Source organism: Salmo salar, chromosome ssa25, assembly GCF_905237065.1.
Source record: "Salmo salar chromosome ssa25, Ssal_v3.1, whole genome shotgun sequence".
In the NCBI taxonomy this organism is placed as follows: domain Eukaryota; kingdom Metazoa; phylum Chordata; class Actinopteri; order Salmoniformes; family Salmonidae; genus Salmo; species Salmo salar.
Window position 1 is genome coordinate 29,051,965 of NC_059466.1, and position 72,089 is coordinate 29,124,053.

Genomic DNA, 72,089 nt, shown 5'->3' on the forward strand with positions numbered 1-72,089 from the left:
CAATGAGTAACGATAACTTGGCTATATACACGGGGTACCAGTACCGAGTCGATGTGTACAAGGTAATTGATATACGTATATTGTACTGTAGGTAGGAGTAAAGTGACTAGGCAACATGATAATGCAGATATGTGCCGCTTGCCGTGCGGTCCAGAGAGAACAGTATATGACTTTGGTGGCTGGAGTCTTAGAACATTTTTAGGGCCTTCCTCTGACACCACCTGGTATAGAGGTCCTGGGTGGCAGGAAGCTCAGCCCCAGTGATGTACGGGGCCGTACGCCTACCCTCTGTAGCGCCTTGCGGTCGGATACCAAGCAGTTACCATACCAAGCAGTGATGCAGCCAGTGAAGATGCTCCCAATTGGTGCAGCTATATAACTTTTTGAGGATCTGAGGGCCCATGCCAAATCTTTTCAGCCTCCTGAGGGGGAAGAGGCTTTGTCGTGCCTTTATGACTTTGTTGATGTGTGTGGACCACATTAGTTCCTTAGTGATGTTGATACAGAGCAACTTGAAGCTCTCGACACGCTCCATTACTGCCACGCCGATGTGGATGGGGTGTGCTCGGCCCTCCGTTTCCTGTAGTCCATGATCAGCTCCTTTGTCTTGCAGACGGTGAGAGAAAGGTTGTTGTCCTGGCACTACACTGCCAGGTCACTGACTTCCTCCCTATAGTCTGTCTCATCGTCGTTGGTGACCAGGCCTACCACATTGTGACGTCAGGAAACTTAATGACAGCGTTTGGGTGAACAGAGAGTACAGGAGGGGACTAAGCACGCACCCATGATGGGCCCCAGTGTTCAAGGTCAGCGTGGCGGATGTGTTGTTGCCTACACTCACCACCTGGGGGCAGCCCATCAGGAAGTCCAGTATCCAGTTGCAGAGGGAGGTGTTCAGTCCCAGGGCCCTGAGCTTAGTGATGAGCTTGGAGGGCACTATGGTGTTGAACGCTGAGCTGTAGTCAATTATCAACATTCTCATGTAGGTATTCCTCTTATCCAAGTGGGAAAGGGCAGTGTGGAGTACAATAGAGATTGCGTCATCCGTGGATCTGTTCGAGGGTGGTATGCGAATTGGAGTGGGTCTAGGGTATCCGCGAGGATGCTGTTGATGTGAGCCATGACCAGCCTTTCATAGCACTTCATGGCTACCGACATGAGTGCTACGGGGCAGTAATCATTTAGGCAGGTTACCTTCGCTTCCTTGAGCACAGGGACTATGGTGGTCTGCTTGAAACATGTCAGTATTATAGACTCGGTCAGGGAGAGGGTGAACATGTCAGGGAAGACACTTGCCAGTTGGTCCACGCATGCTTTGAGTACAGGTCCTGGTAATCCATCTGGCCCCGTGGCTTTGTGAATATTGACCTGTTTAAAGGTCTTGTTCACATCGGCTTCCGAGAGCGTTATCACACAGTCAAAAAAAACGCAAAAAACTGTTGGTTAGGAGCACGTAAAATGTTAGCCATCCCCTCCAGCGCCATTCTACCAACATGAAGCTGATTAAACAGCATGATCATTACACAGGTACACCTTGTACTGGGGACAATAAAAGGCCACTCTAAAATGTGCAGTTTTGTCACACAACACAATGCCACAGATATCTCAAGTTTTGAGGTAGCGCGCAATTGGCATGCTGACTGCAGGAATGTCCACCAGAACTGTTGCCAAATAATATAATTTTAATTTCTCTACCATAAGCCGCCTCCAACGTCATTTTAGAGAATTTGGCTGTACATCCAGCTGGCCTCACAACCGCAGACCACGTATAACCACGCCAGCCCAGGACCTCCACATCTGGCTTCTTTACCTGCGGGATCATCTGAGACCAGTCACCCAGAAAAGCTGATAAAACTGAGGAGCATTTTTGTCTGTAATAAAGCCCTTTTTTGGGGAAAAATGTGTTCTGATTGGCTGGGCCTGGCTGCCCTATGCCCTCCCAGGCCCACCCATGGCTGCGCCCCTGCCCAGTCATGTGAAATCCATAGATTAAGTCCTAATGACTTTATTTAAATTGACTGATTTCCTTATATGAACTGTAACTCAGTAAAGTCGTTGCATGTTTTGTTCATATTTTTGTTCAGTGTGTATAAATTAGTGACCCACAGTGTTTGTCATTACACCCTGAAGAAGACAGCTTGGCTGTCAAAACATTGGTAATAAAATTGTTGTATCTGAGCTCCTAGAGTGTGCTGATCTCCTTTTTGTTTTCAAATAATATATTGTGTCATTTTGGAGTTGCTACACGGCCGGAGCAGGTGAACCCAAGAGCAGACTCAGACGAGGAGACTGGGATAAATTAACCAAGGTATTTATTGATAAACAGAGGGAAGATGGGGTGCAGGACAGGGAAAGCTCAGGAGGGTTGCAGGGAGCCAGGTGCTGAGGATGGAGCGAGGGAGTTGGGGCTGGGTAAGCAGGTCCAGAGAGGAATCCAAGGACCCAGTAGGGGGGGGGGGGGTGTACAGCCAAATTCTCTAAAAGTTCTGGTGGACATTCCTGCAGTCAGCATGCCAATTGCATACTACCTCAAAACTTGGGTCCAGGACAGGGTAGCAGGACTGATGAGCTGTGGAACTGGAGACAGGGACCAGCGTTAGAGCGGACAGAATGAGCAGCGGTTACGATCTGGCAGCGTGGAAGTGGCAGGACAGAGTATTTGTAGAGGTCTTGATTATCGAACAGGTTGCAGCTGGTGGGGATCTGCTCTGCCTCCAGCACACCTGTCTCCGCCCACACAATCACACACACACACACAGAGAGAGAGAGAGAGAGAGAGAGAGAGGGAGGGAGAGGGAGAGAGAGAGAGGGGGAGAGAGAGAGAGAGAGAGAGAGAGCGCGCACTGGGGGAGTGGCGGCAGATTAGGGAGACACAGGATGAGCAGTAGAGGGTGTGGCAGGCGCAGATGTAACAGGAGTCACTTTTATTGTAAATAAGAATAGAATATGTTTCTAAACACTTCTACATTAATGTGGATGCTACCATGATTGTGGATAGTCCTGAATAAATCGTTAATAATGATGAGTGAGAAAGCTACAGATGCACAAAAATCATACCCCCAAGACATGCTAACCTCTTCCCATTACAATAACATGGGAAGTTACATGGGAACATTCTAACTCATCATTATTCACGATTAATTCAGGACTATCCGTAATCATGGTAGCATCCACATTAAAGTAGAACTGTTTAGAAACATATTCTATTCTTATTTACAATAAAAGTGACTCCAAAAAAGACACTACACATTATTTACTATTAATTTCTATTGGGCACAAAATAATCTGAAACACAACCAAAACAAGCAGCAAATGCTTTCAACATGTTTGTAGAGTCACAAGCTTGATGTTATCATTGGGTTTTAGGAATATGAGATAAAATACTAAACTTTTGACTACTTTTATACACATAACTGAATTTGTCCCAATACTTTTGGTTCCCTAAAATGGGGGATTATGCACAAAAAGTGCTGTAATTTCTAAACAGTTCACCCGATATGGATGAAAATACCCTCAAATTAAAGCTGACACTCTGCACTTCAATCTCATAGTCGTTGTATTATTTCAAATCCAATGTGTTGGAATACAGAGCCAAAAAAACAACAAAATGGTCACTGTCCCAATACTTTCGGAGATCACTGTAGGTGTACTCCTAACGCAATTCAAAAGTCTAATACATCCACAGTGTGATTTCAACAGATTTGTTCTTATTTTGTGTCAAATTAGCCAATTATTGTCTTCTGTTAAAGTTAAATAACAAAATGCTGACCTTGTTTAGTGTTATCTAGTCCAAATACAGCAGGATGGCACTATTTGTATCACTGTCAATGGGGGACGTTTATTTTGAAGGCAAACCGCAAATTCCACTATTGTGGCTAGCGCTGTGGGTGATTACTACTGCCTGAATCAGTCTTGTTTTCATGGAATTAACTTTTGTTGGAACATCATCTAGCTTCAACACTTGCTAAACGGTGGGAATAACAGGACTGGAGTGGGAGGTTGAAAGACGATGTTGTGGTGAATCGACGATACATTATTGTATATTCAGGATGTAGCCAGTTATGCAATGATTTGTAGCTATATGTTAACGCCAGCTAGCCAGCTGTTTTAACGTTAGTGTAACGTGACATGATGATGGGACCGAGGCCCATTGCTAGCTAGCTAACGTTAGTAGTTAAAGTGTTTGACAGTTAGTCACGCTATCTTGTTGACACTAACTAAGTAGCTCGCTAAAATAAGTTATTGATTTGCGCAGTGTCGACGCTGAATCAAAATGTGACAGACACAGCTGTGTATTGGGATGTCACGTCAAATAAATAATTTCCATTTCCATCCTGTGTGAAAATGCGACACTGCTCGTGTGATGGCCTGCCACAACGTTAAGCTTGATTGCCAGTTAGCAATATGTGGCTACAGTTATTAATTAATAAGATACTGACTAAAGACACGTTAGATAAAACTAAACGTTGTTTACTAATCAAACGTATTTGGAGTAAATTCTAATGGTAAATTAAGCTAGCTAGCTCGTTGCTTGATCAGCTAGCTTGCTTGTTGTGGTCAGCCATGGCAGTTAGTTATGTGATTGTGGTTTCATAGCACGTAGGCCTGTCACCACCTCCCCATACAATGTGAATATGTAGTTAGGAAATTGCTATACAATATTCTTTATTTTCCAGCCTGATCTTGAATCGAGCTGCCATGTAAATAACCCCCGCTCGTCCCTCATCACACAATAGCAAGAATTAAGATTGCTAGCAAAAGTAGCTAGCTACCACTCCCCCTATTTTCAGTAGACTTTATTGAATGCAGTTCCTAGTATCAGCCCAGCAGATGATGTTGTAGCTACACCAACAACAGCTGTACGATAGGAGCTTGGCATGCATGGGCTTTCAGATCTATCATTGTCCTGTCTTGCACACAAGTCTAAGATTGCCAAGCCTCTGCTGGAGTGGTGTCAAACTTGCCGCCATTGGATTCTGGAGCATTGGAAAAGCGTTCAATGGAGTGATGAATTACGCTTCACCATCTGGCGGTCTGATGGACAAATCTGGGTTTGGCGGATGCCAGGAGAACGCTGTCTGCCCCAATGCATAGTGCCAACTGTAATGTTTGGTGGAGGAGGAATAATGGTCTGGGGCTGTTTTTCATGGTTCAGCTAAGCCCCTTAGTTCCAGGGAAGGGAAATCTTAAAGCTACAGCATATGGCGTTCTAGACAATTCTGTGCTTCCAACTTTGTGGCAACAGTTTGGGGAAGGCCCTTTCCTGTTTCAGCATGACAATGCCCCCATGCACAAAGCTAGGTCCATACAGAAATGGTTTGTACAGATTGGTGTGGAAGAACTTGACTGGTCTGCACAGAGCCTGGACCTCAAACCCAACGAACACCTTTGGGATGAATTGGGACACTGACTGCAAGCCAGGTCTAATCGCCCAAAATCAGTGCCCGACCTCACTAATGCTCTTGTGGCATAATGGAAGGAAGTTCCTGCAGCAATTTTCCAACATCTATAGGAAAGCCTTCGCAGAAGAGTGGAGGCTGTTATAGCAGCGAAGGGGGGGACCAACTCCATGTTAATGCCCATGATTTTGGAATGAGATGTGTGATGAGCAGGTGTCCACATACTTTTGGTCATGTAGCATATACGGTCCACTGAAAGGGTTCTCTGAATACTGTCAGCTGTAGTTTCAGTCCTGTGTGCTGCTGCATTCCTCTTCCCCTTTCACCCCTCCACCCACATAGCCACACATTCATGCTGAAACGCCTCAGACTGACCTATTTTAGCTCTTACACAATTCCTGCCATGGCAGATTGTGCTGCTACATCTCCAAAGCTGCTTACAAAGACCCTAAACCAGTAGTAGGTTTCTATTTTGCCATATCCCCACAGTTTGACATGGTCTCAGCATTGGCTTCTTGTGCACTGTTAGCCCATTCTTAGATGGTAATGTAAAACATATACCGTCTATTCACAAACCTGTCTGCCGCCCAGTGGCAAAGCTTGGATGTTAAAGGACTAGGCTCGCCTACACTCCATAACAGTACATTCGTGGGTACAGTCTGTGATTTGAACATGAATGTAAGCCTAAATGTCTTATTTATTTTACTAAAATGCTATAGGTTAGATGAACTGAGCATCATCAAACCGTCATCATGAGGAAATACAACTTGCAACATAGAAACCGAGAGCTAAGACACCTGTTAGACTTCCTAGTTCATTGGGGTCAGTGCATAGCAGAACAGCCTGGGGGGGCACCTGTTAGACTTCCTAGTTCATTGGGGTCAGTACATAGCAGAACAGCCTGGGGGGGCACCTGTTAGACTTCCTAGTTCATTGGGGTCAGTACATAGCAGAACAGCCTGGGGGGGCACCTGTTAGACTTCCTAGTTCATTGGGGTCAGTGCATAGCAGAACAGCCTGGGGGGGCACCTGTTAGACTTCCTAGTTCATTGGGGTCAGTGCATAGCAGAACAGCCTGGGGGGGGGGGTGAGCAAGTGGGCTGTCCATTATTTCTGCTGGTTGGTTCCCATACATAGAGGACAGTGATCCTGTCAGAGACTAATCGTCTAGACTCATACTCAACCAGCTGCTTTGGACAGCACGTCAAAGAACAGCTCACATTTCTTGGGAAACTTTCTTCCTCACTCACTATAAATATTTTGTTCTTCCCTGGGTTAGTGTTCAGACTCCAGGTCCACACCCCAGTTCTCTCTACGGCTGTTTGATCGTCCATGCAGGCCTTGGGCCTGAAGCAGGGTGTCAGGTATACATAGTTACTATGCCAACATCTAAGGCTGCTGGAAACCTGACAGAAACCTGATCTCTAAATGTATTTCACTTCATCTGAGTGTTGTTTCAGTGCCTCAGTTCAGTTCATCTCCAGCAGTCTTTATTTTACTGATGTGACTGAGGGCTGTGCTGTTGTACATCTGACCTCTACAGCTGACTTCCTGTTATGACTGTGTTTCTCAGGGTTTGTGTTAAGACTGGATAAAGACGGAGTCTTGTCATCCATCAGTAGGCCTATCTCACTATTTTGTGTTGATTGGATGAACAGTCTTTTCGTCTAACAGTATCTCACTATTCCCACTACGCTGGCAGTGGGAACTACCCACTTTATCATGCTGTGATGCAGAGTAGCATGTAGCAGCGATACAGAAAGCTTATGTTGGCCAATCTTGCTCCTTACTGACCCCTTACAGTTATGTGTGGAGATAAGTTAGAAAGACATGCTGCAGGTCCTATGTACAGCAGAGGAGGCTGGTGGGAGGAGTCCCTGGAGGGCAGGTTCATTATAATGGCTGGAATGGAATCAATCATCAAATAACATTATATTTATAAAGCCCTTTTTACATCAGCGGAGTGCTTATACAGAAACCCAGCCTAAAACCCCAAACAGCAAGCAATGCAGATGCAGAAGCATGGAGCAGATGTCAATGGAATGGAGTCAAATGTGGTTTCCGTATGTTTGATACCGTTCCATTCATTCCATTCCAGTCTTTACAATGAGCCCATCCTCCTATAGCTCCTATCACTGTTTTTCATTCTTATCTTTGAGACTTGTTAGTAAGTCAGAATTGAATGATATCAAAATGTATTTGGCGTCATCTCAACTCTCTCTCCTTCTCCTCTTTCTCTCCTTCTACAGGTGAGTGGCTAGTCCGTCACGCCGAGCCTGCGTTGCCATGGACGCCTGTGCCCGTATCCGAGGAGTTCCTCTCAGGACCCGAGCCTCCAGGAAAGAGGTTGGAGTCAGAATGCCATCTTCTGATTGACTGATCGATTGGTTGATTTAATATAATTCTTGATGGCTTGGTGCTGTGTGTGAGGCCGTTCATGTGTGTAACCTGAGTTAACCTCTAATTGTGTGTAGGTGGTGCGTGACGGCGGGACTCCGTGTATGAAGAGCCTTCTGAGCAGCAGAAAGGAGCTGTGCAGCGTGGGATTGGAGCTGCAGACCAGAGACACTCCATGCTTGACTGAGGTATGTGTCACAGCTCTCACCCACACTTTGATTATGACTTCATGATATGCAGAATTTCCCTGACTTGTCCCTTTCTTCCCTCAGATCCATTTTGTGTGTTTGCCTGGCCACTCTGAAGGAGAGGATCTAACTCTACAGGTGACAGTTACTGCACCAGCTCTGACTTCTGTAGTTCAATTAATGTCTTATTAATTGATGTTATTAATGTGTTATTTGTGTGTTCTGTCCCTGTCCCCAGGCCCTGTCTTCTCTCCCGGGGGACCTGGTGGAGCTGCTGAGGTCTCTCCATGTCACCAGCCTGAAAAACGAAGAGGTGCTGCTACTGAAGGACAGCAGGAGATCAGCCGACAGGAGGGACTCTTCTACTCAGGTTAACATGACAGGAGAGGAAGTTTCTAATAGGTAAAGGGGAGAGACTGTGTTTCTCAGGTCTGTAGACTGCTTCAGAGGAAATACAGTATTTCACAGGTAGATAAGAGTTCAATATACAGTACCCTTAAAGTTTGGACTCACCTACTCATTCCAGGGTTTTTCTTTATTTTTACTATTTTCTGCATTGTAGAATAATAGTGAAGACATCAAAACTATGAAATAACACATGGAATCATGTAGTAACCAAAAAAGTGTTAAACAAATCAAAATATTTTTGAGATATTTCAAAGTAGCCACCCTTTGCCTTGATGACAGCTTTGCACACTCTTGGCATTCTCTCAACCAGCTTCTTGAGGAATACTTTTCCAACAGTCTTGAAGGAGTTCCCACATATGCTGAACACTTGTTGGCTGCTTTTCCTTCACTCTGCGGTCTAACTCATCCCAAACCATCTCAATTGGGTTGAGGGCTGGTGATTGTGGAGGCCAGGTAATCTGATGCAGTACTCCATCACTCTCCTTCTTGGTCAAATATCCCTTAGACAGCCTGGAGATGTGTTTTGGGTCACAGCCCTGTTGAAAAACAAATGATAGTCCCACTAAGCGCAAACCAGATTGGATGGTGTATCGCTGCAGAATGCTGTGGTAGCCATGCTGGTTAAGTGTGCCTTGAATTCTAAATAAATCACAGTGTCACCAGCAAAGCACCCCCACACCTCCTCCTCCATGCTTCACGGTGGGAACCACACATGTAGAGATCATCCGTTCACCTACTCTGCATCTCACAAAGACACGGCGTTTGGAACCAAAAATCTCAAATTTGGACTAATCAGACCAAAGGACAAATTTCCACCGGTCTAATGTCCATTTCTCATGTTTATTTGGGCTGCAATCTGAGGAGCAGTTAACTCGGCTGCAGAGGATAAGTTCAGTAGAGGTAACTCTGGGTTTTTCTTTCCTGTGGTGGTTTCATCATAGCTCTTGATAGTTTTTGCGACTGCACTTGAAAAAACTAAAAAAGTTCTTGACATTTTCCGCGTTGACTGGCCTTCATGCCTTCAAGTAATGATGGACTGTCGATATTTGAGCTGTTCTTGCCATAATATGGACTTGGTCTTTTACCAAATAGTGCTATGTTCTGTATGCCATCTCTACCTTGTCGCAGCACAACTGATTGGCTCAAATGCATTAAGAAGGAAAGAAATTGCTCAAGTTAACTTTTAACAAAGCACACCTGTTAATTGAAATGCATTCCAGGTGACTACCTCATGAAGCTGGTTGAGAGAATGCCAATAATATGCTAAGCTGTCATCAAGGCAAAGGGTGGCTACTTTGAAGAATCTCAAATATATAAAATAGATTTTGATTTGTTTAACCTCTCTCGGGTATGTGGGACGAAATCGTCCCACCTAGTCAACAGCCAGTGGAATCGAGTGGCGCGAAATTAAAAAACCTTAAAAATGCTATAACTTCAATTTCTCAAACATATGACTATTTTACACCATTTTAAAGACAAGACTCTCGTTAATCTAACCACATTGTCCAATTTCAAAAAGGCTTTACAACGAAAGCAAAACCTTAGATTATGTCAGGAGAGTACCCAGCCAGAAATAATCACACCCATTTTTCAACCTAGCATATAATGTCACAAAAACCAAAACCACAGCTAAATGCAGCACTAACCTTTGATTATCTTCATCAGATGACACTCCTAGGACATTATGTTATACAATGCATGCATGTTTTGTTCAATCAAGTTCATATTTATATCAAAAACCAGCTTTTTACATTAGCATGTGACGTTCAGAACTAGCAAACATACCGAAAACTTCCGGGGGAATTTACTAAATTACTCACGATAAATGTTCACAAAAAACATAACAATTATTTTAAGAATTATAGATACAGAACTCCTTTATGCAATCGCGGTGTCAGATTTTAAAATAGCTTTTCGGCAAAAGCACATTTTGCAATATTCTGAGTAGATAGATCGCCATCACGGGCTAGCTAATTTGACACCCACCAAGTTTGGCGTTCACTAAACTCAGAATTACTATAAGAAAAATTGGATTACCTTTGCTGTTCTTCGTCAGAATGCACTCCCAGGACTTCTACTTCAACACCCAATGTTGTTTTGGTTCCAAATAATCCATAGTTATGTTAAAATATCCTCTGTTTTGTCCGTGCGTTCAGGTCCCTATCCAAACGGTGACGCGCAGACGCATGTCGTGACAAAACATTTCAAAATATTCCATTACCGTACTTCGAAGCATGTCAAACGCTGTTTAAAATCAATTTTTATGCGATTTTTCTCTTAATATAGCGATAATATTCCGACCGGGAGACATGTTTTCGTTCAAAGACTGAAAGAAGAAAATGGTGTCTTCACGTGCACCCGTGTCATTGTTCTCAGATCGACCACTTTCCAAATCCCCTACTGTTTTCCGCCCAGGGACTGCAGAGTCATCATTCCCCGTTCTGGCGCCTTCTGAGAGCCTATGGGAGCCTTAGAAAGTTCTGCCATAGGAGTTCTGTTATACTCACAGACACCATTCAAACAGTTTTAGAAACTTTAGGGTGTTTTCTATCAAAATCAAACAATTATATGCATATTCTAGTTTCTGGGCAGGAGTAATAACCAGATTAAATCGGGTACGTTTTTTATCCGGACGTGAAAATACTGCCCCCTACCCAAGAGAGGTTAACACTTTTTTGGTTACAACATGATTCCATGTGTTATTTCATAGTGTTGATGTCTTCACTATTATTTTACAATGTAGAAAATAGTAAAAATAAAGAAAAACCCTTGAATGAGTAGGTGTCAACATTTTTGACCGGTACTGTAGTTTTCAAGCTGATTCATAGGACCTTCCTTAGGCTGTGTGCAAAGGTCTGAGAGATTCTGTGTTTTCACCCTGTTAACCAGAACCAGGTGTACAGATTTCTGGGATAGTGTGGCTGCTTGTTTTCTCACCAGTGATTGCCACGTTGTCCTGCCTTGTGTCTGCTAGTGTTCAGTCTGGCTCTGCAGCTTTGTGGTTACATTGTTTGTGACTGACAGACATGCAGACATATGTGTGGTTACAGTGTGTGTGACAGACAGATAAACAGAAAGGCAGTACAACTAAAACTCAGCCCCTCTACCCACGGTGGCCAAGATAATAGTGGTGCAGAGTGTTCTATTCTGCATATTCAACAACGCATCAGACCACATGCAGACATAACAGGGCTGTCTCAGTAGAGCCCCTCTCTCTCTCTGTAAGACACAGACAGAAGAATAGAAAACTCCTTTGTGAATTCCTGTGAGTTTACATATCCAGAAACACTCAGATGGTTAGAAAGCTTTGGTCTGATGCACTCCCGGACATGGCAGGCACTGACAGTCTGCAGACTCTGTTTACCAGTGGCAAGTGTTCTAGTTTTTTATTCCTCAAAGAGCTGATTGTTCATTTGCAGTAAGAATCAACAAGGCAGCCAGCAAACTGAGTCTTTTCTCTCTCCTCCACAGCAGCAGTGCTGGCTGAAGGCGGTGTGTGTTCTGAGACCCAGCCCCAGCCAGGCCATTGTTGGTGTCTTGGTGGGCCTTCTGGGGCGTTACGCTGCGGGGGTCCGCTATGCTCTGGAGCTCCAGGCCCTCCATAAGGGCACAGCTGAGTCCTGCCAGCCCGAGGACGATAACACCAACCAGTCTGTGTCGTCCATCGAAGACGACTTTGTCACCGCTCTGGAACACCTGGAGGAGGAGGAGGACAACTGTAGGTTCATCACAACTATGTAGTGGGATGTTCAATAGAGCTTGATGTGTTGCATAATCTGAAGTGTTTTTTAAATTAAGACAGTCTCGGTTACCACTGCTCTCTATCCCTCTTGTCTCTTTCCCTAGCCAATGGCTCTTATCTCCATGGAAACCAGCGTGATATGGCCTCCCAGACTGTCCCCGCCCACAAGAGAAACAAGGATTTATCAGGTTCCAGGATCATAATCAGCTCTGCCCCCAGGAAGTCCTTAACCAATCGCAGGTCTCCCCCAGAGGTGTCCATTACCGTACAGCACTCCAGAGGAGCAGAGTCCCAGTGGACCCTCTACAGCCCAAGAGCCCAGCTCCCCTCCCCCACGCGACCTGTCAGCGACTCAGAGGAATCGGATGGCTCAAGCCCTAGTCCAATCATCTTTCTAGATGAGGTTGGCTACCAGAAGAGTCTCAAAGCGACACTGGACATCCCTCAGATCCCTGGGGGGCCAACAGACAGGGTGGAGGACTCTGACTCTGAGGTCAGCGAGTTCTTCGACAGCTTTGACCAGTTTGATGACCTAGACGAACTGAGCTCAGAGAGCTGTACACTCACTCTACCTCTAGACCCGACATCCTCCATTACCCCCACCAGCCTAGATCAGAAGAAGAAGTACTCTGAAGCTGGTACTGGCAAATCGGGGTCCAAGAAAGTGTCCCGAAGCTGTTCCACCATGAACCCCCACCGTTTCGACCAGCGCACCCTACCGGCCAATGTGAAGAAACCCACCCCGCTCAGAAGCCCCCTTCCCCCTGGCTCTCCCTTCGGATCCCCTGACTCCCCCCGGCCGGCCCGGACCTCCTGTGAGGAGAGTGGAGGTCCTCTCTTCAGCCCTGTCAGCTCCTCAGCCTTCAGCCCTTTGGGAGACGGAGGAGCTCTGGATTTCTTCTGGAAGACTGAGGGAGAGGTAGGAGACGTTTCAGAGCTACGGAAACCCCAGGACCTGTGTACCCTCTACAAGACCTACTCAGACTTTGCCAGCAGTTTGTCCAAGGAGATCCTGGGCTCTGTGTGTGGATACCAGTCTCCCGTGAATCTCAACGACAACAAGAACCTGAGCTGTGTCTGTCACAAGGAGTTCCAGAACCAGTCTGGACACATCATGAAGCTGTCTGAGATCCAGGAGACGGTGACTCTCTCCAAGCTGCAGCAGAAGCCCCAGTCTCTGAAGGATGGCATCCAGAGGTTCGCTACAGACTTGGTAGAGATGAGCCTGGGCAGCGCCCTAAGAGACTTGCAGAAGGGAATGTCCTCCTGCACCACCACGCTCTGCCACCTGGCCGCCAGACTCACCTCGTCTGTCTTCCAGATGGCCTTCCAGGAGATCGGCATGCGCCATGCTTACGTCCTGAAGGAACGGGCCATCAACGGACTGGCTGGATTCCTGGTGGGAGAGGCGGTGTCAGGGGCTCTGAAAGACTTCCTGATGGTGAAGAAGCAGATGTTCAACAGCACGGTGACGCAGTTTGCCGCTGACCTGGCAGAGGAGCTGGTGTTTGAGGGGATGATGGAAGTGTGTCAGTTCTCCCATCCCTCCACCCCCCTCACCCCCAGCGATTGGTCCTTCGGGGTGGGGGAGGACGACGATGAGGAAGTGATGTCTTCCTATGCCTCGGACCTCTCAGAGTCTGTCCTCCAGGAGGCCTTCATAGAACTGTCCCAGGCTGATGTTGCCTTCAGTACCCAGGCAGCCATCAGTGTCTCTGTGGACAACATCTGCTACGTCAGCGCTGTCGACACACACACCACCTGCAGTACCGCCGCAGGCCACCAGGCTTTCCACGTTAACCCAGCCGAGGAAGGCCCAGGTCCATCAGGCGAGGATGGCTGTACGGTGAAGAAGGCGCTGTTCTGCGTGTCTGGAATGGCCAGCTGTGTACCGGTCCCCCAGGCAGGCCAGGCCATCTCCCACCTCCACGACTCAGAGGAGATCTGCCAGTGTAAGACCAGCCTGGCTCAGACCAGCCCCAAGAGGAGCTGCAGCTCAGAGAACAGAGTGGTGACCACAACGTCCTCTGATGCTACTGCTGCCACACAAACTGACCTGCTGTCAAAGACCCGCTTTCACAACTTCTCTGGCAACATGGTGGATATGATAGTGAGTGAAGCATGTGAACTGATGACTGCCACGAAGATGAAGAAGAAGGTGGAGGACTGTGCCGACTTCCTTTCTAAGACCATAGTTGGTCGGGGACCTCCATCCGGACAGGAGGGTAGTGTCACTGACCAGACCTCCCTCTACTCTCTCCACCCTCCCTTTCAGACCCCGGGAGGAGTGAACTTTGAGGCAGGCTCCAAGACCAGCAGAGCAGTCGCTGAGACCCGGCCTGTGATGATGGACACTCTAGAGGTGCCAGGGTTGGAGATGGGAGGCTGGGGAGGCAGGAAGATGGCCACCTGCGAGGAGATGGTTCGCAGCCCTGGTCACAAGTCCAACAGGACCCCTGGTACACCACCCTCGACCCCCCAGCAGCCCAGCGAGGTGTCCCAGGAGAAACAGATCAAGCAGTTCTCCAAGAAGCTGAAAGGCAAACTGGCCAAGGAGTTCTCCACCGCCACCCCTCCTCCCACCCCACACTACCAGCCAGGGCCCGAGCCCAAAGAATCCACCTCTGAGACAGACAAGGCTGACTTCATGCTCAAACTGATGAGGTCTCTGTCTGAGGAGGCAGACGGGAACGAGGAGGAGGAAGAGGAAGAGGGTAGAGTAGAAGGGGTTAACTCTGTAACTGAGACAGGAAGCCGTATGCAGCCAGAGCTCAACCTCTTGGATGGAGGACACAAGATGGCCGACAAGGGAGCCCTCCATTACGCAGAGCGCCTGGCGTGCCACATCGTCTCCATGGCGACAGAGATAGACACCCTGGGAGGAGTGGATGATGAAGGTAGAAGGACGGTGGAGGGCAGGGAGGAGCGGAGAGACAGCATGGCCCAGTTCTCAGCGCAGACTCTGAACACGCTGTGGATATACGCTGGCGAGGTGGCGGGAGAGGTGATCAGCGACGTGAAGAGGATAATGTGGTCAGGTCAGTGTCACCACAGTGCGCTCAAACAAGGCAGCCAGGAGCAGTCGGTGGAATGCCCTCACCACTACCAACCCCAGCCCAGTGAACACAGCAAAGACTGCAGGGTGGGTCGTCTGGCTGAACAGTGGTCCAATGACCTCTTGCCTGTCCTCCACCCATCCACCTCTACCCCCAGCTCTGGCCTGTCCTCTGACTACCCCAGCTGTGAGAGTGTGACAGATGAGTACGCTGGCTACCTCATCAGGGTGCTAAAGAAAGAGGGAGGCAGCAGGGAGCTGGTCCTGGATCAGTATGCTAGCCGTCTGGCCTACCGCTCCATCAAACTGGGCCTGGCCCATGCTGCCCGCAACATGAAGAGACCATCCTCCTCCAGGCACCACCACTCCAGGAGGCTCCAGCAGAATGGCTGCAGGGGACCCAATGCCGAGCCATCCGTACCCAGGGACGAAGCAGGGAGAGTGGGATCTCCTTCCAGAGACATTGACGATGGGAGCCAGAGGGAGTACATGGAGCTGGTGAACTTCGCAGAGTCGTTGGCGTGCAACATCACCTGTGATGTCACACGCAAACTTTGTGTGCCGTCGGTCCGACTACCCAAGTCCCGGACTGACTCGTGTCTGTATAAGAAGTCGAAGCTGGAGGACATGGCAGAGAGCCTGATCAGGAACTCCTTCTCATGCCCCCTGCTGTCCAAGGAGGGGAATAGCAGGCAGTACCACAGCACAGGCAGCCTGTACGACGGCGGCTACAGCAGTGGAGTCATGGAGGTTAGTTTAGTTTATTTAATATTTGTATTTGAATAGGGAAAGATACTGTTAACATGGAGATGTTAAATTAAGAAGTCTGATTCATTCTATCATCATTGCATTGTAGCATCACATCAGCTTGCTCTAATTCCCAGCGTTTGTCTCTGCAGGTTCTGGAGCACTATGCCAGGAACATAGTGGATGACACGTTGGAGATGGGCCTGGCCTCGGCAGGAAACCCAGCCCAGCAGGGTCCATACAGACACCACCACTCTGAGAGGCGAGCAGTGGGCTCTGCACTGGGGGAAACAACCTGCCAGTACTGCCAGGTCAGGAAGTCTCTGTTTTCTATGGATTACTTATGAGGATCTAGCACCCACCATTTTTTGTTTTAGGTACAGTCCTTGAGTATGCATGTTGTTTGTTTTTCCAGGTCAGGGAGTGTCTGTTCTGCTCACGGCCCAACAGGCAGCACCTCCTCGGTGGAGGAGCAGGCCAGAGGAGGAGGGGGAGGCTGGAAGGGGATGTGGGGGTATGCGGCCTGGAGATCCCTGAGATCCACATCAATCTGGACCGCAGGGCCGTGTTCGCAGAGGAGATGGTCACTACGGCGATGGAGGGGGCCAAGCGCGAGTTGAGCAACACCAGCCTGAACGCCGACAGCGGGATCGGACACGACGGGTACAGCTTCGCCGAGAGCCTGACCGCCGAGATCATGACGTCAGCACTATCCAACACATGCCAGACCACCAACCTCAGGTACCAATACACTGTGACAACGTCTGTAAGACACAACACCGGAATTGAAACCATGGAATATAACTACCTTCCAGTGCATGCAATTTAACATTGGCTGAAATAGTACTCACACACAACTACTTCATGTTTCTAAATGATTTCTTTATTCAGACGAAGGGTACTGCTATGGGATCCCCCATGGCTCCTAACTATGCTAATTTGTATGTGGGTTACATGGAGAAACAGTCAATTCTTAGTCCTCTCAAAAATTATTGCTTAACATTATTATTTGTAAACGGTATATTGATGATATTTTGGTTCTATGGAGGGGTGATGCAAAACAGCTCCAGGCATTCCATGCTTTTCTTAACCCTTGTTCTGAGCACCTGAGATTTATTATGCAATCTGACACGTCAAATCAGTTTTCTTTGTCTTCTGATTTTGTGTGAGGATAATGTTCTATACACTGATCTTTACAGGAAACCTACTGATCCTAACAGTTTGTTGAGGGCTGATAATTGTCTCCCGCTTCCCTTGAAAAACAGTTTGCCCTACAGCCAATTCTGTCCAATCAAAAGAATTAGCAAAAAACGATCAGATTTCGACAGAAATATGTCTGAGACGCAAAGAAAATTCAAGGAGAGGGGGTACAAAAATGTTCAGATTAATACTGTCATTGAGAAAATCCAAAACAAATCGAGACATGATCTCTTTCAAGGACAGTCTCGCAAAAAGAAGCATTCTTGCGTTCTAACTACCCGCTATTCAAAGCGCTCTGAACAAATTAAGGGAATCGTTCACAAACATTGGCACATTCTAAAATACGATAACAGTATCGGTCATGTGTTTTCGGACCCTCCCTTGGTCGTATTCTCGCGGGGCAGAAATCTCAGAGATCAATTGGTAAACTCTGATTTACCACACCAAAATACCCCTGCGCAAGGTCTATTTGCACCTCTACCGGATGGAAATTACAAGTGTAATGGCTGTGCTCAATGCAATGGCACTTACAAATGTAGATCCTTCAAACACCCTCAAACAGGGAAACAGATCCATATCAAAGGTGTTATCATGTGCTCCGATAAGGCAGTTATTTATCTTAGACAGTAGCAAGAAAAAGTATGTGAACCTTTTGGAATTACCTGGATTTCTGCATAAATTAGTCATACAATTTGATCTGATCTTCAGCTTAGTCACAACAATATGGTGTGTTTAAACTAATAACAAACATTATTGTATTTTTCTTGTCTATATTGAATATATAATTTAAACATTCACAGTGCATGTTGGAAAAAGTATGTGAACCCCTAGGCTAATGACTTCTCCTAAAGCTAATTGGAGTCAGGAGTCAGCTAACCTGGAGTCCAATCAATGACACGAGATTGGAGATGTTGGTTAGAGCTGCCCTGCCATATTAAAAAGAAAACTCACAGTTTGAGTTTGCTATTCACAAGAAGCATTGCCTGATGTTTGTTTATTTATTTTATTTCACCTTTATTTAACCAGGTAGGCCTGCGACCTGGCCAAGATGAAGCAAAGCAGTGCGACTAAAACAACAGAGTTACACATAAACAAAAGTACAGTCAATTACACAATCTAAAAAACTATATACAGTGTGTGCAAATGTAGTAAGATCAGGGAGGTAAAGCAATAAATAGGCCATAGTGAAGAAATAATTACAATTTAGCATTAACCTCTATGGGCTAGGTGGGACGCTTGCGTCCCACCTACTCAACAGCCAGTGTAATCCCGTGGCGCGATATTCAAATACCTCAAAAATGCAAAAACTTCAATTTTTCAAACATATGACTATTTTACACCATTTTAAAGACAAGACTCTCGTTAATCTAACCACACTGTCCGATTTCAAAAGGGCTTTACAACGAAAGCAAAACATTAGATTATGTCAGCAGAGTACCCAGCCAGAAATAATCAGACACCCATTTTTCAAGCTAGCATATAATGTCACAAAAACCCAGAAGACAGCTAAATGCAGCACTAACCTTTGATGATCTTCATCAGATGACACACCTAGGACATTGTTATACAATACATGCATGTTTTGTTCAATCAAGTTCATATTTATATCAAAAACCAGCTTTTTACATTAGCATGTGACTAGCATTCCGACCGAACACTGCCGGTGAATTTACTAAATTACTCACGATAAACGTTCACAAAAAACATAACAATTATTTTAAGAATTATAGATACAGAACTCCTTTATGCACTCGATATGTCCGATTTTAAAATAGCTTTTCGGTGAAAGCACATTTTGCAATATTCTAAGTAGAGAGCCCGGCATCACAGGGCTAGCTATTTAGACACCCAGCAAGTTTAGCACTCACCAAAGTCAGATTTACTATAAGAAAAATGTTATTACCTTTGCTGTTCTTCGTCAAAATGCACTCCCAGGACTTCTACTTCAATAACAAATGTTGGTTTGGTACCAAATAATCCATTGTTATATCCAAATAGCGGCGTTTTGTTTGTGCGTTCAAGACACTATCCGAAAGGGTAAATAAGGGTGACGAGCATGGCGCATTTCTAAATATTCCATTACCGTACTTCGTCAACCGCTGTTTAAAATCAAATTTTATGCCATTTTTCTCGTAAAAAAGCGATAATATTCCGACCGGGAAATCGTTTTTTATTACAAAGACAGTGAAAGTAAAAGCATGCTATCCCCTCATGCACGAGCCTCAGTCTAATGGCCCTCTGATAGAGCACTTGCCAAACGCGCTAATGTGTTTCAGCCTGGGGATGGAATTACATCGTTCAGCTTTTTCCTGCCTTCTGAGCGCCCATGGGAGCCGTAGGAAGTGTCACGTCATGCCAGAGATTATTTGTTAGAGATGATCAAGGAGGGCAAGAACTTGTCAGACAGGCCACTTCCTGTAAGGAATCTTCTCAGGTTTTGGCCTGCCAAATGAGTTCTGTTATACTCACAGACACCATTCAAACAGTTTTAGAAACTTTAGGGTGTTTTCTATCCAAAGCCAATAATTATATGCATATTCTAGTTACTGGGCAGGAGTAGTAACCAGATTAAATCGGGTACGTTTTTTATCCGGCCGTGCAAATACTGCCCCCTAGCCCCAACAGGTTAACACTGGCGTGATCGATGTGCAGATGATGATGTGAACCATGCCTCGAACAAAAGAGATCTCAGAAGACCTGATATTAAGAATTGTTGACTTACATAAAGCTGGAAAGGGTTACAAAAGTATCTCTAAAAGCCTTGATGTTCATCAGTCCACGGTAAGACAAATTGTCTATAAATGGAGAAAGTTCAGCACTGTAGCTACTCTCCCTAGGAGTGGCCGTCCTGCAAAGATGACTGCAAGAGCACAGCGCAGAATGCTCAATGAGGTTAAGAAGAATCCTAGAGTGTCAGCTAAAGACTTACAGAAATCCCTGGTACATGCTAACATCTCTGTTGACGAGTCTACGATACGTAAAGCACTAAACAAGAATGGTGGTCATGGGAGGACACTACGGAAGAAGCCACTGCTGTCCAAAAAAACCCATTGCTGCACGTCTGAAGTTTGCAAAAGTGCACCTGGATGTTCCACAACGCTACTGACAGATGAAGCTACAGTTGAGTTGTTTGGAAGGAATACACAACATTATGTGTGGAGAAAAAAAGGCACAGCACACCAACATCAAAACCTCATCCCAACTGTAAAGTATGGTGGAGGGAGCATCATGGTTTGGGGCTGCTGTGCTGCCTCAGGGCCTGGACAGCTTGCTATCATTGACAGAAAAATGAATTCCCAAGTTTATCAAGACATTTTGCAGGAGAATGTAAGGCTATCTGTCCACCAATTGAAGCTCGCCAGAAGTTGGATGCAACAGGACAACAACCCAAAACACAGGAGTAAATCAACAACAGAATGGCTTCAACAGAAGAAAATACGCCTTCTGGAGTGGCCCATTCAGAGTCCTGACCTCTACCCGATTTTTAGATGCTGTGGCATGACCTCGAGAGCAGTTCACAACAAACATCAATAATATTGCTGAACTGAAACTGTTTTGTAAAGAGGAATGGACCAAAATTCCTCCTGACCGTTATGCAGGTCTGATCCGCAACTACAGAAAACGTTTGGTTGAGGTTATTGCTGCCAAAGGAGAGTCAGCCAGTTATTAAATCCAAGGGTTCACATACTTTTCCCACCCTGCACTGTGAATGTTTACACAGTGTGTTCAATAAAGACATGAAAATGTATAATTGTTTGTGTGTTATTAGTTTAAGCAGACTGTTTTTGTCTTTTGTTGTGACTTAGATGAAGCTCAGATCAAATTTTATGACCAATTTATGCAGAAATTCAGGTCATTCCAAAAGGGTTCAAATACTTTTTGTTGCCACTAACTGGTCCTTGTGGTAAAAATGATTTGGGTAAAACGAAGCGCGAATTAAAAGTATGAATCTCGGGAACATCGTAGCACCATTAGGTGCAAAATCTCGACGTAACCAATTGCGGCCCACTTTTTGGAAGCAAACCTTCGCTATTTCGGCATCGAACGCGTCACCCTGTCTAGGAGAGTGGGTGATCTTGACAATGTATTGTTGAAACGAGAGGCTGCCTGGATCTTTAAATTAAAGACCCTTGCTCCCTTCAGTCTCAACGTAGACTTTGATCTGAAGCCATTCTTGTGATTATTGTGCTTTTCCTATTCATTGTAAATGTTTACAGGCCTATGTAGAAAATTGTATCTATGATCGTAGGTTATCCATTCATGCTTTTTATATGTTCTATTTATATCTGTAAATAAATCAATGATATCAAGCCACACCTGTGTGTGTCCTTTGACACTATATAAACTAGTGACAGGCAGTGTTTGTCATTATACCCTGATGACGACAGCTTGTTATTAGGTTAAATGATTGCATCTGAGCTCCTAGAGTGTGAGGCTCTCCTTTTAAACATTTTTAAGACACAACACCACCACTCTGTGACTAGCACTAATGTTACAATCACATGCGGAGACAATTTCTGTAAGTTTCTATGACTGTTCACGTGGATTTCCTTATGGGTTAACTGCAATGGTTAGTAATAGGTAAGGCAAGTTCTTGTGACGCACCATATTGGTCAATTCATTGTAGAGTGAGTCCAAACATTTTTCTTTTCCGTATTTGACCAGCTTACGCAACCATAGTAAAGGAGCCAAGAAGGGGTTCACCATCTTGATAACTAACTATTCTCTGTATCCCTATGTATAAAAATTCTTTATTAATGTGTCTGGTTCCCTCCCCTGTCCCTGTGGTAGTTTCCCAGGCAGGGAGGCCACAGAGTCCTCGGTGTCCCAGCAGCTCAGTCTGAGTGTGGGAGACGACAGCCTGGGCAGCTGGTCCCGCCTCAGCTTCGAGGACGAACACCCTGACGAGACCAGCAGCTTCCTGCACCTCAGCGACAGGTAGAGAACACACTGAACATCATGTAGTCTCAAACTATTCTGCTCTATTCTTTTAGTTTCTCTGAAGGCTAAATTAAATGTCTCTAGTCTAGATTAGCTGACTAATGATTCACCTCTTGAAACACTTCTCTATTGTCTATGAGCACTGTTGTCTCTCACACACCAGCGAATGACTCTAACCCATGTTCAATGTCCACAGATGGATGATATGAATAGTAGAGCTTTCGACTATGGTTGTGGCATTCAGCCTAGACTTAAATGAATGCTGAAACTAATGAATGCAAGTCAGTCATCATCGCTTTGGCTACACTGCCAATGAGAAATAGATGTATTTTTCAGTCGAGAGATCAAATGGTGTTTCCCATGTGGTTTTAAGGTGACTGTGGTGATTTAGTGATTAGCTGGTTTGATCCTGTGAGACTGAGTTGAGATCGGTACAAGACCGGTTCCTCCATGTTACCTGTCAGGCTGACGTTAGCAGGCCTCTGGAGGATGTGAAGTCACTAGGTCACTGACAGCAGAATGTATCATTTGGAAACCTCTAGAATAGTGCTATTACGCTCTTACCAGGTCTCAATCAATCCCTGGTTAGAGGGGAATGATTAAAAAAACGCAAAGGAACTGGCTTTGAGGTCCAGAGTTGAGTTTGAGGGCTCTAGTACCTTCCCCTGCCATGAAACGATTAACTCTGATTTGAGCAAATATAGTCTCTCCTCGTGTCAATGTTCTAGATTTTAAATGGCTGTTAAATGCCGAGTTCTGCTGAGATTGTTTGAGTAACTGCATAAGGATAATGTCTAGCTTTTTAAGAGAAATGTATTTTCCTTTCTGATAGACACACACACACAGGTCTGTTGGTGTGAATCTGGTGTAATGCTCTGAGAGTGACATGGTCTCACCAGTCTATAGTCTCAGGGTAGGAGTAGAGTTCTTGACATTCCAAGTCTCAGTCTGCGATCTCTATGGAACAGACCCAGTACACATGTACACTTCTCTCCCCAGATAGTGAAAGGGAGAATGTGTGAGGAGAGCAGCTAGTTATGTTGGCCAACAGGACCTAGTGAAGGTATCATAATATTTACTAAAGGCTGTGTCTGTAGCAGCCTGTCTCTTTCTCTGCCCCAGGCCCTTTCCACAGGAACAAAGTCCATCAAAAGACCTATCCAACCATCTCCCATTTGTCAACAAATAAACCAAATAACCCAGGAAAGGAACGGCTCCATTTCAAAACGATTCGAACTTGAACGACCTTTCAGCATACCACTCTCACAAACCACAGCTCCCGAGACACTTCGGTTTTAGCTGGGTCATTAATGAGCTGATTGACATAGGCGGAGTTATTTTTAGATTGCCACATCATTCTCTCCATACCAGAGCAGGTACCAGCCAGCCTGATAATGGGGACTAATTATAGTGATGCAGTGTGTTGTGATGGATGTGGTGCTCCAGTTGCCGTCTGGATGTCCTGGTGGAGAATGCAGTGATCTCACATCATTACCAGTCATCAGTTGTTGCTTTGATTGACAGTTCTTTCAGGACCAAGCCTATACCAAGCCTCACATTTAGATGGACAACATTAATAATGGAACAGTTGTTTTTTCCAGGTAAGACAGACTTGCTTGATAACGCTTAGGAAGACCTTTGTGTTTCCATCGCCTCAGACTGTGTTTGTGTGTGCCCAGTGTTAGCTCCCAGTGTTGAGCAATGGTCTTGTCTCTTGCAGCAATGGGAACAGCAGTAGTTGGAGCAGCCTGGGGTTAGAGGGAGAGGTGTATGAAGAGCACCTGTCCTTCTCTCCCTCCGACAGGTCGGTCCGTACATACAGCTAACAGTGCTAATTCTAACCGCTAGTCTCTTTATAGCTCCAGATCTAGGATCAGATCCTATCCCCATATCCTAACCGTTACCATTACATCATCTGACCCTGTCTCAGTAGTTAGGGCCAACTTCTGCTTACACCCCTAATCACTGCATGATGTCAGAGCTGTGATCAGCAAAGCTGTAGAATGTGACTGTGTATCTGTGTATGAGACAACAGCTTCTACCCTCTACAGATCCCTCTAGATAACCATAGAGGACAGAGCATGTCTTTGTCACTGTGTGTCGCCACTTTGTCAGCACACTAGTGGAATTAGCTTAGTCAATGGAATCTGTGTGTGTGTACAGTGGCAAGAAAAAGTATGTGAAACCTTTGGAATTACCTGGATTTCTGCATAAATTGATCATCAAATTTGATCTGATCTTCATCTAAGTCACAACAATAGACAAACATAGTGTGCTTAAACTAATAACACACAAATTATTGTATTTTTATTGTCTATATTGAATATATAATTTAAACATTCACAGTGTAGGTTGGAAAAAGTATGTGAACCCCTAGGCTAATGACTTCTCCTAAAGCTAATTGGACTCAGGAGTCAGCTAACCTGGAGTCCAATCAATGAGACGACAAAATTTGAGTTTGCTATTCACAAGAAGCATTGCCTGATGTGAACCATGCCTCGAACAAAAGAGATCTCAGAAGACCTGAGATTAAGAATTGTTGACTTACATAAAGCTGGAAAGCCTTGATGTTCATCAGTCCACGGTAAGACAAATTGTCTATAAATGGAGAAAGTTCAGCACTGTAGCTACTCTCCCTAGGAGTGGCCGTCCTGCAAAGATGACTGCAAGAGCACAGCGCATAATGCTCAATGAGGTTAAGAAGAATCCTAGAGTGTCAGCTAAAGACTTACAGAAATCCCTGGTACATGCTAACATCTCTGTTGACGAGTCTACGATACGTAAAGCACTAAACAAGAATGGTGTTCATGGGAGGACACTACGGAAGAAGCCACTGCTGTCCAAAAAAACCATTGCTGCACGTCTGATGTTTTTAAAAGAGCACCTGGATGTTACACAGCGCTACTGGCAAAATATTCTGTGGACAGATGAAGCTACAGTTGAGTTGTTTGGAAGGAACACACAACACTATGTGTGGAGAAAAAATGGCACAGCACACCATCAAAACCTCATCCCAACTGTAAAGTATGGTGGAGGGAGCATCATGGTTTGTGGCTGCCTCAGGGCCTGGACAGCTTGCTATCATCGACGGAAAAACGAATTCCCAAGTTTATCAAGACATTTTGCAGGAGAATGTAAGGCTATCTGTCCACCAATTGAAGCTCGCCAGAAGTTGGGGGATGCAACAGGACAACGACCCAAAACACAGAAGTAAATCGATTTGAGATGCTGTGGCATGACCTCGAGAGCAGTTCACAACAGACATCAAGAATATTGCTGAACTGAAACCGTTTTGTAAAGAGGAATGGTCCAAAATTCCTCCTGACCGTTGTGCAGGTCTGATCCGCAACTACAGAAAACGTTTGGTTGAGGTTATTGCTGCCAAAGGAGGGTCAGCCAGTTATTAAATCCAAGGGTTCACATACTTTTCCCACCCTGCACTGTGAATGTTTACACAGTGTGTTCAATAAAGACATTGGAACATATAACTGTTTGTGTGTTATTAGTTTAGCAGACTGTCTATTGTTGTGACCTAGATGAAGATCAGATGAAATTTATGCAGAAATCCAGGTATTTCCAAAGGGTTCACATAATTTTTCGTGTGTGTGTGTGTGTGTGTAAGCCTACTGCATGTGTCCTGAAGTAGCTGTGGGAAGGGCTGAAGCAGCTTTCTCTGTCTGTCTGTCTGCATGCTGCATGTCTGAATGAGAAGCAGACACCCTGACCAGAGCTCTCCTCAGACTCTCCTCAACTAGTGGAAACTGATGACAACAGACTCATTTAGACCTCCCACCCTAGTCCTGCGGTAAGGGATATCTAGCCAGTAGACAGTACAATGAGAAAGCCACCCTACTTCAGGAGGAAAGTCCTATCTATATACCGTATAGGCTAGACAATGGGAGAGGTTAATGATCCAAGTGTAATGGAATCTGTTGTCTGTCGTCCTGGGCTCTGTAAATACATGTACAACTGTAGATTTAGTTTTACAAGTTTACCACTTGACACATCACACTGTAAATATTTGCATTATGTATACACTACCGGTCAAAAGTTTTAGAACACCTACTACTCGTTCAAGAGTTTTTCTTTATTTTTACCATTTTCGACAATGTAGAATAATAGTGAAGACATCAACTATGAAATAACACATGGAATCATGTAGTAACCATAAAAGTCATAAACATATCAAAATATATTTGAGATTCTTCAAATAGCCACCTTTTGCCATGACAGCTTTGCACACTCTTGGCATTCTCACAACCAGCTTCACGAGGTAGTCACCTGGAATGCATTTCAATTAACAGGTGTGCCTTGTTAATTTGTGGAATGTCTTTCCTTCTTAATGTGTTTAAGCCATTCAGTTGTGTTGTGACAAAGTAAGGGGGGTATACAGAAGATAGCCCTATTTGGTAAAAGATCAAGTCCATATTATAGCAAGAACCACTCAAATAAGCAAAGAGAAACGACAGTCCATCACTACTTTAAGACATGAAGGTCAGTCAATACGGAATATTTCAAGAACTTTGGAAGTTTCTTCAAGTGCAGTCGCAAAACCCATGAGGCGCTATGATGAAACTGGCTCTCAAGAGGACTGCCACAGGAATGGAAGACCCTGAGTTACTACTGTTGCAGACGATAAGTTCATTAGAGTTAACTGCACCTCAGAAATTGCAGCCCAAATAAATGCTTCAGAGTTCAAGTAACAGACACATCTCAACATCAGCTGTTCAGAGGAGACCGTGTGAATCAGGCCTTAATGGTTGAATTTCTGCAATGAAACCACTATTAAAGACTACCAATATAAAGAAGAGACTTGCTTGGGCCATGAAACATGAGCAATGGACATTAGACCGGTGGAAATTTGTCCTTTGGTCTGGTCCAAATTTGAGATTTTTGGTTCTAACCCCATGTCCTTATGTGGGTGAACGGATTATCTCTGCATGTGTATTTCCCACCGTAAAGCATGGAGGTGTTATGGTGTGGGGGTGCTTGGCTGGCGGCACTGTGATTTATTTAGAATTCAAGGCACACTGAAGCAGCATGGCTACCTCAGCATTCTGCAGCAATACGCAATCCCATCTGGTTTGTGCTTAGTGGGACTATCATTTGTTTTTCAACAGGACAATGACCCAACACACCTCCAGGCTGTGTAAGGGATATTTGACCAAGAAGGAGAGTGATGGAGTGCTGCATCAGATGATCTGGCATCCACAATCCCTGGACCTCAACCAAATTGAGATGGTTTGGGATGAGTCGGACCGCAGAATGAAGGAAAAGCAGCCAACAAGTGCTCAGCATATGTGGGAACTCCTTCCAGACTGTTGGAAAAGCATTCCAGGTGAAGCTGGTTGAGAGAATGCCAAGCGTGTACAAAGCACTCAAGGCAAAAGTTGGCTATTTGAAGAATCTTAAATATATTTTGATTTGTATAACACTTTTTTGGTTACTACATGATTCCATATGTGTTATTTCATAGTTTTGATGTCTTAACTATTATTCTACAATGTGAAAATAAATAAAATCCCTTGAATGAGTAGGTGTTCTCAATCTTTTGACTGGTAGTGTATGTACAGTAGAGATATGGAAAGTATGATTTTATAAGTCTCCTGCTAATGGTTAAGCATAGTGAAGAGTGAATAGTCACTAGGGTAGGAATGTAGGACTATGAGAGAAGCTCTGACTGTTTCCACTGTAATGGTCGGTTGGGGAGAGCTAAAGTCAGGGGACTGGGAGAGATGAGCATGCTGGGAGTTGCTGACAATAAATCAAATGATCGACACCAACCATACCAATCATTTATCGCAGGGATTATGCTGATATTGTTCATTACGAGAAGTAGCCTGTACTAGAGAAATGTGAAGTTTGGAAATGAAATAAGTTTGCTAATATGGTTGATTGTTAACGGGACAGTTGATGGCTACAACCATCAAACTAGTAGTTTTAAAGGATAATTAAAACAGACAGTCATGCACATTACTGTTATAAACGTATTGTTCTATTTATCGTTATCGCATTAATTCAGGCAATTTATCGCGATATGGATTTTTGTCAATATTGCCCAGGTCTAGTTCACTATAATGTAATGTCCCAGGTCTAGTTCACTAATGTAATGTCCTAAGGAATAGATAGTGCACTACTTCTGTCTGCAGTACTATAACCTATATGGAATTCAGATTTGCTATATGCCAGTTTGCATGTTGGGAGCTGTGGTCTGTCTCGCAGTATCCTCTTGCATGCTGTGTGGCTCCAGATTCTGCCTGCTCGCTCTCCCATCTGCTCACTCTTCTCTCCTCTCTCTATCTGCTCTCTATCTGCTCTCTCACTCTTCTCTCCTCTCGCTTCTGTATCTGTATCTGCTCTCTCTCTCACTCTTCTTCCTCCCTCTTCTCTCCTATCTGCTCTGTCTCACTCTCCTTCCTGTTTTCTATCTGCTGTCCCTCTCTCTCTGCACGCTCTTTCTCTCCCTCTCTTCTCTCTGTGTCTACAATGGTCCTGTGCTGGTCAGTTCTCTTACCAGTGTAATATTTCTCACTCCACAGCGAAGGCACTGAGGACAAGGAGCTCGAGACCAAGGATGAATCCTGCGGTATGACATAGTTAGTTACTTCTATCATTAACTGCACCGGATATCGATGGCAAATAGGCTGCTTTATATTCTCTTTCTAATTTCTACATGAAACCTTTGATAGTAACTTGGTCCTTATCAGCTGCAAACAGTACATACCTTACCTACATACCTTACCATGTTGCACAGCCACACTACAAACAGAACCACCTCAGCATGCACCTGAGCAGCATGAAGACATCCCTGTCCTAAGTCCTGTGTGGTAATACGTAGTTCCCTGCTATAGATTAAGAGTGGTTAGACTTGGCGCTGTGTGTGTGTCTGTGCTGCTAGGAGGGGAATTCACCCACCACCCACACATTCAGCCACACTGCCACTCATTCATCTACTCTGCCTGAGGTCTCTGCCTGAGGTCTCTGCCTGAGGTCTCTGCCTGTCAGACCAGATTCCCCAGTGGACTGAGGGGTTAAGGCTCCAGGCTGTGTCAGGCCCAGCCAGCCAAATGGGGGAGGGATCGTGGGAAACATGCTTGGCCCACCACCAGAGGAGAGGAAACGCAGGGAGAGCTGGTTGGGATGATATATTACTGTACTATAGGGACGACTGTCAGACAGAGACAGGAGTGTGAGGAAGCTGATATCTCTTCTCTCCCCCTTCAGGTTCAGTGCGTGTGGGCCAGGCTCAGGCTTACAGGCACCTCCTGGTGGTAAACTCTGAGCTCAGGGAGATGACCCCTGACCCACAGCACATGACCTTTGACCCACAGCTCAGGAGCATGCTGCAGTGGGCGGCAGCCTCCATGGCTGACCTGCCCATGGTTCAGCTGAGTCCTAGTGACAGCAGGGAGCTGCAGCAGGTGAGTAACCTTAACCCACGACCAAAGGATTACACACACACACACACACACACACACACACACACACACACACACACACACACAGTGGTACCTCAGTCATTACTGCGGTGTGTATTAGTTACTGCTTGCTGAGCTTTGTTCTGTCTGCCCTTCCAGCTGCCTGCGGTGGTCCAGAGGCTGAAGGACAGGAAGTGGAAGGTGGGAGAGCTGCTCCAAGCCCTGCTGCGTTACTGTGAGGAGACCCACGCCCCACCCCAGTCTGAACCCAGAGAGGCGGGGAGAGCATCCCACCACACTCCCCTCTTCCCGTGGCTCCTGGAGCACGCTTAGGCTGACTGCACCTCTCCTACCTCCCCTCCCTCCTTACCTCTCCCCAACACTGCTTACTGTACAGTATATCTGTGAAGCCTGCTACATAGTGAGCACTACCTGTTAAACTAAACCCTATGAAGATTCCCATCACTTCTCAGTGATGTGCAGCGTACCTGCCAAACCCCGAACCCCCAATCTATCCTCCTCGTACTGTGGATCCTGTCCCTTATAGGGCTGTACCCCCATCGTTACCCAAAGGACGCTATTAAAAACAGCTATTCTTATTATTGTGGGCATCTTGAATGCCGTGACTGAAAGCAATTGTGTATTTTCTTCTCTCTTCTCTGGTTTTGTTGGGGTTGTTTTTAAAGGGATTCTTCTGGATTTTCTACTTCCTCAGTCAGATGAACAACCGGATAGCATTGGCGCAATGACAAGCATGCCAGCAGTTACCCATAGACTTCCACTCATTGTGCTAATGCTAGTTAGCAATTGCACTAACACTAGTTAGCAACTTTCAAACTGCACGCAGAAGCATATCCGGTATCCATTGGTTTATCTGACTCTTCATTGCCGAAATCCTAAAGTATCCCTTTAATATTGGTCTGTATATCACGTGTTGATTAGTGTGCTGTCGTTGACGACTGGCTTTGTTAAAGCGCTCCCACGCTGGTGCTACAGAGAGTAACCTTAACCTCTGTTACAGACAGGAACCTTCTGTTCCAGGGGAGAGGGCGAGAGTAACCTTAACCTCTGTTACAGACAGGAACCTTCTGTTCCAGGGGAGAGGGCGTGAGTAACCTTAACCTCTGTTACAGACAGGAACCTTCTGTTCCAGGGGAGAGCGAGAGAGTAACCTTAACCTCTGTTACAGAGAGAAAGGGAAACCTGACAGACATACGGACACGGGGGGCTGAACCGTGTTAGATCGAGAGCTATGGGTTGAGAAATGTCAGTGAAAGGGAGAGGGAGAAAGTGATGAATTGAAAGTGTTTTCTGTTAGGGAATCCCCATAGCTGCAGGCCAGATAATGTCATCACCTTAGCTCTCCTCTGTGGTGGTGTTTCCACATGATTGGGGACCAACAATACTCACATGAATACACTCACATGAATACACATACACTCACATGAATACACTCACATGAATACACATACACTCACATGAATACACTCACATGAATACACATACACTCACATGAATACACATACATGAATACAAATAGACTGAATGCACTCACATGAATACAGTCACACTCACATGAATACACAAATACACATACATTCACACGAATACACATACACTCACACGAATGCACTCAACCTCGAATGACTACACATACACGAATACTCACACAAATAGACTCACATGAATACAAGTGCATGTTGATTCTAACAGCCTTTACGATGAGTATAACTGAGTTTAAGATCACATGTCCTTTGAAAAGATAATTGTTTACAACATATGAGTGGTCTCAATATAATGGGTTACATTTCATGATATAGTATCTGTGTGTCTCCCATGCTCTAAGTGTAAAATACGCAATGAACCTAGCAGCAGATTTGTTTATCAAACATTTTATTTGTAAAGGATGTTACCAAGATTTTTTAAGATTTGAAGTGAAATATGAGAAAGTGCTCTATTATATGAAGGAAGCCTTGATTATCAGTGAGCTCTATGTTGCCATTAGCTACAGTAGAGACTTCCTACTATAGCGTGCGTGCTTTATCCATGTGATGTGCTGGTTATCTAGAAGGGCCTTGTCCACTGCTGGGAACATCCTGTGACACACACACAGTAGTTGTCCTAATTAAAGACATGTTCTCAGTCTGCACCTCTCCACCACAACTGACCGGTTTTTAGCTCAGGGCACACACAGCTTAGGGCATCTGACCCCCGCAACTTCCCTCTCTTACCCCCAACACACACACACACACACACACACACACACACACACATCCGGCACTACTCCTGCTATGAATGCACTTTTAGGGAGGTGAGTTGAGGATGGGCATTTCCACTCTGGTTGCCCCAGGCTTCTGCCTCCTTATAGATGATACCACAACGTGATGACACTTCTGAGTGAGTGGCCCCATATCCTGTTAAGGTTAACCTTAGTCACACACAGTCAGTCAACCACAGTAGCCAACACACACAGACCCTAAAGGAATCTCTGGCATTGTGACACGCTGTGATGATGATTTGTATTATTAAGGGAATTTCAGACAATGTGAAATTATGGGGATATTGACCATGCTGTGGCATCTCTACGCTGTATTATAAAGTGGGTGGTTCAAGCCCTGAATGCTGATTGGCTGACAGTCTGTATGGCAAAGCATTTATTTTTACTGTTCTAATTATGTTGGTAACCAGTTTATAACAGCAATAAGGCAGCTCCGGGGTTTGTTGTTTATGGCAAATATACCACGACTAAGGGCTGTATCCAAGCGCTCTGAGTTGCGACGTGCATAAGAACAGCCATTAGCCGTGGTATATTGGTCATATACCACACCTCCTCATGCCTTATTGCTTAAATATACCATGGTCTGCATGCCCACATTGAACCGTTGAGTTTGGCTGTTCTGCTGCTGCCGTCACGGTAACAACGGAACAGATTCTAGTTCATTAACCCTTTCTATATTTCTGCACTGTACTATAGCTACACCATCAGCAGAGCTGTTCAGTGTTTAGTAGCAGTATGGCCTGATCCTCATGCTCTTCATCACTTGAATATTATTATATTGACTTGCCTGTCCTTGAACGAGCCCCAATGACACTTCAGCTGTGCATTATCCCCAGTTAAAACTCCCTGACAGCATACAGTATAGATTCCACGTTGTCAAACTCCCTGACAGCATACAGTATAGATTCCACGTTGTCAAACTCCCTGACAGCATACAGTATAGATTCCACGTTGTCAAACTCCCTGACAGCATACAGTATAGATTCCACGTTGTCAAACTCCCTGACAGCATACAGTATAGATTCCACGTTGACAGCATACAGTATAGATTCCACGTTGTCAAACTCCCTGACAGCATACAGTATAGATTCCACGTTGTCAAACTCCCTGACAGCATACAGTACAATAGTAGGCCACTGCTGATGCCTTGTGTATTAACACTGATTCTCTGAGCTGCCAAATGTTGCTGATCCATGTGAAATATGAAGGAAATGTTTCACATTGTTTATTACCTTAACGTATCTGAACACTTAATCAAAAGTACTTTAAAAAGTTGTAGTAAAAAAAAAAATTCCCAAAATGTATAGGGGAAAAGTAGGTATTAATAGGAGAAAATCTATGTAATCAAAGAGGAATGTATGGAGGAGAGAGTATATAGAACCTGTAAGAGTTAGCCAACTATGCTACATTATATCAGTTTCCTGAGTCTCTGAGGGGGATTGTAATATGTTGAGTTGTGATTGTAAACATATAGACAGCTCATCTGTCTGGCCCTCCTGTATCGATCAATGTATTTAGTGTACCTGTACATTCCTATGTTTTCCTTCACAGGCCACCTGTCTGACCGCCTGCCTGGCCGCCTGCCTGCCCCTATGTGTTATTTAAAGCTGAATGTGCGTCTGCAGAGAAATGACTCCACAGTTCAAATGTACTATCAGGTGTATACGTCTGTTTTGTTACTGTCAGTGTTGCAGTGTTACTATCATCTTGTCTTGCACAGCAGAAGGCAACCTGTGTTTACTCGATCCTGTATTTTTCCTGCTTCTTTGTAAAATCTTGTCAAATAAGATATTTAATGCTAATTTATGTAAGTTATAACAGTGAGAACACTACTAGTCCCCTTCTAGTGACATTGCTAAAAAGCTCACACATTCTAAGCTTGACGTCGAAGCACTATTTGTCATTGTTTAAGCTGTGTGTAACAATAAAGCTTTTTCATGTGCTCTGGTATTCTGATTCTGCCTAATTATCTACCTAGTATACAGATTTGTGTGATGTAGAGAATGTTGTCCCTTTTAGGCTATGCTGGAAATCATTAAAGTTGACTTTAAGTAAGACTTGCTTTTGGTCTTGCATGCACCTCGTCCAGGTGTTTTGGGCTTATTTTGGAGTGGGGGGGGGGCTTTTTCTCAGAACTGCCATTCAAACAAGCAGTAGCTTCACTTGCGTCATGTCAACGGTTGTACCACAAACGGATCATTTGTAATTCTAAGAGGAAACCGTGAGATTACTTAACCAAGCCGAACTCTTCTGTTCCTGACAAGTGTTTTTCGGAGGTGTTTATTCATCCATGCTGCCACACAGACAGCCATTGTTGGTACTGTATATAATTACACATGGTTTCCCTCCCATCCATATGTCTGTAATTAGGCATTAGTGTTACTGTCATTGTGCTTTTCTGCCCCAGAGGCCTGAGATGAATGGTAGCTAGTGTCTGTCTTTCTGACAGGATGGGGGGGGGAAAGCTATTTGCAGGCTTATCACTGTGATACACAAGCTTTGGAATGTAACAGAGGCACATCTCTGCCAGTCAGAGAAGCCTGGATTTTCAAGTGGGACCAAGTGAATGAACTTGCGCTGCAATGAGGACTTTCATATCTTTATCATAGTCTGTCAGCACCTCATTTTATAGGGTGTGCGCTCTTATTTGATCATGGGCATCGGACTCCTCAGGGCCTGAGCGGCGCATGTGCAACCAACTGAGCTATTGGAACCACAAAGTTCTGTTAGACAGCGCCTCACCCTCTCGGGTGCGTATTCGGTATTTTGTTATTTACATTATTGATATCTGACTCTCAGGCTGTGACTGGTGTGGTCTGCCTCTGACGTCAGACGGGCTGGGCCCAGGTCTGGAATCCACCCCTGGGTCGGCCGTGATTCAACAGGCCAGTGACATCACTTCCCTCCTTACACCAACAAACGGCAATGTTGTGGGGAGAGACCACTGGAGAGGAGGAGGGGGGTTTAAGTCAGGGCTTTGTGTCTGTGAGGGGAACTCCAGCTACATCATCTATTCATCTTTTTTTAAATCTATTTCCCTTTATTCTTTCCCAGTAACCCTACTACCCCTCCCCGAATTGGAGTAAACTAATGAACAATAACACTTAGGCTTTTACTTTCCGCGTATACATACTAAATACATTTTACGGACACAATGTATTTTACAATAGTTTTGTTTTTACTCTTATCCCTCAACCCCTCCCATCTATTTCTGAAGACCATCCATTTCTATTTGCCATATTTATCTGCTGTTTCACAAAAGTTCTGAACCTATATACATTTTATGGACACAGTATATTTTACATGAGTTATCTTATTAGCCTAGTGGTTAGAGCATTGGGCCAGTAATCGAAAGGTTGCTAGATCGAGTCCCTGAGCTGACAAGGTAAAAATCTGTTGTTCTGCCCCTGAACAAGTCAATTAACCCACTGTTCCTAGGCCGTAATTGTAAATACGAATTTGTTCTTAACTGACTTGCCTAGTTAAATAAAGGTTAAATAATTTTTTTTAAATTGTCCCACCCTTCAGCTCCACTCAACCCCTCCAATCTCTCTCTTAACACCATCCATATTGGATTTATATTTGCCCTATTTTAACTGTGCTGTGATGTTTTACAAAAGTCCAGAACCTTTCTATTCTCATAGTTTCTACAGATTGTAAATTAAATAAACATTTTTGCTAAAAGTATTATGTTATTGATTGTCTATGACTTTTCAAATCACCCAGTACTGCTATCTGCAGCATTAGTTCCAGGTAAATGTTGCAATTCTTCAGCCATTCCTGGACCTATAACCAAAAACAAACTACATATGGACAGCACCAAAACAAATGCTCTAATGATTGTCTCTTCGCAGCAGAATTTGCGGTGATGGGATGGTTGTATCCCCAATATAACATATTGGTTGCAAAAAATTCTAAGTTTTGAATCAGGCGTTGTTTTTATCAGTTCATAAACCATGTAACATGGAATCGGTACATCGAAAATCTCAACTATTTTGCAATCTGTAGCTGTCAATTTTTTTGTTCCTTAAATTAAACTGGTATACTTTTTTATTTGTCATAATTTTCTTTAACCTGTTGGGGGTAGGGGGCAGTATTTACACGGCCGGATAAAAAAAACGTACCCGATTTAATCTGGTTATTACTACTGCCCAGAAACTAGAATATGCATATAATTATTGGCTTTGGGTAGAAAACACCCTAAAGTTCCTAAAACTGTTTGAATGGTGTCTGTGAGTATAACAGAACTTATATGGCAGGCAAAAACCTGAGAAGATTCCTTACAGGAAGTGGCCTGTCTGACCATTCCTTGCGCTTCTTGACTCTGTTTATTGAAGAGTGAGGATCTTTGCTGTAACGTGACACTTCCTACGGCTCCCATAGGCTCTCAGAAGGCGGAAAAAAGCTGAATGATGTAATTCCAGCCACTGGCTGAAAAACATTAGCGCTTTTGGCAAGTGCTCTATCAGAGGACAATGGGCTGAGGCGCGTGCACGAGTCGACCCCATGTTTTTATTTTCTTTCGTCTTTGAACCTAAACACGCTTTCCCGGTCGGAATAGTATTGCTTTTTTACGCGAAAAATTGCATAAAAAATTATTTTAAACAGCGGTTGACATGCTTCGAAGTACGGTAATGGAATATTTAGAATTTTTTTGTCACGAAACGCGCCGGGCGCGTCACCCTTCTTTACCCTTCGGATAGTGTCTTGAACGCACGAACAAAACGCCGCTATTTGGATATAACTATGAATTATTTTGAACCAAACCAACATTTGTTATTTAAGTAGAAGTCCTGGGAGTGCATTCTGACAAAGAACAGCAAAGGTAATCCAATTTTTCTTATAGTAAATCTGAGTTTGGTGAGTACCACACTTGGTGGGTGTCAAAATAGCTAGCCATGATGGCCAGGCTATCTACTCAGAATATTGCAAAATGTGCTTTCACCGAAAAGCTATTTTAAAATCGGACATAGCGATTGCATAAAGGAGTTCTGTATCTATAATTCTTAAAATAATTGTTATGTTTTTTGTGAACGTTTATCGTGAGTAATTTAGTAAATTCACCGGAAGTGTTCGGTGGGAATGCTTGTTCTGAACGTCACATGCTAATGTAAAAAGCTGGTTTTTGATATAAATATGAACTTGATTGAACAAAACATGCATGTATTGTATAACATAATGTCCTAGGAGTGTCATCTGATGAAGATCATCAAAGGTTAGTGCTGCATTTAGCTGTGGTTTTGTTTTTTGTGACATTATATGCTAGATTGAAAAATGGGTGTCTGATTATTTCTGGCTGGGTACTCTGCTGACATAATCTAATGTTTTGCTTTCGCTGTAAAGCCTTTTTGAAATCGGACAGTGTGGTTAGATAAAGGAGAGTCTTGTCTTTAAAATGGTGTAAAATAGTCATATGTTTGAGAAATTGAAGTTTTGGGATTTTTGAGGAATTTGTCATTCGTGCCACGCCTATCATTGGATATTGGAGCAGGTGTTCCGCTAGCGGAACGTCTAGATGTAAGAGGTTCACCTCTCTAGGGTCGGCGGGACGAAATCGTCCCCCTACTCAACAGCCAGTTGAATCCCGTGGCGCGTTATTCAAATACCTTAGAAATGCTATTGCTTAAATTTCTCAAACAAATGACTATTTTACACCATTTTAAAGACAAGACTCTCGTTAATCTAACCACACTGTCCGATTTCAAAAAGGCTTTACAACGAAAGCAAAACATTAGATTATGTCAGCAGAGTACCCAGCCAGAAATAATCAGACACCCATTTTTCAAGCTAGCATATAATGTCACATAAACCCAAACCACAGCTAAATGCAGCACTAACCTTTGATGATCTTCATCAGATGACAACCCTAGGACATTATGTTATACAATACATGCATGTTTTGTTCAATCAAGTTCATATTTATATCAAAAACCAGCTTTTTACATTAGCATGTGACTTTCAGAACTAGCATACCCCCCGCAAACTTCCGGTGAATTTACTAAATTACTCACGATAAACGTTCACAAAAAACATAACAATTATTGTAAGAATTATAGATACAGAACTCCTCTATGCACTCGCTATGTCCGATTTTAAAATAGCTTTTCGGTGAAAGCACATTTTGCAATATTCTCAGTAGATAGCCCGGCATCACAGGGCTAGCTATTTAGACACCCACCAAGTTTAGCACTCACCAAAATCAGATTTTTACGTTTTTTATCCGGCCGTGAAAATACTGCCCCCTATCCATAACAAGTTAACCAAGTTTGGTCTTTAATGCAGGGCCAACAGACAAGTTCTTTACATTTTCCCCCTTCTGCTTGCCTCTTCCATTTTTGCGGTAATGCTGCAATTAGTTGGTTGTTATTTTGGGTAGAGCAGTAATTTCCATATTTTTATTAGCAACATGTGTGACAACTCCACCAGTCCTATTTATGATATAATTTACAAAGATTATACTTATTTTATTTACTTTCATTTTTTTATTTTTTATCAGTTATTACATTTGCGTTTAACCACACTATTTGTTGTATTATTTGTTCTGTCTTTTCTGGTGGATTAAACTGAAATTGCAACCAACTTTATATGGCTATTTTTAAAAATAGAGATATTTTGGAGATTATTTTATATTCAAATAACCGAGTGAGAGGTTGTAATCTGAATAAAGGGGAAAAGGCCATTCTTGAACATGGGGTGAGACGTTCGGACTAATCTGCTAGAGAACCAGTTTGGATTTAAGTACAACTTTTGTATGACTGAAGCTTCTAGTGAGAGGTCTAATGCGTTAATATTTAATCATTTCTGCCCTCTGAATTCATATTCATTATATAAATAGGCCCATTTAATTTTGGTCTGGCTTGCCGTTCCAAATAAATTTATTTTTTACATTTTATTTAAAAAAGATCACTGGGTGTAGACAAGACCATAAGCAAATAGGTCAAATGGGATATGACTAAAGAGTTAATCAGGGTGATTTTTCCACAAATAGACAGGTACAGTGCATTCGGAAAGTATTCAGACCCTTTTTCCACATTTTGTTACGTTACAGCCTTATTCTAAAATGGATTAAAAAGAAGTCTAAAATCTCAATCTACACACAATACCACTGATAACAAAGCATTTTTTTAAATGTATTTTATAAATAAACTGAAACATAAATATTCAGATCCTTTTCAAATTACTTTGTTGAAGCAGCTTTGGCAGTGATTACAGCCTTGAGTCTTGAGTATGACGCTTCAAGCTTGGCACAACTGTATTTGGGGACATTCTCCCATTCTTCTCTGCAGATCCTGTCAAGCTCTGTCAGGTTGGGTGGGGAGCGTTGCTGCACAGCTATTTTCAGGTCTCTCCAGAGATGTTCGGTTGGGTTCAAGTCCGGGCTCTGGTTGGGCCACTTAAGGACATTCAGAGACTTGTCCTGAAGCCACTCCTGCGTTGTCTTGGCTGTGTGCTTAGGGTTATTGTCCTGTTGGAAGGTGAACCTTCGCCCCAGTCTGAGGTCCTGAGTGCTCTGGAGCAAGTTTTATGCTGTAATAGTCTATGTGCAGGGGGGCTAGGGTCAGTCTGTTATATCTGGTGTAATTCTCCTGCCTTATCCGGTGTCCTGTGTGAATTTAAGTATCCTCCCTCAAATTCTCTCCCTCCCCTCCCGGAGGACCTGAGCCCTAGGACCATGCCTCAGGACTACCTGGCCTGATCACTCCTTGCTGTCCCCAGTCCACCTGGTCGTGCTGTTGCTCCAGTTTCAACTGTTCTGCCTGCAGCTATGGAACCCTGACCTGTTCACCGGACGTGCTACCTGTCCTAGACCTGCTGTTTTCATCTTTCTCTCTCTACTGCACCTGCTGTTTCGACCTCTGAATGCCCGGCTATGAAAAGCCAAGTGACATTTACTCCTGATGTACTGACCAGTTGCACTTTCTACAACCACTGTGATTATTATTTGACCCTGCTGGTCATCTATGGACGTTTGAACGTCTTGGAGAACAATCTGGCCTTAATGGCCATGTACTGTTATCGCTACCCGGCACAGCCAGAAGAGGACTAGCCACCCCTCAGAGACTGGTTCCTCTCTAGGTTTCTTCCTAGCCACCAAGCTTATACATCTGCATTGCTTGCTGTTTGGGGTTTTAGGCTGGGTTTCTGTGTAGAACTTTGACATCTGTTGATGTAAAAAGGGCTTTATAAATACATTTGATTGATTGATTGTTTATCAAGGATCTCTGTACTTTGCTCCATTCATCTTTCCCTCGATCCTGACTAGTCTCCCAGTCCCTGCCTCTGAAAAACATCCCCAAAGCATGATTCTGCCAACACCATGCTTCACCGTAGGGATGGTGCCAGGTTGACGTTTTGATATTCAGGCTAAATAGGTCGATCTTGGTTTCATCAGACCATGGTCAGAGTCCTTTTGGCAAACTCCAAGCGGCCTGTCATGTGCCTTTTACTGAGGAGTGGCTTCCGGCTGGTACTCTACCATAAAGGCCTGATTGGTAGAGTGCTAAAGAAATTGTTGTCCTTCTGGACAGTTCTCCCATCTCCACAGATGAACTCTGGAGCTCTGTCATAGTGACCATCGGATTCTTGGTCACCTCCCTGACCAAGGCCCTTCTCCTCGATTGCTCAGTTTGGCCAGGTGGCCAGCTCCAGGAAGAGTCTTGGTGGTTTCAAACTTGTTCCATTTAAGAATGATTGAGGCCACTGTGTTCTTCAGTGTTGCAGAATTCTTTTGGTACCCTTCCCCAGATCTGTGCTTCGACGCAATCCTGTTTCGGAGCTCTACGGCAATTCCTTCAACCTCATGGCTTGGTTCTTTCTCTGACATGCACTGTCAACTGTGGGACCATTATATAGACAGATGTGTGCCTTTCCAAATCATGTCCAATCAACGGAATTTACCACAGGTGGACTGCAATCAAGTTGTAGAAACATCTCAAAGATGATCAACAGAAACAGGATGCACCTGAGCTTAATTTCGATTCTCATAGCAAAGGGTCTGAATACTTATGTAAATAAGGTATGTTTTTTATTTTTTATTAACCTGTTGAGGATCCCTGCCCGGTATTGGGATTTATTGTCAAGAGACCATGGTGGGAAATTCAAAACTGCAAGAATCTAATAATTTCAATTTCTCAAACAATCAACTATTTTTCACCATTTGAAAGATAAACATCTCCTAAATCCAACCACATTGTCCGATTTCAAAGAGGCTTTACGGCGAAAGCATAAAGTTAGGTTATGTTAGGAGAGTACATTGAAAATAGCTGTGTGTAATGTTTTGTCAATTCAAAGACAGGCGTCACCAAAAGCAGATAACCAGCTAAAATTATGCACTAACCTTTGACAATCTTCCTCAGATGACACTCCTAGGACATTATGTTATACAATACATGCATGCATCAGGCCACTATCACATTCCCTGCACATCCCAAACACACACACACACCTTGTACATTACACACACATCACAGCCATATATCTCCAGGGTTGTGGTGTTTGAAGTGACCACTGAGAGGAAGGAGAGGTTAGGTTCAGAGGTTTTGTGAGGGAGATTGATGTCATTGTTGATCCTGCCCCAGAGTTGTACCTCCCAGATTCTGAAGAGCAGGTTACTGTAGTGGAGCTGGAACTGGCCTGGCAGCAGACATCCTATTGTCTGAATTAATGTTTCACCAGAGAGATGTGGTTTGAAGATGAACGGCACTAAGTAGGTCAACTTAAAAATCCAAAGCTACAAACACACAGAACATGCCTCCTCACATCCCTCCAGTCAGTATCAGCCTCTCACATATCTTTTTCTCTCTCTCTTTGTTTCTCTCTCACAGTTCACACAGAGCAGCAGGTGTTCTGTCACTTGCCATAAGCAGTCGTAATATACTATGGCAGGTAATGACAATTGGCCAAACATAGTGACACAGGCAGCAGTTTAGATCGATGTTTGCTGTAGTTACTGTAGTTAGCTTATGGGTTCACTATTGTTAGTGTTACAGTTGGAGCACAGTGTGACCAATCCACACAGGCAGGAAACCTTCAGAGGGGAGAGAGGGATGAGGGAGTAGTAAAATGGAGAGATGAAGAGGCAGATGAAAGAAGTGATGTAATGCAGGGGTCCTGGTGAAGCAAAGACCGGCTGTGTTTATGTCATGTTGACAGGCGAATCACAGAGATGATGTTTACCATACACACACAACTACATCAGTAGGATAATTACAGGCTGGGCAGCCCTCAGACCCACAGCATTCTTCAGCTGAGATGCATTTCTCTTGGTGTGTGTTCGTGTTGGTTTTTTTGCAGGCAAATGTGTGTGTGTGTGTGTGTGTGTGTGTGTGTGTGTGTGTGTGTGTGTGTGTGTGTGTGTGTGTGTGTTGTTGTAGACATCATATTTCTCAACCAGAGGTCATTCAGAGGGCAGTAGACTGCTGCTTCCCCTACACACACACTCACACTCTCTTTCTCCACACACATACACATCCTGATGGGAGTCATGGTCATGGTGTGATACTGCTCTCTTGAAACTTTTTGTCCCATGGTAGGAAACCCTACCAGCAGCATTAATACTGAAACATCATTAGTAAATAAACAGTGAATGTGATTCTGATGCCATGTTTGTATCTCCACCAGGGGACTGTGATTCCATCCACAACCCACTGTCTGCTCTAATACTGTTCTGCATTCACCACCCCAACTCACCCACTCATAAACCCGCCCACAATCTAAAACTATACTGAACAAAAATATAAAACGCAACATTTAAAGTGTTGGTCCCATGTTTCATGAGCTGAAATAAAAAGATCCCAGAAATGTTCCATAAGCACAAAAAGCGTATTTCTTTCAAATTGTGTGCACAAATTTGTTTACATCCCTGTTAGTGAGCATTTATCCTTTGCTAAATAATCCATCCACCTGACAGATGTGGCACATCAAGAAGCTGATTAAACAGCATGATCATTACAGGTGCACCTTGTGCTGAGGACAATAAAAGGCCACTCTAAAATGTGCAGTTTTGTTACACTACACAATGCAACAGATGTCTCAAGTTGAGGGAGCATTCAATTGGCATGCTGACTGCAGGAATGCCCACCAGAGCTGTTGCCAGAGCATTTAATATTAATTTCTCTACCATAAGCCACCTTCAACGTCGTTTGAAGAATTTGGCAGTTCGTCCAAGCGGTCTCACAACCCCAGACCATGTGTAACCACGCCAGCCCAGGACCTCCACATCCGACTTCTTCACTTGTGGGATCGTCTGAGACCAGCCACCCAGACAGCTGCTGATAACTGTGGGTTTGCACAACCGATGAATTTACTGCACAAACTGTCACAAACCGTCTCAGGGAAGCTCATCGTCCTCACCATGGTCTTGACCTGAATGCAGTTCGGTGTCGTAACTGACTTCAGTAGCCAAATGCTCAACTTCAGTGGCCACTGGCACGCTGGGGAAGTGTGCTCTTCACAGTTAAATCCCGGTTTCAACTGTACCAGGCAGATGACAGCCAGCGTGTATGGCGTCGTGTGGGTGAGTGGTTTGCTGATGTCAACATTGTGAACAGATTGCCCGGTACATGACATCAATCTCCCTCCCAAAACCTCTTAACCTAACCTCTTCTTCCTCTCTGTGGTCACTTCAAACACCACAGCCCTGGAGATATGATACAGTGTTAAGTAAAGGTTAAATAAAATACATTTAAATAAATTGTGGTGGTGGGGTTATAGTATGGGCAGGCATAAGCTATGGACAACGAACACAATTGCATTTTATCGGTGGCAATTTCAATGCACAGGGATATCGTAACGAGATCCTGAGGTCCATTGTCGTAAGGATCTGTACACAATTCCTGGAAGCAGAACATGTCCCAGTTCTTCCATGGCCTGCATACTCACTAGACATGTCACCCATTGAGCATGTTTGGGATGCTCTGGATCAACGTGTACGACAGATTGGTCCAGTTCCCGCCAACATCCAGCAACTTTGCACAGCCATTGAAAAGGAGTGGGACAACATTCCACAGGTCACAATCAACAGCTTGACCAACTAGCTCTATACAAAGGAGATGTGTCGCGCTGCATTTGGCAAGTGGTGGTCACACCAAATACTGACTGGTTTTCTGATCCACTCCCCTACTTTTTTTAAAGGTCTCTGTGACCAACAGATGCATATCTGTATTCCCAGTTGTGAAATCCATAGATTAGGGTCTAATGAATTTATTTCAATTTTCATATTGTCACGTCCTGGCCAGTATATAAGGTTAATTGTTTTGTAGTTTGGTCAGGGCGTGGCAGGGGGTATTTGTTTTATGTGGTTCGGGGTGGTGTGTTTGTATAAAGGGTGTTTGATTTAGTATTTCCGGGTTTTGGTTTATGTTTAGTTAATTCTATGGTTAGTCTAGGTTGTGTGTTTCTATGTTTGGTTGATTGGGGTTGGGACTCTCAGTTGAAGGCAGGTGTTGTCTATCTGCCTTTGATTGAGAGTCCCATATATTAGGGTGTGTTTGTATGTGTGATTTGTGGGTGATTGTTCTGTGTTTCGCCTTGTGCCTTACCAGACTGTTTTTGTTGATCGTTCGTGGTTTGTTATTTTGTACGTTCATTTTGAAGATAATTAAAAATCAAGATGAGCATTCACGTACCTGCTGCGTTTTGGTCCTCATTCACCGACAACAGCCGTGACAGAATCACCCACCACCAAAGGACCAAGCAGCAGAGGAAGGAGCAGACGGAGTTCGAGTTGGACTGGCGGGAGAAGTGGACTTGGGAGGAAGTTCTGGACGGGGCCGGACCTTGGCACCAGGCTGGGGATTATCGACGCCCGCAGTGGGAAATTGAGGCAGCCAAGGCAGAGAGGCGGTGGTACGAGGCCAAGTACGCGCTGAAGGAGAAGCACGAGAGGCACCCCCAAGAAAAAATTTTGGGGGGGCACACGGGTAGTTTGGCTAGGCGTAAGAAGAGCCGGAAGCCAGCTACTCGTGGTTATATGGAGGAGCGTATGGGGTGGAGAGCGCTATGTTTCGCTGAGGAGCGCACTATCTCACCCATACGCACGCACAGTCCGGTGCGCGTTATTCCAGCCCCTCGCAGGTGACGTGCTAGAGCGGGCATCCAGCCTGGTAGGAGGATGCCTGCGCAGCGCATCTGGTCGCCGGTACGCCTCCGAGGACCAGGCTACCCAACTCCCGCTCTACGCACGGCTACCATCAGGCCCCTGCACAGCCCAGTCTGCCCTGTACGAGCACCCCGCTCGTACAGGGCTACTAGTTCCATCCAGCCAAGGCGGGTTGTGCAGGAGGTAAGATCTAGACCGGCTGTGCGCCTCCATAGCCCTGGGTTTCCAGCTCCTGTCTCTCGTGCGGACCCGGAAGTGCGTCAACCCAGTCCGACTCGTCCTGTTCCCGCTCCCCGCACTAGCCTGGAGGTGCGTGTACATAATCTGGTAAGCCCAGTACCAGCACCACGCACCAGGCTACAAGTGCGTCAACCCAGCCTCGCCAGTCAACAGTCTTCATCAGATCTGCCCGCCAGTCAACAGTCATCGTCAGAGCTGCCCGCCAGTCAACAGTCATCGTCAGAGCTGCCCGCCAGTCAACAGTCATCGTCAGAGCTGCCCGCCAGTCAACAGTCATCGTCAGAGCTGCCCGCCAGTCAACAGTCATCGTCAGAGCTGCCCGCCAGTCAACAGTCATCGTCAGAGCTGCCCGCCAGTCAACAGTCATCGTCAGAGCTGCCCGCCAGTCAACAGTCATCGTCAGAGCTGCCCGCCAGTCAACAGTCATCGTCAGAGCTGCCCGCCAGTCAACAGTCATCGTCAGAGCTGCCCGCCAGTCAACAGTCATCGTCAGAGCTGCCCGCCAGTCAACAGTCATCGTCAGAGCTGCCCGCCAGTCAACAGTCATCGTCAGAGCTGCCCGCCAGTCAACAGTCGCCAGAGAGGTCAGACTGCGCTGAACTGCCGGAGTGGTCAGACTGCGCTGAACTGCCGGAGTGGCCAGACTGCGCTGAACTGCCGGAGTGGTCAGACTGCGCTGAACTGCCGGAGTGGCCAGACTGCGCTGAACTGCCGGAGTGGCCAGACTGCGCTGAACTGCCGGAGTGGCCAGACTGCGCTGAACTGCCGGAGTGGCCAGACTGCGCTGAACTGCCGGAGTGGCCAGACTGCCCTGAACTGCCGGAGTGGCCAGACTGCCCTGAACTGCCGGAGTGGCCAGACTGCCCTGAACTGCCGGAGTGGCCAGACTGCCCTGAACTGCCGGAGTGGCCAGACTGCCCTGAACTGCCGGAGTGGCCAGACTGCCCTGAACTGCCGGAGTGGCCAGACTGCCCTGAACTGCCGGAGTGGCCAGACTGCCCTGAACTGCCGGAGTGGCCAGACTGCCCTGAACTGCCGGAGTGGCCAGACTGCCCTGAACTGCCGGAGTGGCCAGACTGCCCTGAACTGCCGGAGTGGCCAGACTGCCCTGAACTGCCGGAGTGGCCAGACTGCCCTGAACTGCCGGAGTGGCCAGACTGCCCTGAACTGCCGGAGTGGCCAGACTGCCCTGAACTGCCGGAGTGGCCAGACTGCCCTGAACTGCCGGAGTGGCCAGACTGCCCTGAACTGCCCCGAATTGCCAGACTGCCCAGACTGTCCCGAATTGCCAGACTGCCCAGACTGTCCCGAATTGCCAGACTGCCCAGACTGCCCCCCGGCGATGCCAGACTGGCCCGACTGCCCCTCGGCGATGCCAGAGTGGCCCGACAGCCTGGAACGGCCGGAACCAGAGCCACCTCCAGAAATAGGTGGGTTGGGGAGGGGGGGTGTAGCACAGTGCCGTCGTTGACGGCAGCCACCCTCCCTTCCCTCCCTTTAGAAAAGGGGACTTTTTGTTGGTGTTGCTTGGGGTTATTTTTTTGTTAAGGTGCTTCTGGGGTAGCACCTTTAAGGGGGGGTACTGTCACGTCCTGGCCAGTATATAAGGTTAATTGTTTTGTAGTTTGGTCAGGGCGTGGCAGGGGGTATTTGTTTTATGTGGTTCGGGGTGGTGTGTTTGTGTAAAGGGTGTTTGATTTAGTATTTCCGGGTTTTGGTTTATGTTTAGTTAATTCTATGGTTAGTCTAGGTTGTGTGTTTCTATGTTTGGTTGATTGGGGTTGGGACTCTCAGTTGAAGGCAGGTGTTGTCTATCTGCCTTTGATTGAGAGTCCCATATATTAGGGTGTGTTTGTATGTGTGATTTGTGGGTGATTGTTCTGTGTTTCGCCTTGTGCCTTACCAGACTGTTTTTGTTGATCGTTCGTGGTTTGTTATTTTGTACGTTCATTTTGAAGATAATTAAAAATCAAGATGAGCATTCACGTACCTGCTGCGTTTTGGTCCTCATTCACCGACAACAGCCGTGACACATATTTCCTTATTTGAACTGTAACTCAGTAAAATCTTTGAAATTGTTGCATGTTGTGTTTATTTTTGTACAGTGTACATCGGTCTAATAAGCAGGAATATCCCCACTTAGACTACAATTTCTCAAATGTTATTTTTAAAATGTATAGTTTTGATTAAACCACTGAGCATTGTGATGTGAGATGTGGACGGAGAGTGTGTGTGTTGGAGTGGAGGTTGAACTTCACTGTATGTATCCTAGTTGCTAAGCAGGTTGCTATGTAATAATCCAGGAGACAGAAGACAGACCTTTGGTGGAGTCTGTCTACCTCTGTATGCTCTCTGAAAAGTTGTGTTTATGCACAAGTGTGTGTGTGTGTGTGTGTGTGCGTGCGTGCGTGTGTGTTGGCAGATTGGGGATGAAATTGTTACCACAGAGGATGTGGGAGAGAGGGGAGAGACCGACAATGCATGTCGTGACTCTTCATTCGACAAGGCAACTGTAATTCAGACTGAATAAATTGAGGACACACATCTATTATACCTTGGGTACACAACTGTTTACCTGCAAATAACCTGGTTAGCAGAAACCCTCAAATGACACATTTTCTAGACTGCTCAATCAAATCAAGGACAAGCTACTCCATTAGCAATTGAGGGAAATGTTGCACACAAAAACGCATGTCACCAATATTATCCACCCAGCTGGCTCTCTATGTGTGGTAGCAATTGAGCCTGGGGACGGGGTTACAAATATCACAGACCAAAACTCCCAAACTATAAATACGCATCCACTTCCTTATTATACACTATTTGGCCACTCTAATTTAAAATCTCTGCCCACTTGTGGGCTTCAAAATAACCTGAATCCAGTGAAATCACGCTGGTTGTTTTGAAACTGAAATAGCCATGAGAAGTCTAGACTACCGGAACCTCCTCTTCTCACTTTGACTTAACAGTCTGACATACTAGGGATGAGGTCCTGACCTTTAACCCCACACCTCTTACTTTAGACTGTGCTCTATGGGAGGGCTAGTAATCAGATGGTCACTATATGGCCACGGTAGAAAGGTCAGTGGTGATATTGTCAGAATTGATGAGCAAGTAGAACATCTTTATATATATTCTTTGTGGGTAAGGTTAGGACAAGGCTTACTGGTTGCAGGTGAGTTGTTAAACTCATATGAATGGTTATAAAGGTCTGTATGTATGTCCACTCCTGCCAATCTCCCTAATAGAACACTAGGGGATCTATTTAGCACAGAATTCTCTCTCTACAGCTTTAGCCCCCCCCCCCGGAAAGGAGCGTTGGGTTCGGTCCGCCCCACTCCTCTCTGGCAGAGACCAGAACAGCTCACATGGCAAAACACAGAGGAATACCACACACACAAACACAACACCCCCCAAACCTTTGTTGTACCGCAGGCCGCTAGTCCAGGTTCCTGGGCTGGGGGGAAATAGCTGAGGGTAGAGCAGGAAAGCCACAGCTAAACACAGGTTCTCACGGTGTATTAAGCACCCCTGACCGGGAGAGGAGCTAACAGGATCACAGTTAGAGGCAGGGGTAGAGCCACAGACAGAGCCAGAGGCACAGGGCCAGAGGCACAGGGCCAGGGGCACAGGCAGCCAAGTTCAAAAGGTCATGGAGGAAGGGAAGGGGGTTTGTATTTGTATTTATTATGGATCCCCATTAGCTGCTCCAAAGCAGCAGCTACTCTTCCTGGGGTCCAGCAAAATTATGGCAGTTCATACAATTTTAAAAACATTACAATACATTCACAGATTTCACAACACACTGTGTGCCCTCAGGCCCCTACTCCACCACTACCACATATCTACAGTACTAAATCCATATGTATGTATAGTGCGTATGTTATCGTGTGTATATGTGTGTGTATGCATGCGTCTGTGCCAATGTGTGTGTTGCTTCACAGTCCCCGCTGTTACATAAGATGTTTTTTAACTGATTACGTCAGTTACTTGATGTGGAATAGAGTGGGGGCCAGTGCCCCTGTGACAACAATTTTGGACCCCCTTGTGGCCCCCCTAAATGTGGAGTATGAAATCATTTTTACATAGCAAAAATTAGTTATCGTTCTTTTTTTCATCCGTTATTAGACAGTGGCAACGCGGAACACTAATGATTATGAACATGGTCTTTTGCCTGCTAATGCCTGCAATGCAGTGAAGAAAACGATATGACAACAATAACGTCTAATGTAACTGGACCCTCTAACAGTACAACTGGCCCCAGTTTGGCCCCCCCAGTTGAAATGGTCTAGAACCGCCACTGACTCCAAGCAGTTTAGTCATCTCAACTTGCTCAATTTCCACATTATTTATTACAAGATTTAGTTGTGGTTTAGGGTTTAGTGAGTGTTTTGTTCCAAATACAATGCTTTTAGTTTTAGAAATATTTAGGGCTAACTTATTCCTTGCCACTCACTCAAACTAACTGCAGCTCTTTGTTAAGTGTAGCAGTCATTTCAGTTGCTGTAGTAGCTGATGTGTATACAGTAGTGTTGAGTCATCCGGATACATAGACACTCTGGCTTTACTCAAAGTCAGTGTTTGCCTCTCCTATCAGATGAGTGCAGGTAAATGTCTACCAATGGGAGGCAGGTTTGCAAACCATGTCAGGGAGGTCAAACCTAAGGTCAGAAGGTTATTGAAGTAGGATGTATTTTGCTCACCTACAATGGTAGCATCCATTGCATACAAATTAAATATAGTTCTACTACACATAACTGAAATCATGTGTGTGTGGTTTTGTGAAAATCAAAAAGCCCATAATGACGGAGTATTACTTGTTTCTAGCGCCAGGAGGTTTTCTGGTTTAGGGCTAAAGACGTAAAATAGCCACATTTCTCCCATGAACTCCACTGGCACCCAGAGATTCACTTGGATTTTGCAAATTCACCAACCTACCCCCTCTCCATCCCCCCTTTCTATTGTCACAGTGTCTGCCTAAAATAACCATTGTTTCAAAACAGAGTTTTTCTTTCTGCTGGGTTTTCAAATACTATGATGTTGTTTCTTTTGCTGTCATCAGAAAACAGAGTAGAGCATGGTTATTCCAGTAGAGCAGGGAGGTTATTCCAGTATAATTCTCCTGGCCTGAGGAGGACCACTGGGATGTTGATATTATATACAGTTTAGACCCTGTAATACTCACAGTAAAGAAGCTGAGGCAGCATAGAGGAACCAATTGCCGTAAGGGGACAGAACATTTTATTGAATTGTATTGGACTAGATTGTAAAGTTTATTGGGTTTGGTACTGACTTTAATAGCCCAATAGCATGCATTCTGCTAAACACATTCATACTCATCATTGAATTCAATCACTAAAATTAACCCAAAGGTTGCGTGTTTGAATCTCATCATGGACAACTTTAGCATTTTAGCTAATTAACAACTACTTACTACTTTGTAGCTACTTTGTATCTACTTAGCATGTTAGCTAGCCCTAACATTAATCCTTTAACCTAACTCCTAACCTTAACCTACTTGTTGTGTGTATGTACTGACATGTACCCTATGCATAACTGATAGATACACGCACACTACATGTTAATGTTTTTAAATGTACAGTACCAGTCACAAGTTTGAACACACCTAATCATTCCAGGGGTTCTATTTATTTTGTACTATTTTCTACATTATAGAATAATAGTGAAGACATCAAAATGATGAAATAACACATATGGAATCATGTAGTAACCAAAAAAGTGCTAAATCTAAATATATTTTATATTCTTCAAAGTAGCCACCCTTTGCCTTGACAGCTTTACACACTCTTGGCATTCTCTCAACCAGCTTCACCTGGAATGCTTTTCCAACAGTCTTGAAGGAGTTCCCACATATGCTGAGCACTTGTTGGCTGCTTTTCATTCACTCTGCAGTCCAACTCATCCCAAACCATCTCAATTGGGTTGAGGTCCGGTGATTGTGGAGGCCAGGTCATCTGATGCAGCACTCCGTCACTTTCCTTCTTGGTCAAATAGCCCTTACACAGCCTGGACGTGTGTTGGGTTTTATCAAATAGGGCTATCTTTTGTATACCACTGCTACCTTGTCACAACACAAATGATTGGCTCAAATGCATTAAGACGGAAAGAAACTCCACAAATTAACTTTTAACAAGGCACACCTGTTAACTTCTCTAGGGCCAGTGGGACGATTTCGTCCCACCTACGTAACAGCCAGTGGAATCCCGTGGCGCGTTATTCATATACCTTAGAAATGCTATTACTTCAATTTCTCAAACATATGACTATTTTACACCATTTTAAAGACAAGACTCTCGTTAATCTAACCACACTGTCCGATTTCAAAAAGGCTTTACAACGAAAGCAAAACATTAGATTATGTCAGCAGAGTACCCAGCCAGAAATAATCAGATACCCATTTTTCAAGCTAGCATATAATGTCACATAAACCCAAACCACAGGTAAATGCAGCACTAACCTTTGATGATCTTCATCAGATGACACACCTAGGACATTATGTTATACAATACATGCATATTTTGTTCAATCAAGTTCATATTTATATCAAAAACCAGCTTTTTACATTAGCATGTGATGTTCAGAACTAGCATACCCCCCCCGCAAACTTCCGGTGAATTTACTAAATTACTCACGATAAACGTTCACAAAAAACATAACAATTATTTTAAGAATTATAGATACAGAACTCCTTTATGCACTCGCTATGTCCGATTTTAAAATAGCTTTTCGGTGAAAGCACATTTTGCAATATTCTGAGTAGATAGCCCGGCATCACAGGGCTAGCTATTTAGACACCCACCAAGTTTAGCACTCACCAAAATCAGATTTACTATAAGAAAAATGTTATTACCTTTGCTGTTCTTCGTCAGAATGCACTCCCAGGACTTCTACTTCAATAACAAATGTTGGTTTGGTTCAAAATAATCCATAGTTATATCCAAATAGCGGCGTTTTGTTCGTGCGTTCAAGACACTATCCGAAGTGTAAATAAGGGTCACGCGCACAACGCATTTCGTGACAAAAAAAATCTAAATATTCTATTACCGTACTTCGAAGCATGTCAACCGCTGTTTAAAATCAATTTTTATGCCATTTTTCTCGTAAAAAAGCGATAATATTCTGACCGGGAAAGCGTGTTTACGTTCAAAGAGAGAGAAAATAAAAGCATGGGATCCCCTTGTGCACGAGCCTGAGTCTCATAGTACTCTGACCGGCCACTATCCAAACGCGCTAATGTTTTTCAGCCAGGGGCTGCCTCGATATCATTCAGCTTTTTCCCGGGTTCTGAGAGCCTATGGGAGCCGTAGGAAGTGTCACGTTACGGCGAAGATCCTCAGTTTTCAATAAACAGAGCCAAGAAGAACAAGAACTTGTCAGAGAGGGCACTTCCTGTAAGGAATCTTCTCAGGTTTTTGCCTGCCATATGAGTTCTGTTATACTCACAGACACCATTCAAACAGTTTTAGAAACTTTAGGGTGTTTTCTATCCAAAGCCAATAATTATATGCATATTCTAGTTACTGGGCAGGAGTAGTAACCAGATTAAATCGGGTACGTTTTTTATCCGGCCGTGTCAATACTGCCCCCTAGCCCTAACAGGTTAATTGAAATGCATTCCAGGTGACTACCTCATGAAGCTGGTTGAGAGAATGCCAAGAGTGTGCAAAGCTGTCATCAAGCCAAAGGGTGGCTACTTTGAAGAATCTCAAATATAAAATGAATTTGTTAAACACTTTTTTGGTTACTACATGATTCCATATGTGTTATTTCATAGTTTTGATGTCTTCACTATTCTACAATGTAGAAAATAGTCAAAATAAAAACACTGGATAAGTAGGTGTGTCCAAACTTTTGACTGGTACTGTATGTAAATTTCTAAGTCTTTGGCTGTAATGTCTTTTTCGTTATGTGTTGAACACCAGTAAGACACAGTGACAGCTCCAATTTGTGGTCATTATTGTGTCAGTGTTCACATTCGATGAGTGGAAGACAGTATGTGGTTGAGGTGTTGCATGCACAGAGGTACACACACACACACACACACACACACACACACACACACACACACACACACACACACACACACACACACACACTCCGGTGTCATATCCGGTGTTATATGGTGAATCCCTCAACAGAGATATTTGGGTTGGGAATGACTTCTCTAATGAGACAATTCATCAACTAGGGAACATTTACTCTGCAAAGAAAACCTTTAGAGTAAAAATAACTGCCAGACTCCTATGGTCATAAAGTGCTTATAACTGCCATCTCTTTTTTATTCAGCAAATGTCCCCATACCAATCATTCCATCCCCGCGGCAGGAGTGATCTTGGGCTACAGCCACAGCTGTGTGTTATAAAGAGTCCGGTCTAGTTTAACCTGTTATGGCTATGTGTGTGCGTGCGTCTTGACAGGCAGCGCACACACACACACACACACACACCTATACTAGAGATTACTTTCGTCTGATTGGCTGTCTCTCTACAAAGGGAGCCGCTAGTCTTCTGCCCACCCACTGTTTATAGCTCTCCTCGGTCAGAATTTCCTTCCTTCCACTCAAAGTAGTCTATTCATCCAGAGCACCAGGTCTCACCATGGCAGCTAATGATTACCGAGGCTACCTGAGGAACCACTCCGACACAGAGAGCGCTCAGCCCCGCTACCACCCGTCCCATGGCTCGGAACCCACCTATAGACCGCTTATATTCGGAACTCTTGCTGTTATGGGATTGCTGCAGATTGCATCGAGTGTGGCGATCTTGTTACACTTGACAGGTTATCTCCAAGAGGTAAGACACTTTTCAACGTGCACAACGGGTGATAATATAACTAGGCCTATGCGACACACATGCGAGTTGCGACACTAGTGCCCGTCAACATTTTAACGTGGAGCTGCGGGTTGCCTGCTTTCAGTTTGATTTTAAATAAGCAACCTAACAATAGCCTAAACAATATGAATATGCAACATTGTCGTTTATTAAATAGTTGTCAGTTCCGCATTGCTTTCCTGGAATAGGCTACCAAGACATATTGCAGTTTGAAGAGCACAGGTTTGAACCTCGCAGGTTCAGTTCCGGCTCGCCACTTCTTGAGAAACTTGCGGCTGATGAGCGTGAGCACTTTCTTAGAACAATCTGTGCTCTGGGCTGCAAGTGACCGTACTTCTGTGAACTTGTCCACAACAGTAAAACAAGCTGTCAGCGCTCTGTTTTACATAGCCTATCTATTATCTCTCTGTACTGCTGAGATTTCCCGCCCAGATTATAGGGAGTTAACAGTTATTTCGGCAATACAGTATTTTCCATTTGTTACAGACCTTATCAAAGCAATCTCCGGTTTTCACAACAATAAATCTCAACAGGCAGATGGGGATAGTGAACATACTGTAAAGCTGTCATTCAAGCAATCTTGTTTGTAAAATGCAGCTGTTTTTACTTATTGCGGGCATTTTTTGGGGTGTTTACTCTGTTATTTGAGGTTTTTAGAGGTATCCGTTGAATACTGAGAATAAACAGATGTTTCTTAAAGTTTATTATGTAGTTTGGGGAGGTGGGCTGCAACAGTTTATAGCCAGGTTTCAGAAACCCACCAAGAATCTCTCCTAAAGATTTTTAGCTGTTCTGAAATTCAAAACAAAATTCAAAAATGCTTTATTGGCAAAATAAAATACTAAATTTGTATTGCCTAAGCAACCATATACAAAATAAACCTGTATCACTTCTCTTATCTCCAGGTCTTCTCCAGGCAAGCCATTAGCCCTCAGCATACAGAGACAGAATAACTTTTCAGTGATATTTATGTGCTTCAGTGCCAGTCAGGTGGCTAACCTGTCAGCTACCCCTATCACCATGCACAATCAGTCTTGTATAAGACAGCATTAACATTCGGTCTGGGTTGTTATTTTTTCTGTATGGTGGTTTGTGGAGTTGAATGGTTTCATGTTTCAACAAGCCAAACAACAAGAAAACATTTCAGTTCCATCACGATGCTCCATCAGTCTTCACACACAGGCCTAATGAAGTCCAGCATGTGGTGTGTGTTTGGAGAGAGAAAGAGAGCGAGCGAGCATGCTGCAGAATAATGTCAATGTTTGTTTGACCCATCTTTTGCCATAAATAAAGTGTTGTGGTGTGTGCCGGTAGCTTGTTAACTCCTGGAGACAAGTCAGAGTAGGAAAAGAGAGAGTATCTTAGAGCTGTATTTGGCACGAGGACCAGGTTGTGTTAGGAAATGGATGCAGAAAGAAAATCTCTGCTGTGAGCCATCAAACTCCATATTAAAAGTCTCCCATTCAGACTGTCCTTCCCTGGTCCTGCAGTGAGAAAGCATCTGATTGGGCTGAATTATCTTTCCACTCAGCGAAGAGAAAGAAAAACGAGACACTGAGCCGTTCTCTGAATAAACGGTCCTCCCGACGACAGACCCATAGGGTAGCACTGTCTCCCTGTCTGAACACCTGTAGGAGTCACTGTATCTGATGAGGGAGCAGGAGGCAGCACAGCTCCTTGCCTCAGGAGGAATGTGCTGCTGAAGGCTGTTTCTAAACACTCAGACTCTGAGGGTCTGAGAGACCAGGATGTACAGGACATCTGGTTCTAGATAGAGTTATAGGGATGGGAATGGGTATTATAGGTAATGGTTGAAGAGGTCTGGTGATGACCAGTACAGAGAAATGGCACCTGGAACCTACGGATACAGTGCCTCACTAGACTATATGTCCATGCTAGAAAGCGCAATAATGGCAGGGATGGAAGTTGTGGTTATAAAGTTCAGTTCTTACAATATGTCCTCTTTAACCATTTGATCAATTCATGTCATTAATGGTTGGCCAGAGAGTCAATTCACATGGTCTTCCAGGTTTCAGTCAATTCATTGTGACACCCTTGGGGCTACCTGTCAACAATGTGTGTGTTTTACTCTGATAGATTAGGGGGATTGTTAGGTAATATTCGTCTTCTTAACGCCAGTGTTTGTTTCTGTTTCCAGGTAGACATCTCCTCTGCCCCACAGCAGCCAATAGAGGTGAGTTGACCCCTGTCTGATCATAATAACCAGCCCTCTCATTGGTCCAAAGAGGGTTTTTAACTGTATGTTGTTCTGTACTTCCTGGTAAGGTACAATTAATAGGCATATGTTTGTCATTAAAGCTCAGGAGATTGTCGGATGACACTTTATATTATAATCTTTTTTCAGATGGTATTTATCTGGTAATGTAATTAAAAAGGTAATTGCTGTTTTGGAGGAAATACCAGATAAATAGGCTAATTACTGTGAAAGAGGATTACATACATACATACATTTTTTTTTTTCATTTTAGTTTCTTTTTTTTTTCTTGCTGCCCCCGTGATCGAACCCTGGTGCCACACTATACATACATACATACATACATACATACATACATACATACATACAACTTTGGGGGGGGCAAATAATTTGTCCCCCCCAAGTTATATATACACTATATATAAAAAAGTATGTGGACACCCCTTCAAATTAGTGGATTCGGCTATTTCAGCCACACCCGTTGCTGACAGGTGTATATAATCGAGCGCACAAGCATGCAATCTCCCTAGACAAACATTGACAGTAAAATGGCCTTAATGAAGAGCTAAGTGACCTTCAGTGTGTCTGTCCACAAGCCTAAAATCACAAAGCGCAATGCCAAGCGTCTGCTGGAGTGGTGTAAAGCTCGCCGCCATTGGAGCAGTTCTCTGGAGTGATGAATCATGCTTCACCATCTGGCAGTCCGACGGATGAATCTGGGTTTCGTGGGATTCCAGGATAATGCTACCTGCCCCAATACATAGTGCCAACTGTAAAGTTTGGTGGAGGAGGAATAATGGTCTGGGGCTGTTTTTCATGGTTCGGGCTAGGCCCCTTAGTTCCAGTGAAGGGAAATCTTAATGCTACAGCATACAATGACATTCTTTACGATTCTGTGCTTTCAACTTTGTGGTAACAGTTTGGGGAAGGCCCTTTCCTGTTTCAGCAATGCCCTCGTGCACAAAGTGAGGTCCATACAGAAATGGTTTGTCGAGATCGGTGTGGAAGAACTTGACTGGCCTGCACAGAGCCCTGACCTCAACTCCATCGAACACCTTGGAGACGAATTGGAACGCAGACTGCGAGCCAGGCCAAAATCTGTGCCTGACCTCACTAAAGCTCTTGTCCCTCAGCAATGTTCCAACATCTAGTGGAAAGCCTTCCCAGAGGAGTGGAGGCTGTTATAGCAGCAAAGGGGGGACCAACTCAATATTAATGCCCATGATTTTGGAATGAGATGTTCGACAAGCAAGTGTCCACATACTTCTTTTTTGGGTGGACATAAGACTGTAAAAGCACCAGCAAATCAGCTCCGAGGGATTTTAAATTTGGAAATTTGCTCCAAAGTATTCCCACGCATAATAAAGAGATATACGGTATGTGATTGTATACAAATGTAAGCAAGGTTTGAAACGATTATGTTTTAGTCAAATATTATCTGTTTGGGGTTCTTGCGGTCAATTTGCAGTCTACAAATTATTTGTATATTATGTTCCGGGCCCCTGACCATCCACTCAAGAAACAAAAAAGAAAAAAAAATGTCTTGCTGTTGAATCTAGTTGATGATCCCTGATCTACAGGATATAAATTCCAAGGCTCTGTTTCCTTTTTGGCTTCATTCATTGATTCTCTGACACGAAACATCCTTGTCCTGTGTGTGAGTTAGCCTATGGCAGTCCTGTTTGGTCAAACCAGAATATCAGTAAAAGCTAGGGGAAACTACTGGGTAACCACCTTGGTGTGCATGTTCAGCGTTTGGATTTCAGTAAGGGAAAAAAAAGTGTTACAACATTCCACCTTGTAGGTTGAGTAAAGGCATTCCAACAATGTTTTGATGCAAGGCATTTCCTCCTATAAGTTGCAACCAGGAAGGAGCAGTATTATCAGCATGGGGTGGTGTACAATTCAGTATTTAAAACTTAAAAACAAACTTTTATATTAAAACAAAAACAAGGTAACCCATTATCAAATTTGTGCTAAGTCGTGCTGTTCCCATGCTTTTGTTTTTAAAGTGAGGAGCAGAAAGCTTGTTGTGCATACCCCAGCAGCTTTACACCCTATGCCAAATCCAGCTTCAAACCCTAACCCCACTGTGGTCTGGAGCCTGTAGAGAGGTCAAGCCAGTCATCATCCTAATAACATGAGGATTGGGGGGGGGTAGGTCTAGAGTCAGTTTGGCCTGTAGTTTGCTGTACTGTAGTGGGGCACCAATCAGATGATATCATGGTTTGGCAGAGGCAGTTGCAAAGTCAGTTTGTCTTGAGTAAACCTTTGCTCATCAGTAACAGTGGTATATAGTGGTGGAATGCACCATTGTTGAGGTCAGACAGGAGTTTCTGTAATTACTTCTTGGAATGTTCTACCATCTCTCTGGCACAGGTTTCCACCGGCAACAGCCAAATCTTTCCAGGAAGTAAAACACAAAGAAAGTTAGCAGCTCTACTTTGCTCTCATTGCCCCAAAAGAGTGCTTAGACAAACCACTCACTTTGCTCTGTCCTGCCTTGGACTAAGGAGGCCTTTGTGTCGTCAGAGTGACATCTCGGCCAGGGATGGTTCCCATGCTGTAGTCTCAACCCTGGTCCAGCCTCCAGAGTGACATCTCGGACAGGGATGGTTCCCATGCTGTAGTCTCAACCCTGGTCCAGCCTCCACAGTGACATCTCGGACAGGGATGGTTCCCATGCTGTAGTCTCAACCCTGGTCCAGCCTCCACAGTGACATCTCGGACAGGGATGGTTCCCATGCTGTAGTCTCAACCCTGGTCCAGCCTCCAGAGTGACATCTCAGACAGGGATGGTTCCCATGCTGTAGTCTCAACCCTGGTCCAGCCTCCAGAGTGACATCTCGGACAGGGATGGTTCCCATGCTGTAGCCTCAACCCTGGTCCAGCCTCCACAGTGACATCTCGGACAGGGATGGTTCCCATGCTGTAGTCTCAACCCTGGTCCAGCCTCCAGAGTGACATCTCGGACAGGGATGGTTCCCATGCTGTAGTCTCAACCCTGGTCCAGCCTCCACAGTGACATCTCGGACAGGGATGGTTCCCATGCTGTAGTCTCAACCCTGGTCCAGCCTCCAGAGTGACATCTCAGACAGGGATGGTTCCCATGCTGTAGTCTCAACCCTGGTCCAGCCTCCAGAGTGACATCTCGGACAGGGATGGTTCCCATGCTGTAGTCTCAACCCTGGTCCAGCCTCCACAGTGACATCTCGGACAGTGATGGTTCCCATGCTGTAGTCTCAACCCTGGTCCAGCCTCCAGAGTGAACCCTGCTCTAGGCTTTATGAGGTGTGAGGCTGACAGGTCCGTTTGGCTCCTACTGTGTTATCATAGAGTGTGTGTGTGTGTGTTGTGGCAGTCTTCCCTGGGACCAGTGTTACTTTGCTGATAAATTTGTGTTTTTTTAAAAGACCAGGCCTTACTAAGAGCTGTCATGTCTCATGTTTGCTTTTGTTAGGTGCCCTTTGATTTGAGGCAGGATCGAGCCAGGCTGGGCCTACAGTGGGACCTGTGGTCAGCCTGATGGCCAGAGGGTCAGAGAGCACAGGATACTCAGAGCTCAATGGGTTGGAATGGATGACTCATGGCTGTTGTCTATTGTACAGTGTTGCACACTATTGTGCGGTGCTGTGCTGTAGTCTTCTATTGCACTGTGGACTGAACTGTGTGAAAGGTGATACAATAGAGTAAAACAGTATAGTACAACACAGGAGTGGATAACTATAGTCCTGGATGGCCACACAGAGTGTACTGGTTTTGACCCTTCGCCTCTAAATCAGTGACTGATTCAGACCTAGGACACCAGGTGATGGGAATTTGGCCAATAAATGACATTAATGAATGACATTAATGAAACAGAAACAGCCGTAGGCCTGGGTCTGAATACACTGCAGTAGTAAGGTTTATATAGTAGACCAGTAACCATCCCAGCTCTGTATCTATCCAGCTAACGTAATCCTCTATTTCTGGGAAGGGGGTATTGTGGTTGAGTGTCTCACCACAAATCAAGGCCAAATGCCACAGTGTTGGGCCAGGGAGAGTTAGACCGTTATTTATCCGTAGCCTTGGCCAGACTTGTTTACCCTGTCTAATTCGAAACCACTTTTCTGTAAACATGTTTAAACGCAAATGGTTTTTAGAAGAGAGACAGTACTAATCTTGGACTCAATGTCTACAAGTCTGTCTGCTCCTGTTGTTTTCTGAGTAAATATAGAAGACTTAATATTAGTGTCACGCAGGTGCAATAATGGTGCTGCAAACCACAGTGATGATCATTTCAGGGCAATAGTCTGTTTTATATTTAATGTTCCGTGCCATCTCTATTCAGAGGTGTTGTGTGTGGTTTTCAGGAAATTTAAGAACATTCTTCCATTTCAACATTGGCTGGGGATGGAGGGGAGATGGTATATCAGGCATACCAGGGCTGATCAAAATGTAGGAAATTACAAAACAAGTTGAAACATCTACAGGATGTCTCTGTTCTGGAAGTAAGTGTCTCTAGCAGACGGTAGGTCTTCACACGGAACCCGTTCAGTCAGGCAGGCTGGGTAACTGTCTGTTTACCTGCATAGAGACTCTGTTTTGTTTGTCTATGTGCTGCGTCTTGTCTCCAGTCTGTGTACTATAGCTCAGACCGGTGATACGTATGTCATCGCACCACTCCAGGGTTGAATCTAATCAAGTTGGAAGTGGTGCCAGAACTGTGAAAGGAACATCATCTGAAAGGTGACATTAACCAGCAGCCCTAGGGTTACAGAACCACACCACAATGACTGGTGCTGCTTAGAGGTTCACTTGGCAGAACTACTGGGAGAAGTGTGTGGGAAACACATGCAAGCACACACACAAATTAAAATAGACAATGAAATAAGCATTTGTTGAAACATGTGGCAACTGCTTAGAAAGCATTATGATTGGGCTAATGATAAATCACTTCCAGATAGTGGGTTGCAGCTGGACGGTCACTCACTCTGTCTGATTTGAAGGGAAGAATGTCAAACTACTGTACAAGCTACACTACAAAATGACCCTGTGGTATCCATCCTTCCTCTCAGTGACTACTTTTTAAAAACTGTTGATGCCAGAGTTCCCAGGCCTTTACAGTTCCACCCTGCTCTGACATGTGTAACGTTCCGTTGAGGACCATTTCCTTTCCATTTCCACAGGAAGTGCAGACAGAACCGATCATTGCTGACGCCCTGAGGGACCCAAGAAAAGGCAGACAACGCTGCAAAAACCAGGGGAGGGAGGGGCTTCCATCAGCTCATCTACCAATCAAAGTGACCATCGACTACGTGAAGAGTAAGCTCATAGAAGTAGCCAACAGTAAGCCACAGTTTACAGCTAGATTAGAACTAGTCTACTGCAACCAATATTCATTTTACAGTACAATGGCAAAACTATGTGACAGATCTTTGACTGACTGACTGACTGACTGATGGATTGACTGATTGATTTATTTGCTGATTAGTTGATCAACTGATTGACTTGCTGATGTATTATTGTTCCAGAGGGGGAGCTAAGAGCAGCTATGATCCATTGGGACGAGGCGCAGGGTCACCTGAAGAAGATGCGTTACCATGACGGCCGTCTCCTGGTGGATGAGCCAGGCCTGTACTACGTCTACGCCAAGACCTGTTTCCGCTACTACGACCTGGAACCTGAGACAGAGCCCAGCGACGCCCCTGGACACGCCCTCGCCACACCCCAGACCGTGGACGTAAACAACGCCCAGCTCATCCAGTACATCTCCCAGGAGAAACACACGTCCTCGCCCAGCAAGTCTGTGGTGCTGATGAAAACAGGCAGCACCATGCGCTGGAATAACTCTCAGTATAACATGTACTGTGCCCAGCAGGGCAGGGGGGTGATGCTACAGCACGGGGACGGACTGTTTGTTAACGTGTCCAACGCCTGGATGCTGGACCCTGAACCGGAGGGGACATACTTTGGGGCGATCAAGATGGGGAACTGAACCCACATACAGAGGAGGAGGATGTGCTACTGGATGTTCTGCAGGCGTAACTGCCAAACAACCACAGAGAGACAGAGCACTTACTGCATGTGAGATTACTGGATTTGTGTTTGATTTGTTTTTGTATTGAAAAGGTATGGGCTATGTTGCTCTTCACCAGATAGCCTTCTTACCCGATAGAGAATGAGGATAGGCAGTTATTTAGATGAGGTGTTATGGATACCTCTGGTCACTCACTAGGCCTTCAACAAACCACATAATATGCCGTGCACACATACTTTAGACAAGACAACCATTTTCCTTATGGTCCAAAACTACACTGGATGCTTTTTAGTAGACTTTTTTATACAGCTGATTTTATACAACATTTTATCAACCACTTAAGATTGTTGATATTTGTCATTCCAGGGAGCGCTTTTGAAAATGTTTGTACAATGTTTTTTTCAAGCGTAGTAGTATGAATCCTATTGAGAATGTTTCTGTTTATCGGCTAACGACACAGTCATTCCTCATCCCTAGCCTGGCCCCTCATAGTTTACTAAACATTGTCATCGTCTTGAACAGAAGCACAGCTGGGGTACTTTGTTTCTAACTGAGTAGAGTTTTCACCAATCATGCTCCTCGGTCTCTCTTTGGAAAGGATGAAGTGGAGGTTAGAGGGTGAATAGGATGTTATTCAGTAGTGAACACAGTACTATTGTCCGTTCAGGCAACATTTAACATGACATAATGTGCTGTGTAAGAACAGATATAAAACTGTTCATTTTTGTTTTCCAAGAAAATACAGAAAAGTGAGTACAGAAGAGGCAGCTAATGGCTCCATAACTGCATTGACTTAGTTTATCCAGGAGAGACTTGGTGTAATCCCTCATCACAGTAACTGCATTGACTTAGTTTATCCAGGAGAGACTTGGTGTAATCCCTCATCACAGTAACTGCATTGACTTAGTTTATCCAGGAGAGACTTGGTGTAATCCCTCATCACAGTAACTGAGGGGAACATGGTTGTGGTTTGGATCAAACGTTTGTTTTCTTATTTTGATTTGTTTTTCCCCAAACTACATAGTATTGAACTCTCCTTGCCCTGTCTTTGGTGGTTTATACGAGTAATGATAATCAAAAACAACTGATGTAGCGACGCAAACTGAAGATAGCTGGCCTGTCTTACCGTAGGGGACAAGAGCAAATATTCTTGTCTTTATGAAACTAGCGGATCCAGATTGACTTTGGTCCACCTTTAATTTATAGTTTCTTTTTTTCAATTTACTCTTCGAGAAGGTAAATGGGAATATGCACTAAATGTATTTATTTATTAGACATAAAAATGCAGATATGTACCATTGGTTAAATGATCTGTCTGCTTTAAAATCATGTATATTTTATGTCTGTATTACAGTAGGCAGTACTTAGTTTATCAGTAGATGCGCTTTTTTTGTTCAAACACAGGGGCTTAATGTTGAAATCTGTATTTATGTATTTTTTATTTTGACAATTCTGTGTGCACTTGCCTAGCCGAAGCAGAATATACTGTCCATCATAAGATTGTAGCAAACTTTAAAAAAAATCTTCATCTTGTAATTTTTTTCAAAAATTTGATGTTTATTTATGTCAGTTTAACTAATAAAATCATTACTTTTCTATATAGGTTTGTTCGATTATTTTCTCATCAAATCAAAATCAATTTGTCACATGCGCCGAACACAAAAGGTTACCGTGAAATGCTTACTTACAACAATGCAGAGTTTAAAAAAGTAAGAAAAATGTGCTAAATAAACTAAAAAGAAAAACAGTAACACAATTACAAGGCTATATACAAGGAGTACCAGTACCGAGTCAATGTGCTTGGGTACAGGGTAGAGGAGGTAATATGTACATGTAGGTAGGGGGTAAAGTCACTGCATAGATAATAAAAAGAGAGTAGCAGCAGCATATGTGAAGAAATGTGAATGTGTGGCATCAATATTATATTTATTTAACTAGGCAAGTCAGTTAAGAACAAATTCTTATTTACAATGACGGCCTACCCCGCCAAACCAGGACGACGCTGGACCAATTGTGCGCCACCCTATGGGACTCCCAATCACGGCCGGTTGTAATACAGCCTGGAATCAAACCAGGGTCTGTAGTGACGCCTCTAGCAGATGCAGTGCGTTAGACCGCTGCGCCACTCAGGAGCCCACATATGCTGGCGCGACCGTGTGTGTGTGTGTTTTGCAGTATCAGTGTAGTATGTGTGTGGTTAGAGTCCGGTCAGTGTACATTGAGCCTGTGCAAGAGTCTGTGCAGAAAAATATATTAAATAAGAATAAAATAAGAGGGTCAATGTAAATAGTTTGGGTAGCCATTTGATTAACTGTTCAGCAGTCTAATGGCTTGGGGGGGTAGAAGATGTTAAGGATCCTTTTTGTGCCATACTTGGCGCTCAGCTACCGCTTGCCGTGCGGTAGCAGAGAGAACAGTCTATGGCTTGGGTGGCTGGAGTCTTTGATAATTTTTAGGACCTTCCTCTGACACCACCTGATAGAGGCCCTGGGTGTCAGGAAGCTTGGCCCCAGTGATGTACTGGGCCGTCCACACTAACCACACTAACCTCTTAGTGATATGGACACCAAGGAACTTGAAGCTCTCAATCCACTCCACTACAGCCCTGTTATTGTAAATTAGGGGCGTTGTCTGCCCTCCTTTTCCTGTAGTCCACAATTCACGTTGAGGGAAAGGTTGTGGTCCTTGCACTACACTGCTAGGTCTCTGACCTCCCTATAAGCTGTCTCATCATCGTCAGCGATCAGGCCTACCACCGTCGTGTTATCGGCAAACTTAATGAGGGTGTTGGAGTCGTGCTTGGCCACGCAGTCGTGGGTGAACAGGGAGTACAGGAGGGGACTACACACGCACCCCTGAATGGCCCCCGTGTTGAGGGTCAGTGAGGTGGATGTGTTGTTGTCTACCCTCAACATCTGGGGGCGGTCCGTCAGGAAGTCCAGGATCCAGTTGCATTGGGAGGTGTTCAGTCCCATTGACCTTAGCTTAGTGATGAGCTTGGAGGGTACTAAGGTGTTGAACGTTTAGCTGTAGTCAATGAACAGCATTCTCACGTAGGTGTTCCTTTTGTCCAAATGGGAAAGGGCAGTGTGGAGTGCAATAGAGATTGCGTCATCTGTGGATCTGTTGGGGCGGTATGCAAATTGGAGTGGGTCCAGGGTTTCTGGGATGATGGTGTTGATGTGAGCCATGACCAGCCTGTCAAAGCATTTCATGGCTACAGATATGAGTGCTACAGGGCAGTAGTCATTTAAGCAGGTTACCTTGGCGTTCTTGGGCACAGGGACTATGGTGGTCTGCTTGAAACATGTAGGTATTACAGTTAATGTCCCGTTGGTAGGATCTGGCTCGTCGACCTCTGTAGCGGCGTCTCCCCTTCTTACAAATTACGGGGATTTGGGCCTGGTCTGGGAAGAGCAGTATATCCTTCACATCCGGTTCATTAAAGAAAAAATCCTCGTCCAAGGTGAGTAATCGCTGTTCTGAAGTCCAGAAGGAAATGATGGCAGAAACATTATCTACAAAAAAGTTTAAAAACACAGCACAAAAAAACCCATAAAATAGGTCATGACCCGTAAAATGGCGGCCATCCCCTCTGGCGCCATTTTAACATAAATGCATAACGCTATGAATCGTAGATGATGTGTCACATCATCCTTTACGGACTTAAACAGAAAGTTTAAAATGACATGTGACCAAACCAAAGGTCTACCCTGGTCATACCCAGCTCCAGTCATTATACCATATGGTGTAACCCTCGTCTTTACCCTACAGCTACTGTCATATGGTGTAACCCTCGTCTGTTGTCATATGGTGTAACCCACTCTCCCAATAACTCAGTGTAGATATCTGAACCACAGGGGACCTGGGGAGTAAACAGAACCAGATTGGAGACAATGAAAATGACTCACATTCATTACGTTTATTACATGGGTGTGTTTGGGATATGTGTATGGAATATACTGTACGTGTAGTGTGTGTATGGGAAATGTGGGTGGTTGTAGTGTGTTCCTGGGGGTATGTGACCAGAACAGTGAAGCTGGTTCTCTGGGTCCGGTCTGAAAGATGTTTAACAAGCATATGGTCTGGAGATGACTCTTTTCTTTACACTTCCATACAGAGGGACCTCAAAGGCTTGCAGCACGTTGCTGAACAATGCCGTCCCTGTGTTGATGATGGAGTGAATTGTAATGGAAAATGTGGGTGTAAATGGAGTTGTTTAGGTTGAATTACAACATTGCTCTCAGAAAGATCTGATTTCTAGGATTATATATTCTGCTCCAAAACGGTCCCACTCTTCTCATATTAAATCTGTCGGATAACAATTGCACATTTTTAGGGAGGTTGGTTTCTGCATATGAGAGGTTGTGCAGTCAGAAAAGGTACTTTGGCGCCAATAGACTGTTGTTCAGAAATGGTCAAACCCTTTTAGACAAACCATGCACTTCATGAACAATGCTTACAGTTTCACAATGTTTGGCAGCTATAGTACCTTCAGCTCTCTGCACACTTTAAATGTGCGTTTCACAAGGGTATTGCATTTGAATTTTAAATAGACTGAGGACACACTTCCACAATGATTCATTATATTTTGAAGTCACTTGATTTCCCAATGTCTGGAACTGACAAGAAACCATTAAAATGTGTTGTGTCAGTAAAATTTGCCCAAAACGTGTGTGCGGGCACACACACACACACACACACACACACACACACACACACACACACACACACACACACACACACACACACACACACACACACACACACACACACACACACACACACACACACACACACACACACAAATAAAATACATAAATATTCAAATTTGGCAAAGCTGAAGAATTTAGCATCTCACTTTATTGGGCTGCCAAGTGGTGCAGCGGTCTAAGGCACCGCATCTTAGTGTAAGAGGCGTCACTACAGTCCCTGGTTCAAATCCAGGCTGTATCACATCTGGCTGTGACTGGGAGAACCATAGGGCGGCGCACAGTTGGCCCAGCGTCGTCAAGGGTTTGGCCGTCATTGTAAATAAGAATTTGTTCTTAACTGAGTTGCCTAGTTAAATAAAAATAAAATTGTTCACATACTGTATGTAAAAGCACAAAGCTCTACAGCAATGAAGGGTCATTTGCCAAGGCATGTCAATATGGAATTTACACTACAGGACATAAAACCTTTTACAGTCCTTTGAGAGACGCATTACAGCTGACTGGCATTTTCTCTACGTCTCCAGTGTGAGGGAGTTGACTGTTCCGTGACTATATACTAAATACACACCAAAGACATATTCAACTTGACTCATCACTATTCCAAATCACTGTTAGTTCTTTCAGGTCACAGACATGATTTTAATGTCTCCTCTATTGAAGAGAATAATGTCTCAGCTGAGAGGTGGAGTAGGTTTGAAACACTAGGGGTGTTTTGTAACTACGGGGGTGTTTTCCTCAGTAAATATCAGAGGCATTGATACAGCTTCTCCTCTTGCCATTAGAAAACTATGGGTGCTTGACTTAATGAGGTTCTGTGGTATGGGGGAAATCGCTGATTACGAAGCAGCTGGAAGCTTTGTTATGTACCGTCAGGTTCTTTAGCAATTTGCACGGTTACACACACACACACTCACTCCTCTGGCGCTGAGTCAGCGTGGCCAGCTATTTTCACAAACTATGCTCTCTGGTTTTGTCTTTGCCCCAGTAGAGCCCAGACATAGTTGGCTGTTTGAAGCTGACGTTTTTACAACTGTGATAATACTAACATTAGTACAATTAAAACAATAACAGTGGGAGATTTACAGGACGTTGTGTAGACGTTTGGGCGTGCGAATATAAGAGGACTGTTAAGGGCCCTTGTCAGAGCCTGGGTGAGTTGATGACGTCTACGTACATATATATATATTTATATATATCTCAGGACAATGGAGCTCCAGTTGGATGACTACTTACTGGCTGACTCCTTAGATGCCCCTCTGGGATTAATAAAGTTGTATTGAATTAAAGTTACTCATTAGATGGCCGGACTACAACTGATAAATCCGTACAAGATATGAAAGAGGGGTTTACGATATGTGTGTCCTCTCCTCACCACCTGTTGGGCTTAGCAGGAGCCTGTGTGGTCTTCAGTCAGCCTGGTGAGATCATGTCTACATCTGTCTTCATCTCTGTTCCTGTAAATCTTACAGACATGTCAGTAGCATTAGTTATGGCTTCACACTGCAGAGCATCAAACCAATATGACATGTCTCCATCACAATCTGTTTAGCTTGGATCGAGGTTTACATTTATCAAAAAAAAATTGGTTTGGGTTTGATACACCCTCAATATTTATTTCAATGACATTTTAATTGAACAAATTCCATAAACAAGTCCCTGAAAACCCCTTGTGCTACTTTTTGTGATCAATTGCCCACAGACAGACATCTGGAAATTATACCCAGAGGTCTTTTTGGGTTGTAATAATGTCAAAACAGGAAAGCGTGGGGTTCACACACATAGAAAGAGAGTGGGAATCCCCAGTTGAGTCACACAAACATGTTGCATTAATCTCACTGTAATCCCTGGATCAGGTGCGCTCCACTCAGATTAAATAACAACCGGTGACTAAAACAGTCAATTAGTCAGTCAGACACTTCATGTGCTCATCTGCATTTCAACCTACAGGTAATTGACAAAACAATGGAAACACTTGAGTAAATGAGGGATACAAAGTATATTGAAAGCAGGTGCTGTTCCTGAGTTAATTAATCAATTAACATCCCATCATGCTCAAGGTCATTGTTTTGACTACCATAGGATGACAATGCCCCCATCCACAGGACACGAGCGATCACTGAATGGTTTGATGAGCATGAAAACAATGTAAACCAAATGCCATGGCTGTCTCAGTCACTAGATCTCATCCCAACTGATTCTGACAGCGTTTTCCACCACCATCAACATTCCTCCAATAGAATTGCACACACTTGTAGAATCTATGCATTGAAGAGCTTCTGGCTCGTGGTGGACCAACGCCCTATTAAGACACTTTGTTGGTGATTCCTTTATTTTGGCAGTTATTTGTAGGTCTGTGATCTCAGCATTGTGTGAATGAAAGGCCGGGGGCTGTAAAAGGTTGAGTTTGTGTGATGGTGGGTCCGGATTGAATGGTGATGTACTTCCTTTTACTATCAAACAGCTAAATTATTGTAAAAATGATGAGGAACTCTTATAGTAGATAGTGTGTTGGTGTAAACACCTGAGGGTGTGATGCTGATATGCTCTCCAGGAAGCAGTTAGGGGAGAGTGGGGTAAGTTGAGCCAAAGGCCTAGTGGAGCCTCCCCTCGTTTCAACACAAAATTAATCATGTAACCAAACATTTTGGAACATCTCATAATTTCAAGAAGTCTGAAAGAAGAAACCAAATGGAAAAAGCGCTAAGTAAGTGACAATCCCGCAAGTTGACGCTTTCACTCAGTGCAGGCGGTGGAGGGACAGCACAGTGGGGGAACGAAAGATGGCAGAAGCAGATGAAGTGGATTCTGAATACAATGGCGGTAGAATCAAGAAGAATTGGAGTATTGTCCAAAAGAATGGAAAAAGTAGTGTACAGTGATGAGAATGACCCTTCGTATCTACTAGGAGTACAGTTTGTTAATGATGAGCAGCTGAGCAGAGTACCAGTCTTGAAGAAACCATTTTAGTTATCCAAACTGATGGAGAGAGTGCTGGGTAAAGTGAAGGCTGTGAGGGTCACGAGAGGCGGGCTTGTTTAGATATTTTGATTTGATAAGTTTGAAGTGTCGTGTGCGTCTCTTCTGAACAGGGCACCCATCAAGGGGGTTATATCTGGCGTCTCGTGGGAAGTCAATTTTCAAGATATGAAAAATATTCCTGGGTTGATTGAAGCGCGTCGGATGAATCGTGTGGTGAAAAAGTTAAGTGTGTTTTGTTTTTTGATATTGAGTCTCTCCCTACTCACGTGCAGTTAGTTAACTACAGAATCAGAGCATTTATCACAAGACCAATGCAGTGGGATCATTGTAAAGCTTCTGGTCATGTATCAAGTGTTTGCAGAAGGGAGAAGCCGAGATGTCCAAGTTGTGGAAAAGATCATATGTGTTATAAAAGTGATGAATATGTGACATGTTGCAATTATGATGGGAACCACGAAGCCACGTCTTTTGAATGCCCCACAAGGGTGAAAGAGAATGAGGTGGCCAAAGTCAGGGTTGTACAGAGCATTTCATATGCAGCAGCTGTGAAAAAGGTTGAGGATTTGAATGGTGCACCAGAAGAGTCCATGGTAGTGGATAGGCCTTCACTGCAGACTACAGGTTCCTGACATTTTAAAGGTTAAGAAGGTAGACTTTGTGGCCTTTATAGCTATGGTAATTAATGGCACCGCCAAGGTGGAGAGAAGGTCCAGGAAGATAGAAGTCATAGTGGATGCAGCAGAGCGGTTCCTGGGGCGGAAAGATTTCTCAGCGAAGGAGTTACATGGAATATTGGCACAAGCCGTACCACCCTCAGGTCCTAGAGCCTGAGAAGAGAGATATGGAGAATTAAAAAGGAGGAATAGTGTCAGATGTGTTTGTTTTGGCAATGTACTATTTTTATTGGGGTATGACTACATCAACACTATTACATATGGATTTTAATTTGGGGGGGGGGATTCAACGCGTCCAGTTGGTGGCGGCAATACATCTTTTGGGTTGTAGTCCTCTAAAACCCGCAGAAGAAGAAGTAAGCAAGTTATGTCTAAAAAACTGAATCCACATTTGCATTATAGGTTTCATAATGCTTGTATCTAAACCAAAGTAGATTGTTTAATACATCAGTGGGGTCTCTATAAGCTACAATATGAGGTCCTAAACCTAGCATGAAAGTGAATCCTTGTAGCTGTGTGGGCTAATAGTCAAAATGTTTGCCTTGGAAAGGCAAGTTGAGCCAATGGCCACTATACCCCATACAAATGATTACATTTGGTCAGTTTTATGCATAATATTTTTGCAATGTGTCATGCATATGAACTCGATGCATTACTGTTACAGAGCAGATATCATGCCCCATGTAAACCAATGAAAAACAAGCAGGGGTCTAGCGCCATGGAGGAAGAGAGAAGATGTCAATTCAAGCAGCAGTAAGAGATGGAAATATAGACTTAATGACACTGAGGTACATTGACACAAAATAAAAACATGTACCTGCAGAGGCAGGTCTAAAATCCCACGGCAAACAACCACAGAGACAGGCCAAAGTACAATGAAAGGTTCTTTATAAACTCAGCTTTTCCAAAAATGACAATACACAGTATCACTACAGACAGATTAGAAAGGTAGAAAAAGGGTGGGATTTATGGCTACAGGTTAACTATGAGCACCAAGTCAAACTAACACAGCAGTTGATTCACTCACAGAGCGGTGGCCAATGTTCATTTGGCTCTACCCAAGCAGGGTTCGACTTTTCCTCCCGAGCAGGGGTCGTTAGTCAATGGTTGGTCCGGAAGTTGATGGGTGAGTCTGTTGTCAGTAGCAGGTTGCCGGCTGTTCCTCGCTACGCACTGGCCCGGCTGAGTGGTAACGTTTGGTGTAGCCTCTCACAGCTGTGTCGGGTGTATCCCCGGTGTCTGTAGTCATGGGGGACACAAAACATACAATTACAGCATGTACTGGCCAGCAATTGGAGTCACTCACACTCACACCTTGGAAATAAGCACTTTCCTTTAGTAGTTCTATTGAGAGCGTTGTATGAGTTAACTCTTGGTAGCCTGGCTCGGTTGTTGGTGGCTATTTGCTGGGCTGTTTCTCACACGTTTGAAACAAGCACTTTCCTTTAGTAGTGCTATATAGAGCGTTGTGATTTGTGTATTTTTCCCACAGCAGCTGGAGAGGAGCAGCAACGATGTTGACA

General features: G+C 44.4%; 2 protein-coding genes across 9 annotated transcripts; both read left to right on the top strand.

The window, feature by feature from the left end:
• Window positions 1–3,861: 3,861 nt before the first annotated feature.
• On the top strand, window positions 3,862–33,723 carry akap11 (A kinase (PRKA) anchor protein 11). Of its 7 annotated transcripts, XM_014173904.2 has the most exons (15): window positions 3,887–3,971; window positions 6,679–6,763; window positions 7,649–7,745; window positions 7,874–7,984; window positions 8,069–8,122; window positions 8,223–8,354; window positions 11,864–12,110; window positions 12,239–15,939; window positions 16,089–16,247; window positions 16,352–16,677; window positions 21,928–22,074; window positions 23,798–23,881; window positions 28,617–28,663; window positions 29,302–29,498; window positions 29,655–33,723. In XM_014173904.2, the coding sequence occupies exons 3-15, from the start codon at window positions 7,686–7,688 to the stop codon at window positions 29,826–29,828; spliced, it is 5,439 nt and encodes a 1,812-aa protein (XP_014029379.2). In that variant the 5' UTR covers window positions 3,887–3,971; window positions 6,679–6,763; window positions 7,649–7,685; the 3' UTR covers window positions 29,829–33,723. The 7 variants fall into 7 exon arrangements, 6 of the variants coding, with proteins under 6 accessions (XP_014029377.2, XP_014029381.2, XP_014029382.2 ...); XM_014173902.2 differs by lacking the exon at window positions 6,679–6,763 and having other exon boundaries at window positions 3,862–3,971; XM_014173906.2 differs by lacking the exon at window positions 6,679–6,763 and having other exon boundaries at window positions 3,862–3,971; window positions 11,867–12,110.
• A 19,895-nt stretch (window positions 33,724–53,618) lies between these two features.
• tnfsf11 (TNF superfamily member 11) lies at window positions 53,619–63,798 on the top strand. 2 transcript variants are annotated; one of them, XM_014173909.2, is made up of 4 exons: window positions 53,619–53,925; window positions 56,123–56,158; window positions 61,348–61,507; window positions 61,693–63,798. In XM_014173909.2, exons 1-4 carry the CDS (start codon window positions 53,731–53,733, stop codon window positions 62,154–62,156), a joined length of 855 nt encoding a protein of 284 aa, XP_014029384.1. In that variant the 5' UTR covers window positions 53,619–53,730; the 3' UTR covers window positions 62,157–63,798. The 2 variants fall into 2 exon arrangements, with proteins under 2 accessions (XP_014029384.1, XP_014029385.1); XM_014173910.2 differs by having other exon boundaries at window positions 53,627–53,925; window positions 61,348–61,483.
• The last annotated feature ends 8,291 nt before the right edge of the window (window positions 63,799–72,089 follow it).

What these genes read in the sequence shown, in the direction of transcription:
- tnfsf11 (XM_014173909.2), top strand. Translation starts at nt 53,731, where the DNA reads ATGGCAGCTAATGATTACCGAGGCTACCTGAGGAACCACTCCGACACA. An exon ending in TGACAGGTTATCTCCAAGAG is followed by an intron (nt 53,926 to 56,122) that starts GTAAGACACTTT and finishes TTCTGTTTCCAG; the next exon opens with GTAGACATCTCCTCTGCCCC. An exon ending in CCCCACAGCAGCCAATAGAG is followed by an intron (nt 56,159 to 61,347) that starts GTGAGTTGACCC and finishes CCATTTCCACAG; the next exon opens with GAAGTGCAGACAGAACCGAT.
- akap11 (XM_014173902.2), top strand. Translation starts at nt 7,686, where the DNA reads ATGGACGCCTGTGCCCGTATCCGAGGAGTTCCTCTCAGGACCCGAGCC. An exon ending in CCCGAGCCTCCAGGAAAGAG is followed by an intron (nt 7,746 to 7,873) that starts GTTGGAGTCAGA and finishes AATTGTGTGTAG; the next exon opens with GTGGTGCGTGACGGCGGGAC. An exon ending in TCCTTCTCTCCCTCCGACAG is followed by an intron (nt 23,882 to 28,616) that starts GTCGGTCCGTAC and finishes CTCACTCCACAG; the next exon opens with CGAAGGCACTGAGGACAAGG.